Source organism: Phoxinus phoxinus (assembly GCF_949152265.1).
Source record: "Phoxinus phoxinus genome assembly, chromosome: 8".
Lineage (NCBI taxonomy): Eukaryota > Metazoa > Chordata > Actinopteri > Cypriniformes > Leuciscidae > Phoxinus > Phoxinus phoxinus.
In genome coordinates, this window is record NC_136883.1 from 3,827,406 (window position 1) to 3,899,494 (window position 72,089).

Sequence of the window (72,089 nt, forward strand, 5' to 3'; positions counted from 1 at the left end):
AACCCAGGTAAATTACACTTTTATTGACTGTTTTATTGTCTTGAAGTTGACCCAGGCCTATAAAACGGCTAAGTACATTTTTCACAGACTTTTTGCCGCAAGCAATTTCTACAACAAGACCCTTTCCTCTGTGTTGTGTGTTTCATTTCGCTTCCATATGTACATCTGTAAACCGTGAACATGAGTCTGATCCGTAAAGTGTCAACGCTGGTGACTTCATGCCTGCAACACAATTGCAAGGTTGTGCATACAAATATACCTGGTTGATGTTAAGATGTAAATGTTACAAGATTACTCTGGTATTATAAAATATAGACTTATCCAACTGCGGTGAACATACAGTACACGCGTAGAGCACAGCTTGACGCACAAGAACAAAATGTAGTTCTCGCACATCAAGCACGCACGTTTGAGTTTCAGTTTAGCATATTTGAAAGTGTTGAGGCTTTCATAGGAAGAACAAAGAATAATGCATGAGAGATTATTAAAATATCTTCATGGTATCTTCAAGATTAATGAAGTCTTATGTGTTTTTGGAACGTCATTAGGGTGAGAGATGGTGTCAGAATGTTTAGGTTTGGGTGAACTATGCCTTTAATCCCTCTTTAGCACTTAAACGTGTGCATGTTTTGAATGAAATATAATTGCTAACTTTGAATGTTTTTTTTTCATTTATATATTATATATTAGTCTAGTGCTCATCATTTCAGAGTACATGCAAACATTTCTTGTAAGTGTAAGCTAATTATACTAAATGGCTTTTATGTTGCATTATGGGAATTTCTATGAAACAAAAATCTGCGCACTGGATCCATTTTGACAATGACTGACTCCTAGTGCACTTACTACTGAATGCGAGAGCTGATTGAGACTCATCTTCACTGTTTAAAACGTTTTTTCAAAGTCGTAAATAAAACAAAGATTAGTTTACAAGAAAATACTTTGGCCCTGTCCCAAATGAAACCCTAAGCCTTTGCGATCTTCCTCCGTCCACACTTTCATGACGTGATGCCTCTTTGGCCCTGTCTCAGATGGCACACTTCATGTGCACTTATCTTTTGGACTTACACTGGCTACCGCATGTCTGTTAAAGGGTTAGTTCACCCAATTAATGACTCACCCTCATGTCGTTCTAAGCCCGTAAGACCTCCGTTCATCTTCGGAACACAGTTTAAGATATTTTAGATTTAGTCCGAGAGATTTCTGTCCCTCCATTGAAGCTGTATATACAGTATACTGTCCATGTCCATAAAGGTAATATAAACATCATCAAAGTAGTCCATGTGACAACAGTGGGTTAGTTAGAAGTTTTTGAAGCATCGAAAATACTTTTTGGTCCAAAAATAACACAAAATAAGACTTTATTCAGCATTGTATTCTCTCCCGGGTCTGTTGTGAATCTGCGTTCAGGACTCCGCAGTGACGCTGCTGACGTAAGACGCTGATGACGTGTTATCTGGTGCGCCCGAGCTTCGTTTACAGTCTGAGGGAGACGCACGCTATATTCAAGCTATTCTACATTGTTTGCGTGGATATCATTTTTTTAATGGTGCGTAAATGTGCATGTCGCGGATGAGACACTTTTACAGCGTGCGTTTCCCTCAGTCTATAAATGAAGCTCGGGCGCACCAGATAACACGTCATCAGCGTCTTACGCCATCAGCGTAACTGTGAAGGATTGACAACAGACCCGGGAGAGAATACAATGCTGAATAAAGTCTTATTTTGTGTTATTTTTGGACCAAAAAGTATTTTCGATGCTTCAAAAACTTCTAACTAACCCACTGATGTCACATGGACTACTGTGATGATGTTTATATTACCTTTATGGACATGGACAGTATACTGTATATACAGTTTCAATGGACGGACAGAAATCTCTCGGACTAAATCTAAAATATCTTAAACTGTGTTCCGAAGATGAACGGAGGTCTTACGGGCTTAGAACGACATGAGGGTGAGTCATTAATGACATTATTTTCATTTTTGGGTGAACTAACCCTTTAAGTACTTGAATCCGTAGGGTGTCTCATTTAGCGCCCCCCTTTGTAGCCAATATGTGCCCTCAATGCACACTAGCGATGCACACTATTGCCGATTCCTCGAACTCTGCAGCAGACTTCTACCTGACTGTCTACGGCCCTGTCCCAAATGGCTCCCTAAACACTCACGGTCTTCCTACGAGTCCGCACTTTTGTGATGTAACGCCAGGGTGCGATTTGCCGGGGGGGATGCGTGGGATGTCCCCCTTTCTGGTCAATGTATTAATTCCTCTGATTTATCCTCAATTTATCCTCCCCTCAAAGTGATCATAGTTCATTGTATTACATTGTCATGGTTTATTTTTATGAATAAAAATATTTCAAAACATCCCCCCCTCTGTTTTTTTTCACAAATCGCACCCTGTGTAACGCCACTTTGACTGTTGGGAAGAAGTCTTGTGAGGAGCTCACATCAGTGTGGTCTCGGTCAGTAGTGTGCACATATCGACTGCAAAGGGGGGCACTCGAGCACCCTTCTGAAACCTAAAATGTGGACTTAACAGACATGTGCTCGCGTAGGCAATTCCGAAAGATCGCAAGTGCACAAGAAGTGTATCATTTAGGACAGGATGTTTTAGTGTTTCTACTTCAAAATTGCATTTTTAATTTAATGTAATACTTGCCATTTTTTTATTTGTGAAATTTAATAGCAATTTCTCAGTGAAAACAGCTTCAAAGTAACATTTATTTTCTTCACAGTGTTCTTATGTCTATCTAGCAAATCAACAAACATGAAATCATCATATCAGACCTCCAAAATTAATGGCATCTTTATTAAATGTTATTAAATATGCAAACACACACACATACAATAAAAATGACATAACGTTTGGGTGAAAAAGGATTCTCCTCAAATATCTATCTATATAGTCTTCTCCTCCAAAAACAAAGGTATAGTCACCCAATAAAATTCAGTATGTACACCAGAAAAATAGTGTTTTTATATCAAAGAAGGAATATATTTTCAATATTTGTTGTTAACCAAACACAGAAAAAAAAACTATACAAATAAACTCTTTGCAAAAGGCAACATTGGTTTGAAAGAGCGGATGGCATGCAGGATAGAAGAGGCTGTGATGTGTTTGTGGGCCGTCAGTCAGATGTAGGCATGTGCCGAGCTCCCGCGGGCTTCGACATGTCCCGCAGATTTTCGTTTCTCTTGGCCGTTTTTTTTTTTTTTTTACTAGTTCGAGTTTGATTTATTAATTGCTTTGCGTCCCTGACAGATTAAGTGGTTTTTCTAACAGTAATAAAACCAGCCTGCACTTAGTGGTGTCATACTGCGCCACACCACAGAGGGGGAAAAGGGGTCAACGTTTTTTGTTGTGTTTTTTTTTTTTTTTCATTCCAAGGGAATGAAATGGGAAGAAACATACAATAGCTAGCATGCTCCATCTGGGAGTTCATATATCATGTGTTTCAGCCTCAAGGAATAGTACTAAATGGCCGTGCAAAGGTTATACACACACACTAAAAAAAAGTGATTTGAAGAAAGGATTCGGTTGAAATACAATGAAGTCGAAGCATGTCACGCATAAAACGAACAAAAGAAACTCCTTTTCTCTGCAAATAGAGAAAGAAAAACACATTGTCGTTTGGCAGAGAGTGGGCACTTTGGAAGCTTTACTTAAATCAATATTCCCTTTAATGTTTTCTCTAAATTTATGTTCTTTTTCTGTATAAGCTGACAGATTCTTTATCCATTGAGATGTTGAATGGATAAAGCTAATCTTTACCCAAACTGGACAATCCTGCTTTAAAAAGAGCCACATTTTCTCACGTGAAATCCAGAACTCTGTACATGTTTACACTGGTATTCATACTAACCCGTCCTATTAACTTTTAATGGCAGCAGCTTCATGGATGTGTAAAAAAAGGAAAAAATACCTCAAAGGGCACTTTAGCTATTCAAATATATGTGTTTTGGCACAGAATCCCAAGCTACAGTACACAGGTGCACTGTAAACTACAGGCGCAATTAAACAGGTACTATTTACAGGGAGAGAGAGAGAGAGAGAGAGAGAGAGAGAGAGAGAGAGAGAGAGAGAGAGAGAGGGAGAGAGGAAGAGGGAGAGAGAGAGAGAGAGAGAGAGAGAGAGAGAGAGAGAGAGAGAGAGAGAGAGGAGAGAGAGAGAGAGAGAGAGAGAGAGAGAGAGAGAGAGAGAGAGAGAGAGAGAGAGAGAAACACTTACTGTTTGTTCATAGAAGGCGCTGTACCGGTGAGTCTGTGCGATGTTGCCGTCTGTGCGACATGCTGGCAGCATGTTATAAAATGTTTTATAAAATACATTTCAGAAAGGCAGCTGTATGACAGAAACATTTAAAGCAATGTTACAATCTGGATCACTGCATCGCCATATGTAGTGGAAAGTATTTGGACACTTCGGCGTACTGTAAAATGCCTGCATGTCATTGCGTTAGACAACAAAATCAAACAATTAGCAAACAATTTTTGATTTTTGGTGGATGTATGGACATTTTGTCCAATTGTTTCATCATTTAACATGTTTTTTGGTACTACAAGCCACTTGGTTTGATGTTTTGTTGTTTTTGCAATGACACTCACACATGTTTGTGTCTAAAGCACCCCTATACTGTTTGGTGCCTCTTAAAACCAGGCTCGGGAAGCCGTTGAACTGTCTTTGAAAAGTCTCTCAGTAGCTGTCTTTGGTTGTGCATCAGCATGGCTGTGTTTAGCTGCTGGTCATGTCTTCTGACGGAGATGGAGGAGCCTGTTCTAGCGCCGGGGTTTCTGCACAGGCCGACTCGGTAGATGCAGCGGATGTACTGAGATCTTGAGGTTGAGATTGGAAGACCTCCTCTTCCACATGTAGCTTCTCCTCGTCCTCCACCAGTTTGGCCGCCAGCCGTTCCTCGGCCTCGATCTCCTCTGTGGTCGGGATGGAGTTCTTCTTAGGTCGGCCTTTAGGTTTGGTAGGAGCCTCGTGTCCTCCTTTTAGCACCTAGAGAAACAGGGACACGTGAAAAATGTGGGCCAAGTCAAAGGTGAGGACGGTTATTGCAGTGATTAAGGGAAGATATATAGCCGGCCCTCAACACTCAGCGCTCGTTTTTCTCAGAGGTGAATGCGCTGTGGATCTTTTGTTCCTGCTTTGAGAGGTTGATCGCGCTGACGTAGACCTGTACTGTCCTTTAAATCATCGCTCGTTCGTCCCACACACACACACACACACTCGCTGAGCAGCCCGGGGCCGTAGCTGTTACACACACTGATTGCATTGAGTGCTGAGAAGGGCAGCTCAACACTGTCTAATGGATTTTTAATGATATGTCTCAGAGTTTCCATTTCCACACAGAAAGCTTTGGTGGATTTTCAACACAGATGTTTTTATTGATACAAGATGACAGTATCTTAACGATCTAAGTTATCTAAGTAGACAATCCTATGAACTTGTGATGTTAGCCTTGAGCGAGCTCGTGCGACTCACCATTTTCTTCCATTTCATGCGTCTGTTCTGGTACCATGTCTTCACCTGGAGCTGAGTGAGTCCCAGAGACTGAGCCAGGTCCAGTCTGCACACACACACACACACACACACACACATACAAAGCGCAGGTTAAAAGAAAGTGCATAAATCAAACACAAATAGGTTATTATTCTGTTCCAAAAGTCAAAGAAACCAAAAGTATTTGTCCTACAACCTAAGATACATATTTATGGCAAATTATAAGGTGGTGGTATTATAATAATAATAATAATACATAATTTAAAAATCATTTTAAAAAGTTTAAAACTACTTTACCCAAAATAATGTAAATGTGAGTCAAAGTTAAGTGTAGTATATCTAGTGCAACAAGTCAGAAATGAACCAGTGCTTAGTGCAAAAATGCTCCAAATACTTAAAATACGGGTGCAAGAAAATAATTAATTGCTTGGCTTATGTATTTTAATAAAACTGAACGTGTAATACGAAGCAATTTGATTTGAAAAAAGCCCTGAAAATGCAAATGTGTTTCTAGAGAACAGCCATAATTGTTCAGGCTTTGTATGTGTATTAAAGTATTTGACTAAATATATTATGGGCGACATGCTGTTTTCACATATTGTTAATAAATCAATTAATCTTAATAAATTTAAAATGGGTAACACTTTATTTTACAGTGTCCTTGTTACATATGTTACATGTACTTACCATAGTAATAACAGTAAATTATGCATAATATGCAAAAAGAAATATGCATAACATGCAAATAACCCTCAACCAAATCCTAATGCTACCCTAACCCTATAGTAAGTACATGTTGTTAATTAATATTACTCAGTACTTAAATATATATGATTACACTGTATGACACATTAAAATAAAGTGTAACCGGAAAATGTATTATATCTACAGTTTATATGTGACTCCAAATCAGCCAGTATAGGTGCGTTTAGGAGCAGAGCCTCTATACATGTGGCGTTCTGACCCGTGAAACCCTCAAGCAAGCAACAAGAATGACTGCAAAGAAGGCGGGAAACTTCAGAACTGGAAGTAATTGACCGAAATCCCAAAGTCACCTGTCGTCCCCCACATAAAAGCCAGTGGGTGGCCATCTAGAGTGCAGATGTATATCTAATCACTGCAAAATTCCCAAAGCTGGCATGACATATCAGAAAGTTCTGCCAAGCTCTGAACTGAAGCGTCTTCCCAGGCCGAATGTAATCGCAGACCTCCCGTGGAATGCCATCACGCTTTATCTGTATACGGGACAAGGACAAGGTAATCCAGTCATGGAGCTCCTGACTTGCCCGAGGGCAATGGCAGATCTTTTCGGGGCACTTGGGCATGACTAATGCAGCGATTGGTCTGCTGGAACTCGATAGGCAAGGAGGGGACATGTGAGATGGGATTTGAGGGAACGAGAGAGCCACATATCAAACAAGTGCACAGATTTCTGCTACATCTACATTCAAAGTCACGCAGGATTACACAGCTCCTCCGTTGAGCCTCGGAGAGACGGATGAGGTGCAGTGATCTTCTGGAAATGAGCAGATTAACACTCGCTCTCAAAAGCCCTTGACTTCGCTCTTTCCTCGTCTCTCCCTCTTTATCTGTTTATCATATCATTTTCCTCCTTTTGCTTCGAAGTTGTGCATGAGACACGTTTTTCCATTGTATAAAAAACAAAATGTTAAATGGCAGTACTATGATAAAGCTGCTAACACTATGGTATTTTATTACATCTAATGTATATTACGTTGCTGCAGAATACTCGCAGAATACAGCAAATGTATTTTTTATGTATTTTGTGCAATTTACTATACAGCTTTACTGTATGTCTCTAATTGTGTGGTCTCTTTTAATATAATACAATATTTAGTATTGATTTGTATTATTACATTTTATTATAGTGTGACTCTCTCATCCCAGTCTCATATAATTACCGAATAAATACATTTAAAAATTATATGTAATTCTTGTTCTTTATATATATATAATTAAAACGATATATATATATATATATATATATATATATATACATATATATATAATTCAAACTATACCACCAAATTGCATTTTGCACCAGTTATTTTCATGTACTATTCATAAAGTAATATCATTTTTAGTGTTTTTATTGACGCTAAAAGAAAACAAACATTAATTGTATTCCAAACTGACAGAGTAAAACATGAAAAATGTATTTATTTATTTGCTAAGTGTCACATATGTCATATCACACTGATGTTTAAGCAAAACGTATGACTACCGGTGGTGGGGATTTTATTTTATTTTAAGCAGTCTATCCGTCTGTCATTTGCGGCTGCTTTCTGTGCTGTAATTGGTAGTGAGAAAAGCACCTCTGTGTTTGTGCTTATTATTCTTCACAGAGAAACCACACACACATACACACACACACACTGCATTCCAATGCCGATACACACCTTGCAACTATGAGCCTAAATTAAGTTCAGTTTGGGTTCTGACATTTATTCATAATGATGATGAAGATGATTATAATCATCTCTGCCTCATAAAAAACCATTAAAACTTCATGATATAAATCATTACGTTCCATATTGCGATATGTTTTTCATTGCTTTCATGTTCTGATTGTGTGGCCTAAGAACAGCACAACACCTCCGGGTCGTCTCTGAGAATGATAAACTCAAACCTGAGGCGCTTCGAGGCCCATTCCTCAAACTTGCCAGAAGATGAGGAATTCCCCTCGCTTGTTCTTCATTCAGCCATGAATGAATTTGTTCGTTCCTGAGGCGAAGTGTGTGACAGAGTGATAGAGCAGAGGCTAACCATGACCTAGCGGTGAACTAAACGGCCTTGAGCCAAGACCAGGTTTCCCAACTGACCCGACAGGACCCAACAAAACACACCTCCTTCATGCCAGCTTTTCTTGTGTCAGTGATTTCTGAGAAAAGTAATTATTATTCTAAATTAAGAATCAATAATACATTGGTAACTATATCAGAATCAATCATACATAGTTTTATTTTTATTATATATTATAATTATTATGAATATTTACCAGTCTGATTTGGCTGATTATATATATATATATAAATGTATAATTTATTAAACATAATATTTAAAAACAAGCCCTAATGTTTTATTCCAATATCAGACAAATCAGACTTATATGCTGATAATAATAATAGTATATGATAAAACAAAACTATGCATGATTGATCCTGATATAGTTACCAATATATTATTTATTAATATGCTTTTTCATGTCCTCACAATAAAATTACCAACCTATAATTTTCTATATGGTTTTTCCTGTGAGCTTTTAGTTTTTTTTATGTTCCTTTTTTGGCCAACCAAATTTTTCAGATAAATACCTTAATAAAGTTTAATGTTTTGTTCTTAAACATTTAACACTTATAAAACATTTTCTTCAAATTTTTATGGTTTAATCAAAGTTGTAGGGTCATTAAAAAAAAATCCCCATCGTACAACACTTTTGTTCACCACTATATGTGTGTGTGTGTGTGTGTGTGTGTGTGTGTGTGTGTGTGTGTGTGTGTGTGTGTGTGTGTGTGTGTGTGTGTGTGTGTGTGTGTGTGTGTGTGTGTGTGTGTGCTTTCATAACTCATTTTTTGCATGGATGCTCAATCAAGCAAAACTTCATCTTTGAGTCGATATGAGAACACAACTGCATGATGCATGGCAATATTTTTTTCTTGATTTATGAAAGAAAAGAGAGCTATCTGTAAAACAACAGTGAATAAGTGGAGTGTGTAAGAGAGAGTCTTGCGGCGGCTGTCTTGACTTTGCACGTCTGGTGATACTGACAGTTTTCAGACAATTATGTCTGACAGCTCATATGTCGCTGAAGGACAGAATCCATCCTTAGGCTGTGTCCGACCAAAAATTCAGAGAATTGTGTGTGTGTGCGCGCGTGTGTGTGTGTGTGTGTGTGTGTGTGTGTGTGTGTGGCAGACACGCTCAGAATCCTTGTAGGTGGGACAGAACTGATTTTGTGGGATTTTTACCCAAATACACCCTTTGGGCTCTAATGGAAACACATCCACTCCGGCCAAATCTAAACGCAGAGCCAAACTGAAATGGAAAATGTGTTATTGCCGGGGAAAAAAACCTGTCCCATGCGAGAAGACCCACGACACGTAAATTACCTCATCTCATTGTACAAAGCCCCAAAGTTTTTTAAATACACCTGCGTGTGCTTTAAATGATTGGCATGAAATCAATGTAATAAATTTTTGTTTGCTTTTCTTGGCATGTGTCCCTGTTGTCTTGAATGGGGTTTGTGTTTCTTTTAAAGGCTTTTGCTATTCGAAGCATGGTTGAAATGTTACTGTCGTCTTAACTACAACACTGAGCAATGTCATATTTTGGCTAACAGTGATTTGCTTCAGGTTAAAGTGTTTATTTCAGGCTTTATATATGCACTATGAGTTATTTTCATTTATAGCATATCACATTTACGCTGCTTTCCTAAAGTCAACATGAAATCAAATTTCAGTGTGCAAAATTCATCATTGCACATTGCCAAATTATTATAATTTTTTCATTAGCCTATATAATGTGTTAATTGGGTATGTTCAAATCAGAAATATATATATATATATATATATATTTAATCTGATTCATTTTAACAAGTTTATTTTTTAATGTCACATTTTTTCATAATTTTTTCCACCCAATAAATATATATTTTAAAAAAATCAATTTGTGAATAACATTTTCACTTTTTCAATATGACAGACCATGTACGAGGCACAAATACTGCACTGTAAAAAAATAATTATTTTCATAATTTGTTCTCACAACTTTTTATCTTTTGCCAAATCATTGTTTTACATTTGTGTGAATTTATGTGGTTCAGATAACATACTATTTTGAGTTTCTATTAATTAATCCAATTTCCTTCACTTTATTTACAATATTACTATAATGTATTTCAATGAACTCAAAATGTTAAGGCAACCACGTAACTTACTTTTTTAAGTTAAACCAACAATCATTTGTTTACAGTGTGGATAAATGGCGTCGCTGTACACAGTAAACTGGAGTGTAAAAGCCGCTGACCTGTCAGGAGTGGAGAGGTATTTCTGCTTCTGGAACTTCTTCTCCAGGCCCAGGAGCTGCAGCTCAGTGAAGATGGTGCGGCTGCGGCGGGGTTTCTTCAGCCGCGGGGTGCAGTGCTCCGTCTCGGACTCGCTGCTGATGCTGACGGGCGTCTCGCTGAGCGTGGGCTCGGAGGTGAGCGGGTGCTGGGGTGAGAGAAGGGGCAGGTGTGGAGACTGAGGCTGGTGTGTGATCACCGAGAGGAGAGGGTACGATCTCAGAGGGGTAGAGCCTGCAGAACACAGACCACACAACGCTCTTGTTAGCACTGATAGCACACAGATATTGACAGACGTTGTTGGCGGAAAACATTAATGAAGAGGCAACTCTTTATAATAAGGTCACATTGATTCAAATGTGTAACTCAAAAGCAACGTCAACGACCGCGCCAAACACCGTAGGCTGGTTTCACATTCCTCTGGTGTGCAGGCCTCAAAATCACAGCATAATAAAACAAGCTCGAAACTATGGAAACTTGTTTCTTCTGCGGAATTAAAAAAGCTGTTTGCGACTTTTTTCACTCGCAACTATATCTTGTAGTTCGGACTTTATTTCTCACAATTCTGACTTTTTTCGCACAATTGCGAATTTATAAAAAAAAAACCGTAGGATTATGAGATATAGACTTGCAATAAAAAAAAATTATTGAAACTTTTTTAACTCGCAATAACTTGAAGTTATTCGAGTTTATCTTGCAGTTCAAACTTCTGAATTTATAACTCACAGTTCAGGGGGTTTTTTTCAGAATTGCGCATTATAAACTAAATTGCAAGAAAAAAAGTCAGAATTGTGAGATATAAACTTGCAATTTATAAAGGTAATTGCAACTCTTTATCTCACATTTAAGACAAACTTGCAAATATTGACTTTAAAAACATGCAATTCAGACTTCTTTCTCAGAATTATTAAATATAAACTAGGGAAAAAAAGTCTTGAAGAATTGTGAGATAAAAACTACAATTACCTTTTTAATTGTTTTATTCCACAGCAGAAACATTGAAGATCTGCACACAATCATCAAATCTTCCAAATCTACAACAATCTATATTCAGAGGCCATAAACATACCATAAAAAAAGTGCACAGTGCAACGACAAAAATGAGTAATACCACCGTTCATGGTTCAGTTCATGCAAGCTCAGGTCCATTAATTAATATTAACAGATACAAGTTTCGATTGAAAATTTGAAATCATGTAAACGAATGCGGTTAACTAATGTTAACATAGGAAACCTTATTGTAAAGTGTTAATAATGAATTTAACGTTGTTGATTTTGAGGAACAGTTCTGTGATCAGATCTTAAACATCTGTAAAATCTAAGCTGCTAAAGTGAGCCACTGGAAGCCGTTTTTAAAGCAGCCATCGTGTCCGAGTGAACTCAGCGCTTGTACCGGTCCCGACCCGCGGCACTAATGGTGAAGGTAAGTGTTAAGAGTTTTGCCCTGTGAGATGTAAGGTGCTGAACTGGAGGTCTGCAGTGATGATGTAACTGCTGTTTTACACTGAACTCTGGGAGGATAATGATACACGCTGTCACCGACACAATGCACTCTGGGTAATAATTTTTAACTGGGGCATCTGTACGCCCTCCCTTACAGTTTTAATACTTCCAACTCTCTCTCTCTCTCTTTGTCTCCTGCTCTTTTTTTTAGTCAGACATCAGCGAGACGCCAGAGTCCATAAAATGCAACACGGGACCCGTCTGAGCGGAGAGAGAGAGTGTAATACCTCCAAGAGAAATAAAGCTTGTGTCATCAAGCTAAAAAAACGGATCATGTGATTTATTAAAGTAAAGTGAGAATGGAAGAGCGTTCTGTGAAATGAATACATCACGTCATGTCCCTTCCACAGGCAAATTGGTCACAATCTTAATTCACATAAGCTCTTATGTCTCTACAGTCTTATCTGATCGTTCGATTGGATGAAGAAATGACTGTGGTAAAGCCAAATATTTGATCAAATATCATTTCCTTATTGAATATGACCTGAAGGAAATATTTAAAAGCATTATGGTTTTGTATTTGTAGTTGTTTACTGGAAATACTGGGGGGGCTTTTCCTCTCTTAAATACTGTCACCCTCCTTTTTTGAGCATATATGAACATAAATGGTTGTAGTTCATGTATTCTCTGGAATACAGACCTGAGGCTTTATATTATATACGGTAAGTATTATTACAGATAATTCAGTGCTTTGAAACACGGAAGCCAACACTAAAACAGCTGCTCTTTTGCTATCAAAAAGAAAAAGACTGTATAAATGCACTGATATATACCCCATAATTTAAAAAAAAGCTAGGCTATATGTATTAGTACACTATAATTACAGTGTATATTCTCGCTGAATTTCTCCAAACATAAGATTGTTGCCAATCATAATAGTAATTACCGCTTACTTCTAAAATACTTATTCAAATAATTTACTAATTTTCCTGGTTGTTACCCCTTTATTCCCCAAACTTTACATATTTTCCCCTTATACCGACACATTAAATAACTACTAAAGTTACGATGTAAAATGGTTTTACTCACGCAGTACTTTGCGGGCTGTAGGCTAAACGTTACAGTAGCTTTAAATGAATAAATTAAAGTATAAAAAAGTTATAGAAGTTTAATTTTACTGCAAAGGAAATGTTTTGAACTAAACATATTCAGCGCTATCTCACAACCAATTTGTACATTCGTAGGATTTGTCTAAACCCCAGGGATGGGTACTGTAGGTTTAGGGGCGGGGTCAGGGGAAGGTCATTCGTACGAATTGGGCAACTCGTAAAGTCGTACGAGTGAGGTCGTGAGCCACCTCGTAAAATACATACGAATTGCCGTGAGATCGGCTTGACATTTTCTGTTATACAAAATATATATTTTACAAAATAATTGGGATTGCTAGAGAAAAAAAAGCTTTGTCTAACCAAAATGTGTTCCAAATTTAAAGTTGGAATCACAAAAATGTAGACAACTAAAAGGATTATACGAATTATACCTAATTTGTGATGATTACTAAAATATGTGATATGTGAAAAAATAAGAATAAAACGTGAGCTTGTGTTCACCACAGACCGTATTTCAGGCTTCTAACCACAAACCCATTCAAAAATTCCAATGACTAAAATACGATGGAAGCGGAAGTGCTAAAATGCTAATTCGTTTCCGGGTTTCGGCCTACAGAAATATGCCATCCCTGCAGCACTCTGTGGTTCTGAAGGATGAATCACTAAATATCTGTACATTTCATTAAGACCGCTTCAGTGTGCCGTTCACAAAGTCTGTTCATATGCAGATAAAAACACTCTACATATGCAAGTTTAACTCGGCTCGTAATGCCTGGAGGCAGACCCCGCATACCAAACGTGTACATTTTTATGAGCGACATAGTGGAAGGACAGGACATTTTTCCACAAACATGCATGTACTCACACTTGCACACAAATCAGGATGATCTCATTGTTGTCAACGCAACACGTCTAGGCATGACATCTCTTCTGGCTCATCTGTTTCTTTCTTTCTTTCTTTCCCTCCCTGTTCTTTCTTCAAAATCTATAACGCCTATCACTCACTTCTAATCTATCTATCCCCCCGACACTGTGTGCCGTCAAGAAGCCTGTAAATATTTATTCTGTATAATTATCAATTATCATAACAGCAGACGCATAGACATGCTATTTCTCTCAAATGAATCATCAAGCTGTTACACCTTCACATTTACACCAGTTCACTTTTATTAGACAACCAATAAGCCGCTTAACTGTATCCTAGATCTCAGTTAATTAGCCCGCTTACTTAAACGAGTCGATGAGGTCATTTTCCCGAGGCCTTATTATTACGATGCCACACTTCTGGATTAAGTCATGTTTTGAGAAAAGTAGTGTGAAAATTGTGTTCTAAAAAAAGCAGTAACATTTCATTTGACCTAAAAATATCCAAGGGAGTTTTTGGCGTTGCGTTTCCTTGTTATGACATGCCGGGTTCAGGAAATCTTTTTTGCTTCGAGTTCAACATCTTGACCTGTCATTCATGTGCTGTGAACCAAGTGACAAGTTTCCACGACTCGCAATCAAGCTGTGAAACACGCTTTCTCCAACTGATGGCCAGAAAACAGTAGCAAACGTTAAGCTCTTGATTGCGCTCTTTCAGTCCTGTCTTATTTCCCTGATGGATCGGATTCCAGCGAGATGATTTCATTTGGCACTTGATGAACATTTGAACTCTTAATAACACGGTACAGTTTGTTTTTTTGGTTGGGCCATGTGGTGACAGATTGAATGTGTCATCACTCGTTTGAGTTTTTATATCTCAATATCTATTATCCAGCGAGTTGGAAGAACAGAAAGAAACACAGACTGTATTTTTTTCTAAATTTACCTTTCTGCAAGTAGAATTTGCACAAGGAAAATAATGTTTGTTAATGCAGCTGATGGCTTTCTGTTTGACTCTTCCAGGAATCCAACAACATCCCTTCTTAACTAAAACATGTGAATATCAGGAGAAAATCAAGCAGTGTATACTTCTGTCTATCATACTTATAAATGTTTAGACATGAAACAAAACCCTGTGAATTATCTGGCATGCACGTTTGCCCGAAGGGTGAATACAGATCTCACGAATTAGATATTCACGCTGATAATGCATTTCCATAAATGTGTAAAGCCACACCCTCCGGGTTGCATCATGGGTGAGGTCTGACAATTGTGACAAAATGCGTCCGTAATTGTGTGTTTTGTTTATGTGTGTGTGTGTGTGTGTGTGTGTGTGTGTGTGTGTGTGTGTGTGTGTGTGTGTGTGTGTGTGTGTGTGTGTGTGTGTGTGTGTGTGTGTGTGTGTGTGTGTGTGAACATAACTGGTTCTCATCTGCTTGTATTATTAATAAATGTGAAGACGGTTGTGATCGTTCCCTCCTCTAAGAGAGACTCATCCTCCTATTCGGCTGTTTTTCAGCATGCTGTCATAGAAGATTACACTATCGACAATTTGTATCCTTTCAGAAATGCTTCTAAAAGCCTTTCCCGCGTTATAGTTGTAGACATGTCTCCAAAGGAAATATTAAAACCTGTTATTACACTCTCACGTCAAGTTTTTAAGTGGGTAGGACCAGGGTGTGTGGGGGTTGGTGTTTATAGGATGTGTTTATACTGTATATATATATATACAATTATAGTAATGATTGAAACATCCGCACGCAGTTGATTGACAGATAAACTGTGCACTCCTATTTCAATGGTTTGGATATTTGCAGCAAACAGTTTGCTTTGTACATTCAGTTTAACAGCATTAAAGATGGCAAATGTTATCAATCAACTGAACTGTTGCATTTTAAACGCATTATGCAATAAATGCACGTCCCTTAATGAGTGCACTTTCATAGTCCATTTAATCCCACTGCCCTGGTAATGGTAATGGTAGCCTATAACCACTTCAGAGAGGTATACATAATTTCAACAAGTAAAACATGGATCAACATCTGTGTTGATCCCGGACAAACATTCCAAACAACCAATCAGATTTGAGGGAAAAGTTTACAGTTTATGTCTAGTTTAGGCTTAAGACCAGGGTTAGTGCTTCTACATCAGTGTTATTCACCCATCACTTCCCTCTGATTTTAGGGGTAACTTATGGGTACGGTTAGGCTTAGGGGTAGGTATAGACATGTATCTTCATATCTACACATAAAGTTTCATATTACGGGTATTGCACAGATATGAGAATCAACCATGTATGAGTTTGGAAGCAGACTGAGAGGGAAAAACTGGAACTCAGTATTTATATCCCTAACGTCTTTTATATTTAAATACGTATAATTACTTGTTTTGTTTATGAAATATCATACTAATTGACTGTAGACTCTCCTGTAGTATTTTTGTTACGTGTCTTACAGCGGCTCCTAGTGGCGATACAGTATTTACATTGAGTTCAGAGTTATGATGATGTGTGAGAGTCCAGAGCCAGTGGCCTTTCAGTGAGTGCCAGTCTTAATGCCAGCTACATTCTATATTAAGCATTACCATCCATTGATGTGCTGGCATATAGAATATCTCACACCCCTCAGATTGAAAAGAGACAGTGTGCGCAGCGCTCTGATATTCGGCTGGATATTCTATCCTCCACCCCCGGCCTGCCAAAACTCTCACACTGCCTTTACCTCACAGCTGGACTTACAAACACAAGGAAGCATGTGCGCGTTCAAGCATGTTTATGACTTCATACATGTGTATGTATACGTCTGTGTGCATGTTTGGGTGTGCTTACATGGGTTGTGTGTGAAGAAAGTGAGTAAACTGCTAAAGCTATTTTTATCGTGTCTCTGATTTCACAAACCGCACAGCAGGTATGAGGGAGCAAAGATGCTTTCTGTCAACACACATCGAGTTTGGAGACGGATACTTTGCGCTTTCCTGGCCTAGTTTGGAATTTTGCACTGCAACACTTGCTGCTAAATCACTTTCATTTGTCGGTAACACTTTATTTTACAGTGTCCTTGTTACAAGTACTTATTATAGTATACATCTTGCAAAATTACATGCAACTAACCCTAAATGTACTAAGAGTCAACAGAATGTTCAAAAGGGACCATCAATATTTGTTACCCTTTATTTTTGTTACAGTGTACAATTAAGTAAGTTACTTAATAGTAATTAAGTATTAAGTAACTTTGCAACTACATGTCAACTAACTCTCATTAGAGTATTAGTAGACTGTCTGGTTAATATCTGCTAACTCTATATTGTGATGCTCCTCAACAGACATTCTACTGAGTAAGTAACTTTACATGTAGGCCTACAACTTATTCTAACCCGAACCCTAACCTACCAGTCTACTAATACTAGTTAGGCTACTAAGAGAGTTAGTAGACATGCAACATTACTTAAATTTAACAGAAAGTGTTAAAGGGACCATCAAAATTAAGTAAAACCAATTTGTCTGCGTAATTAGCCTGATCTAGTTCTAGATCTAGGTTTTTACGTGCATAGCCTATGATACGCAGTTTTCGCGTGCATTTGATACGCACTTATTTTGCGTGTAATCCCCACACCACTACTAAACCTATACCCAATGCGTAAAAAATCATTTTCGGGTATAAATTGCACGATAAACACAATGTGTGCTATAGAGACGCATTTAGTGTGACCGGGGTGGCGTAATGAACTATGCAATTGTTACTCAGTTGTATACACAAATAGATGGGGAACATCAAACCTCACATCTCCAATAGGCCTACTGCCTTCGTCATCATTTTAAGATGCTCTGACGACGCCTGATTGCGAGCTAAATTAATAAAGGAAAATGTCTTTATGGTTTTGTGTTAAAGGTTAGCGAAACAACATACGTGTAGCCTACCTATAAATTTTCCATTAAAGCAAAACCAGATTTGCTGTGAGATCAGTCATTCTGACCTGAAAAACTTGCTTGTCTTACAAGTGTCAAAAGTAACACTTAGTTTTATGAGATAAGGAGATTGTATCCAGTCGTACGGGAAACAGACACAAAATTAAATGGCCTGCACTGCATGAATAACTGTCAACATACTGTACATTTTCTGCATGTCAAGTGTTAAGGGAATGATTATATACATTGAGTATGGAACAGTGAGTTTGTTTTCAAATGACAACCGGAATAATATTTGATCTGTGATGATGCTCTCTTTGGAAAATCGCATCGGAAACCACAGAGTTAAGTCCTTGCTAAACCTTCGGACGGGTCACAAATGCACTTAATCAATCCCTTAAAGCTAATGACACGGCCCGCTACCAATACTGCATGACACAATGATCTTCAGGGTCAAGCGGTTTTCTCACGTCCCATGTTGGCTGATGTATCACACCCCGGATAAATGACATGCCAGGAACATTTGAAACTGTCTTGTGAACTTCGCACAGTGCTTCTCATTATGATGGAATGACATCGCACCTGTTGCTTCAGGATGTCATACCTGACTGCATGCTGCATAGTCAAGTGTGTGGCAACAGTTCTCTAAATAGATAAATGTCCTGTGGCTTCCAAGAGTTTGTGTTCCTTGGGGCAAGTAAGAGGAGAATGTCATTATTTTACCACAGAGACCCAACTCATTATAAGTGTGACAGTTTAAATGAACGAAACAAAAGCAGTTTGGAGAATGTGCACACACCTCAAAACATTCTGTGCAAAAAAAGAAAAAAAAGTTGAAAGATGAAATATGATGAGAGTCTGGCTGTGCATGCAATGATAAATCATCAGAGAGGTGTGGTGATATTTCAAAGGAATGTCAACTATTAATCTATTAAACTGTCAAAACATTTCTGTGGCCATTGTTTTATCATTTACATTTTTTTTATTTAAAGTAATTTGAGCTATATCTGGTGCAAATGTATAGTGAGATGAATGTTAGATGCTGACAACATCAGTCAATCAGACAACGTTAATGTAAAGGTAGGCCTAATACATACGTTCACGCAATTAAATGCAATTTGATGTTATAAGATTAAATGTAATTTCGCTGTGGCTGTTTCGTTATCTCGTGTTTTTGTCAGGTGCGAATTCAACTTTATCGCACAAACAGTGTTTACTACAGTTTAATTCACGACCTTCAAACATGTTTTGAATTTAAATGCGTCCAATCAACTTATCGGAATATGAACATGTTAAAGCGCGCTTACCTTGCGCAAGAAGATGGACTGACGTCTGGTGAATATGTGCAAGCAATGTTTATTATTTTCAAGGGGACGTAGTTTAATTAAGGGCATAAATATAAATAACATCAGTTTCCTGGCCGTTCCTTCGCAAACAATGGGTTCAGTAATATTTGATCCCCTACTATTAGTTCGTAAAGAGAAAACAAAGCGTGCAGTTATTGGTTAAGTGAACACATATAAGCAAAATATGGTACACTCAACTCGGGAAAATTATATCCTTCTAATTAGTATTGGTCAAAAAATATTGTTCAAATATTTCATATGCATATATATATATATATATATATATATATATATATATATATATATATATATATATATATATATATATATATATATATATAGGCCTATATGGTATTTAGCATTTTGCATTCACACAAATGTTTTATTATTAAACCTTCCACCATAATTTGTGCAGTTTCTTCTCATATTATGACTATATTTTCAGCTCGATTTTATTTACTAATTGCAATAAAACTGCAATTTTGCAAAATTGCAAAAAGAACGAGTCAGTATTTAGTTTTAATGGATTGAATGAAGTGCACGTGTTGTTTTTTGTTTTGTTTTTCAGTTATGAGGGAAAATCAGTTAAACAAATATAAAAGTCAAAGAGAAAGTGAGAAGACAAGAAACGTGAAAGATATCAATGCCCATTCAAAATTACTGAGCTCTAAGCTTTTCAAATCATAAACCTCAAAATCTTTTGAAAACCTGTGAATCGCGTCACTTACCCGAGCATGAATGCAGAGGTTTGGGTCTGACGATTAAAGAGGGACAAACCGAGTAAAGAGAAAGTTTCTCGAAGTAATCACATGTTTCTTTGGAGAGGATCTCGTCGATCATGAAAGTCTTGTATCGTCTTCTGACTGCTTTCAGCTGCGCGCTGCTCGCGAGTCTCAGCTCTGCTTGGCAATGCATAGTGTCCAGATACGCGCCTTCAGCGTGACGCTCGAGACAAAACCTCTGATATTCGCCTCGTTAAAAGTTGAGTAAAACTTATTGCATATGCTACCGATCTAAAACGACATCTCATCTGAACAGCCCTGGCGCGCTCTCGCTGGTAGTGTTGTCTGCAGTGTCTCTCATTCATGAAGCGAGTGCGCGCTGCGCTCTGAGTCACCGCTATATAAACCAGCTCTCCTGTCACTGCACAGCAGACACACTTCACGTCAATCACACACACACACACACACACTCTCTCTCTCTCTCTCTCTCTCTCTCTCTCTCTCTCTCTCTCTCTCTCTCTCTCTCTCTCTTTCTCTCTCTCTCTCTCTCTTTCTCTCACTGTACATAAGAACAATAAACCGGTTTTCCCCCAACTCTGAGTTAGATTAGATGGAATAACAGTTCATTTAGTGCTCGTTTAAAAGTCAGTATTTCTAATAAGTATTATAAAGTTCAGTATTATTATGTTAGTTCTATCTATCTATCTATCTATCTATCTATCTATCTATCTATCTATCTATCTATCTATCTATCTATCTATCTATCTATCTATCTATCTATCTATCTATCTATCTATCTATCTATCTATCTATCTATCTATCTATCATAAATCAAAGTTAGTGTTAATTTAAAAGTCTGCATTTCTAATTATTAGGATATATCTATCTTATATATCCTTGAAAAGACAAATTATTCTAAAATATTCATGCTAAAATATATTTGAACTGAAATAAACATGGATCAGGCATGCAATTTATTTAAAAGAGTTAGCATTTAAATTGAAAAGGCAAAGGCTACATGTCAATCGTACTGCTGTTGTGGAAAACTCTGTCTCTGTCGATACGGGAACGCCTGCGAGTCTTAAAACTTTCAGCGATCACCTTTAGCAACTATTTCACTTGCCAGAACAAGCGGCATCATTCACTCGCAAATGAAGGGCAAAGTGAAAGCGATTTACCAACCAGAGGAAATCAGCAGCGCGGGGCTCGGGTTTTCTTCAAAGATGGGATGGAAAATGATAACAAACAGCATAACTTGTATTAATATCTATACAACACTCACAAAAATTATCATACACACACACAACAGTTTCTTCTGGTTATAGCTTTTAATAAGAAATTGTTACAACTGTTAACGGGTTGTCTAATAATTATAACGATAACAGCGGGAAAGAAAAGATAGCCTAGCTAGCCAAATTGATGACTATATTTGATTAAATGATGGCTTAAAAAATTGGAAATGTATGCAACAATAAACTTAATCATGAAGTAGCCTAGTCTAATCAAATATTCGATTGTTAACTAGCTACACTTCTGTTATAACTTGAATTTAACAAATTGCTGGCGGGATGCATTTTATTTTGTGTTTTTAGCAGTCAAGTTTCTGAAGGAGCAATGTAATAATGATGTAATTGATGTCATATTAATAAATCGCGTAATTGTGTATTAAACTTTCAATGGTCACTGAGATCCCAAAAAATACTTAAAAGAGCGCGAATCTCTAGGCCTACATTTGAAATCGTACAATTGGCGATATAACTCAACACCATTATAGCCTGAAATAAAACGGATTTGTGATAATTTATTTTTAGTTGAATTCACATTTATTTGCATATCGCTTTTCACAATAGGCTACATATAGTTTCAAAGCAGCTCAACATGATCTGATCTGTTATCAGAGGTGACTGCATGTGTCCAAGTAAAGTCCATATTTCAGAAATTTACAGTTAAGATAATAAAGCACAGTTTTAGCTAACATTGTGTATTAATTTTAAGCAGAAACAATGAGCTCGTTAAAGTCTGCAACACATGAAAAGCTTTCTGAAAAGCTTCTGTTTCCCTTTTACTCAGCAAAAGTCGTTGTAAAAAATAATATTTTGAATGAAATGAAGTCATATCCCCCTGCATGGCTTCTGTGAGAGTGTTTGGTCGACAGGTGTTCCTGAAGTGTTGCTCGTATCAGTGTCAGGACAGTATATGTAGAGACCGTGTGAAATGATGGAGGTGAACAGATCTCTCTCTCTCGGTTTTGTTCCAGAACAGTGAGAAAGACAGCTCTTTCCAGACAGCAGCAGTTTAGTTTGACATTATGATGCTTATTACAGATGGAGCGCTGCTTTGATGTGAGTGTCGGGTTTCTGTGTGTCTCTGTCCAAATGATTATCATTTTCCCATGTATGAGAGTAAATATAACTCGCAGAGTCCGAGATAACAGCCGCCGTGTTCAAAGCGCGAGGGATTATGTAAAGGAAATATAAAGATCTCCACTGGAAAAGCTTTGAGCTCTTTTTGTTCGATCAAAGGGAAGAAATGAGAACAACTGTGCTGGCTTTAAAAGAGAGGGATACAACACAATATCAAGATAAACTGACAGACAGACAGTAGATGAGAAGTGAAGTGGACTCACTGCGGCACCTGTGATAGATAGATAGATAGATAGATAGATAGATAGATAGATAGATAGATAGATAGATAGATAGATAGATAGATAGATAGATAGATAGATAGATAGATAGATAGATAGATAGATAGATAGATAGATAGATAGATAGATAGCCCGGTCACACTAAATGCGTGCGTCTCTATCGTGTTTATCGTGCAATTTATCGTAGGTTTAGTAGTGGTGTGGGGTGCGTGTGTATTACACGCAATGAAGTGCGTATCAGACGCACGTAAAAAACTAATTTTCGCGTATAAATAATAGCCTAATAATAAATATAAATAAATAAATTGCACGATAAACCCATTTCATGAGATCAGGATAGATAGATAGATAGATAGATAGATAGATAGATAGATAGATAGATAGATAGATAGATAGATAGATAGATAGATAGATAGATAGATAGATAGATAGATAGATAGATAGATAGATAGATAGATAGATAGGCCTAGATATAATAGGCTAATGATTTTTTTTTATTTATTTTTTTTCACTTTTTTGACAAACATTTAACTTACAACGCCAAACTAATAATTTCGTTGATAGCCTAGGCCTATTATTGATAGGCTACACTGATTAAATAGCTATTAAAAGCGCTTTATAAATGAAGGTGACTGTTTTTCCATAACACGATCTGTAGGCTACACATAGGCCTGCATTACATTTTCATTTTAACAGGTAGAATATTTCAACTTAAAATGTAGGAAAAAGTTAAATATTTAAAAAGTTTAAAAAAGTTAATGTAGGCTATAAAAATAGGCTATATGAAAATAGAAAATGTAGGCTATAGCCTATAGAACATGAAAAATAGTCTACTCACTTAAAAATCACAGGAGACAGTTCATCTTCTATATTAGTGTGAAGAGAGACAGAGGAGGCTCCGTGTGAAGCCGAAGTTCAAGCCTCCGGGATCGCGGACGCCGAGCAGCTCAATCTATTAACCAGCGCTTTATTCAGTCCGGCAGATTCATTACAGAGAGAACACGATCCTCCGCAGATTAATGCGTGGCGCTTCTGGAGCGAGGAGCTTTGCGGGGATGTGCGGCTTCACACACACCGGGAGCCGCTGTTAGCAGCTAAAGCACTTTCGGAAGGGCAGATTATGACCTTATATCGGACATTAAAAGATTCCTGCGGGGTGTCGCGCACTGACCACTGGCAGCTCAATACTTCTGCTAATCACATCACAACTATTAATGTTCCCGTACAACTTCCCATGATAGACCTTGGCCAATTCGCCATTTTTTTGCACACAAAAAATAAGGTAGTTAGGATATAGTTAGAAAGAGAAAAATACATATTTGAAAAACATCCCTGGTCGCAGGAAATTCCATATTTATTATTTAGGCAATAGGCTATAGTTTTATTAATTGTAGCCTACAGTAATTAGGCGTATGATTTTATTTTTATTCTCAAGTGATTAAATGCTTAATGTTTAAAAGGAAGACGTGTCATAAATGTGCCTTTTTTTGCACACAAAAAAAAGGTAGAAAAAGAAAATGACAGCCTATTTTGAAACCTTACCCTGGTTGCAGGAAATTACATAAGCTATTAATTATTTAGGATATAGTTTTAATAATTGTAGCCCACTGTAATTTGGCGAAGGGTTTTTAATATTCTCGAGTGATTAAATAATGTTTGAACGGATGACGTGTTATAAATGGGCAAATACGTTTTTTTTTTCTTCTAAATATCAAGAAGCACTATTAGGCTACTGGGGAAAAAAATGTGTTAATTGTATGGAAAAACCAAACCAAACTACCAATATCTGAGCAAATGAGAATGCTCTCTATAAAGAACACGAATACATTACAAACTTAGCCAAAAAAATAGCAAAATTGTCCTCCTTAAGCTGATATGACAGGATGTTCCTGAAGATCTAATATATTTAAACTTGACACTTTTTTTTGTGGTGCAAGACTAAATTTAAGTGAACATGTTTTATAAACTTAAAACTGATGTCATACACATTTTTAGAGCATGGAAACAGTTTATGGTGCATTGCAAATCTACCAAAAACTGTTCCACTTTTTTAGCCTATATGTAACACCCTACATTTTCATTATTTTAAAAGTATGCATTAGAAGCCATAATTATAAATATTATGCCTAAATATGCTTCGACTGGAAGGAAGAATGGCACCACCTACTGGCACAGACTACTAAATTCACTATAAGAGCAATTTGAAATTTGTTTCAAACAGTTAACAAATACTAGCTGAATTATAGAAACCAATCAATGGTGTTAATATGGACGTAATGTAAGGGAGTGCGATAAATTAATTCACAACAGAAAGAGATCAGTGAAACAGTGACTTTTATGAAAACGAACAAATAACCAAATGTTGCACTTGACAATAAAAATGGTGTATTTACAAAAGTATTAAAACTAGTTACTGTTCCAAGTTTTCAAAGAGCGTCTGAATTAATTAAGAGTCAATATAATCCCATTCTCATCCCAAAGGAGGAACATAGAAACTAAAACAATCTGCTTTTTAAAAAACATTACACATTGTTAATCAAACAAAGAATAGAAAACTAGTTTTCAGATGCTTTCTATCAAATCCTGAGAAATTACAAATTTCTATAAAAACAAAAATCCACCATAGCAAATTTGATTCTTTTATGCATTTTGATGTTGTACATACAGAAATTTCTCAAAAAGGACATTCTTAAAAATAAAAAAATATATATATAAACATAAGTGTCCCCCTGAGATCAAAACATTTTTTTTAAAAATAGGCCGTCACACTAAATGACCTTAGTCTTTTTTTCTTTTTTATGTTCTTGCATCTCAACAAAGAGATTCTGGTGAAAATGCCTAAACCTTGTTGTGTCAAATTTGTTGTTGTTTCCCCCTCTACAGTTTCACTGCTAACTTTTTTTTTTTTTAAAAACAGGTAATATGTAATCCACCTAAATAGATTTAAAAATCTATGAGGATAACAAAAGATAATAAAAACAGTTGATAAAAAAAAATATTCAGGAGAACTAAAAACGCAACTTTTTAAAAGCGCTTCCAGCGGCCGTCTCGCGAGCCGTCCCGTGAGTCTCTGCGCCTCTCGGGAGTGTAATTTCTGTTTCCTCCACTGCGGTCGTCCTGCTGATGCAAGTCTCCCCGCTGGCTGTCCCGCCGATGGCGGTCGTAGTTGTTCCCATGTCGTTGGTCTCTGCCGTGATGGTTGTTATTGTCCTGGGGAGAGTGGCGATGACCTCGCTGCCCAGACCAGTCCGGTTGCCATGGGTTACCGTCTCCAGCGCCCCGGAGCTGCTGCATGCTCTGCTGGAAGGCCCCGTTAAACTGCTGCAACTGTTGCTGCATCTGGACCTGCAACATGTTGTTCATCTATTCAAAAAAAAAAAAAAGTGTGAATGACAACTTTAAATGCTACAGGGTTTACATTTACAAATGTCCATGCAGCAATAAATGTACATGAATGAAGAGAAGTTTGACTGTGGAGGTGTTCTCACCATCGCCTGTCTCTGCAGACTGTCCGGGGAACTGAACGACCTCTGGAGGTTCTGTGGAGGAGAGTAGGACGGAGAGCTCATCTGCTCGGGGGTTCTGCCAGAACAACACAAGATCATCAGGGCAGAGAAAACACAGATTCACCAAACTATCTGAAGAAAGAAAATCTTAACTGACATTTTCTCACTCTGGATCACAAAACCAGTCACATGGGTATATTTGTGGCAACAGCCAACAACACACTGTACGGGTCGAAATTATCGATTTTACTTTATGGCAAAAATCATTAGTATATTCATGTTCCATGAAGATATATAGTAAATTTCCTACCGTAAATATATAAAACATTTATTTGTGTGAGTGAATAAAGCACAATTGTGCAATGCAGCAAAACTTTAGGTGATTTTCTCAATGTTTCGATTTTTTTTGCACCTTCAGATTCCAGATTTTCAAATAGTTTCTCGACCAAATATTATCATATTATAACAAACCAAACATCAATGGAAAGCTTATTTATGTATAAATCTCAATTTAAAAAAAAAATACCAATGTGACCAGGGTCACATATGACGATTAAACGAATAATTTAAATGTTCTTTACATTTTAATAAATGATCAGGATGTCATTGCTACATAAAAAAAAAGAAAAAAAGATACATTTAAAATTTGGCAGAATGTTTTTTGTTGTAGCTATTATACTACTGTCATTTTATTCAATCAAAAATATGAGGCATCACACCTGTTTTCAACATTGATAATCAGAAATGTTTCTTGAGAATCAAATCAGCATATTAGAATGATTTCTGAAGGATCATGTGACAGCTTTCCTTTGCAGGAATAAATTAAATTTTAAAATAAGTTACAAAAGAAAACATCTCACACTTTGACTTCTGTCAAAAACATGAAAAAAATAAATAAATATTGCATAGTATTGTACAATCAGATTCAAAAGAAAATGCAGTCCAATAAAAAATAATTTGAAAAAGAATATAAATTTGATGATTTTAAATTGTAAGTGCACAGCAAGTAAAGAATGCAGTCATGAAATCAGAGACAAATAATCAGAAGAGACGCATTGAGATGCAAGTATGTAGATCTGTCTCTGCTGACATCTTGTGACGGGATCTTGAAACTGATGTTCTGACCAGGCGTGTAAACATAAGCACTGAATATCTACATTAAAACAAAGATTACCTTCCGCCACGGTGACCTGGTGTATTCGCTGGACTGGGGTTTTGAGAGTTTGCCGGACTTTTGCCTTCCTGGTTAATATGACTGCTGCCTGTTAGGAGCACAACCGACTCAGATGAGGAACAATCACTTACTGCTTTTTGTAATTAATGTGTCAAGTAAATATGACAGCCCATTTTATTTCTGTAATGTGATGTATTGTTTAATTTATTGATTTAACATATCATCAGCCATGGCTATATTCATGGCAAAATCAACAGTTTATATATATATATATATATATATATATATATATGATAATGCCATTTCAATACATTGTTTACAATTTAAAAATTTTGTCTTAAGAAAACAAACCGGTTTATCTTCCTTTGTAAAACAAACAAACCGGTTTCTCTTCCACTTTCAATAAATATGAACGAGTGAGTCTTGAGTGACCAATTCGACATACATATACATATATATACAACCTATTCATATATCCATTTTCAAAATAACAATTAACTCCTTGATTGACCTCATATAGTTTGTTACATATGCATCAATTCAATTTGCCATTTACTGTAAATTCAGATTCAATAATGGTTAAACATCAGATATGCATGGTTTCTAAATTGCAGAAAATTTCAGAGAAAGAGCAATTCATAATATTGCAAAGAATATTTTAATTATTTCAAATAATTTGCGCACTTGATTTGCACAAAATGACCAAAAACTACCATTAAATAAACTTCCATGTTAATTTTAAATTGTTTAAAATGGAAGCACAACCTTAATTACTACCAGTTTTGAACATCATGTTCTTAAAGACAATTGTAAAAAAATGCCGTAACTCATGAAATGGTTGGTGAGTGGCTATGCTGGAATGATGGACGGTGACGAACCTCTAATGAACACCAAATAAAGCAGTAAAATATGGAAATGCCTACCGGATCTGAACTGTATGTTGAGCTGCCGTCCATGCAGACGGATTCCATTGAGCAGGTTCAAGGCGTAGGGCACGGACACTTCATGTTTGAAGTTCACAAATGCAAACTGTTTTGATTTTCCATCATTGTCTTTGGGGATTTTGACTTTGATTAATGGCCCAGCCTGTTGGAAAGAAATACAGGACACAGTTCAGATGTTATTTAAAGTAACACTAGGTTACTTTTCTTTTTTTTGCTCTCGGGGTCCCCCTACAGTTGGGAAACAGTATTGTCCTCTACTACTGTCGTAAACTCTGTCATACATGCACGTGCATTTGTTGACAACCATGATAGCCCTGAACACTGTAGGAGGAGTTCACATGCAGGTGTTCTGCTTGCGTCGCGTGTGAAATGTCTTCATCCAGGTACAGTGGCATATATTTCAGGCAGCATGTCATGATATGAATATAATTTCATGGGTTTTATTTTTTTTCAAACGACAAATGATCGCGATGCTCACGTTTACAAGTCAGCGTCATTATAGTAGCCTAGTCTATTGGTTACCGTTTTACTGAATCTATATGATAGGCCTACTTCAATGCAACGTTTGAGTGGTAGATATAATAACCATATATCGTCAATATTATAATATCAAGCTACCATAGATGAATCTGCAAATTTTACAAATCGATTTGCATTATAGCTTGAGGCAAGACAAATAAACAAATATCACAGACATGTTAGGTATCCTAAAATATTATTTTGTACATCTTATATATTTACTTGCAAGAATGTAGCCCCTACCAAACACGCCCTTTAGACATTTGAACTTTCATTTGATATTTGAAAGTCCGCATCGGTCGAGCATAGGGTTGCCACCTTTGATTTGTGAAAAACCGGGACACAGATTATTATTATTTTTTGTGGTCTGAGTTGTAGGTTGTAAATAGTATTTTCTTTGACACTGGTGGCTCATCCGACTTTGTTGTGTTATCCTCATAGACAGTGGTTATCCTCCTCGTCCGTCTCTCTCCCCATTTCACACAATATATGTAAATAGACAGTTTTTAAAAAGCTAAATAAACAAGCTAGCAACTAAACTCACACTGTATCATCTTGGATGTGTGTTGATGCGCGCGCGCGACCGACAGCACAGGCAGTTGCTAGGCGATAAGTTGAGCTTCCAATCAAATAAAAGTAAACGCCTGGCATTGGCCAATCCACTGTTTTACCCGTTTTTACCATGGTTTTTACCCGTTTACGGACACAGGATTGGATGTACTGTACACAACTATGAAGAAAACACAGTAACAGTAGACGGAAATGGTTTAATTTGAAACCAGGAAATTCTACTTTAGAAGTACATTTTCACAAAAAAACGGGACAATTCGTGTCCCGGGAAATAATATACATTTTCTGGGACTGTCGCTCAAAAAAGAGAACAATCCCTGGAGAACCGGGACGGGTGGCATCGGGCACCCCTCCTCCTCCTTCAGCTCACGCCAGCGAGGAAACGCTGGCCCAATGTTGATCCTCGTTCTGCCTTTAATGCGATCACTTTCTCGTTCCCTCTTTTTGCTTTCCTCCGACAAAACCTTTGCTTTCTTGCTTTTCTGTCTGCTTCGGCTATGACTATAACATTTGGCAAACAAACGCGCAAGTTTGGCTCGCACGTCCGATTTTAAGGAAGTGGGGGTGGTGGTGGAAGTGACGTATATGCCGTAAAGCAGTCGAATTTTGTAGTTCTCTTTGTTCGCCGGTTACTACCCGAAACCCGAAGTTTAAAAGAACGATTAAAAACGATAAAGACCCCGTCAGGCTATGGCAGACGTGTCATTCAACCTATTGTAAGTCGATGTACCATCACAAGAGACTTGGAAATATATTATTAAGGTTGAAAAGTAACCTAGTGCTGCTTTAAGAAGACACTACTGGCAAAACACTTTTCATGCACAGGTTATTTTTGAGATTTCGGCCTCAACAGGTCTTCTTTAAGACTAAATAAGGAAATAAAAAGATCCAAAATACACATTTAGGCGTTTATTACACTATTTGTGTCAGTATATTTCAATTACAATAATACATATCTTTAAAGGCCATTTTCTCCTGCACAGAAGCAGGTATCTTCACTTACATACACCAAACGATATAAATATAATCTGCCTGATTTATATTCAACAAAATGAAACATGGATTTTAAACCTGGCTTTATCCAATGTTTAAATGCATGCATATGATAGCATATTTAAACATAACATTACAGAAATCCTGCAATACAAAACAATTGTCTTAATGTACTGTGATTAATCATCTAGGTATGGTGCCAATTCGTTGAAATGTTTCCTCTATTCACCTGTAGTGTATGGCCTTAATGAACGACACTAAACACAAGGTAAATGAATGGCTAGAGCGACAGTGTGTTTGCAAAGACAACAACGATAACTTAATATAAACAGCGCAACAACACATTATAACGTTACTCATACAGGAAAACTGTTAAGAAACATCAAATCAAAGTCAAATAAAAGAGACACGGTGATGGCACTCCATATAAAACGATACTAATCTGTCAAACACGCGTCTAATTAATTGGCAAATCGAGCTACAACAAACAGTCTGTCGTTAGCATTAGCAAGCTAATCAATGACGCTAAAGCACTTACCTGTAAAAACAGCTCGAATATAACTTCTTCTGTTACTTGAGGGTCCAAGTTCCCGACAAACAGAGTCCGGTCTGCCTCATCGGCGATTCCCATTTTGTAAAATATTGATAATCCCGCCGGGTGAATACGTTAACTCGGTTAGCTTGAATTTATCAGCGACCCATCTGTATTTTAAAACGCTTTTGCCGTGTGTGAGCAATAACTGTCGTGATGATGAACAGCCGCTTCACGACACACAGTTCTAGCAATTTCAACCACAGGGAGGCGCTATTGTACACTTGTTTAGAGAATATAACTCACAGTGAACTAAAAGGTAGCAATTACCTTTTAATAAAGCAAAAATCAATATATATCCAACCTGGTGCTCTTAGCCCTATGTGCTTAAATTAGATTAATTAAAATATAATGATTTTTTTTTTCCGGTCAAACCCCAAGAACACAGAAGGTTGCACTTGTTGACACTGCGGTTGGCTCTGTCACAGATAAAGAAAAGCATGACTGTGACGTTTTAGTCTTTAACCTTATATTTGAGATAAAGTAGCCTACTTCTAAAGTATATAAATACAAGTATTGGCATAAAATTCAGTGATGCGTTCAGTGATCACTCTTGTATTAAACTGAAATGAGGTCTACAGATTTCATGCTTGGCGGTTCAAAATCATCAGTCCCTGGAGAATAAAACGTAGGTGAGCTCCATATAACAAGCTGGAATTCCTCAGTTAAATTTAAACTGGAAAAGAAGTGACACAGTGAGATGTTAATATTTTCTAACAATGGGTCATGCAATTATCATTAACATGCAAATATGGTAACAAGCAAAATACTCTGTTTTCAAGACTCAACTCAACTATAGAGATAGTTTTGATGCTGTTGTTGTTTTTGGTGTCATTTGAAGGATATGCTATAGGCTTAAAGATCAGTTTGATCTGAGATCCATGGAAATGTTTAAGCAGGGGACAAGTAACAAGTAAACTTACAAGTGACAATCACATTTGCACCTTTTCACACAAAATCACAGCAATAAAATGGTAGTTTTAGTATCAAGTTTTCATTTCGTAGTGTAGTTTGTTCCTTGAGTTAGTCTGTTTTTCTTATCGTTTTCTGTAAATGTGAAAAATTATGGATTTATAACAAGTTTCAAACACTGCCATTTATTGTTGAGCCAGTCACACACACACTCACTCTCTCTCTCTCTCTCTCTCTCTCTCTCTCTCTCTCTCTCTCTCTCTCTCTCTCTCTCTCTCTCTCTCTCTCTCTCTCTCTCTCTCTCTCTCTCTCTCTCTCTCTCTCTCTCTCTCTCTCTCACACACACACACACACACACACACACACACACACACACACACACACACACACACACACACACACACACACACTTCAACTTTAGGTGTAGTTCCGTTATCCAACAGTAGATGGCAATGTTCGCCTTCAGAACGGCACTGACGGAAACAGAGACGACAAACTCCTAAAACATAAAAATATAGCTAGCTCTGTTCAATCTGTTGATCCAATGTGTATATTGTACACATCTCAGTCAGTAAAAGACAGAGTGAGAGAGGAGAAAGGGAGCCATACTAGGCTACAATAGAAAGATTCACTCTGTAGTTTGTTCTCCGGCTTTTCCTGAGGCGAGCTCGTGTTGCTCTACAGAGGCTCGCAGATGAGGGATTGATTTCTTCTGCCTAGTCACGACCTCGTGTAAACTACTAAAATTAAATGCCTGTCATTTTACTGTGACAAGTGAATGTGTTAGCCAATTGCAAGGTAGAATAAATTCCAGTAGCGTTGATTAGGCTATTATGAATTGTTTTTAGTCTATGTCGCGACCTTTCTTGTAGCAACATTTCTGCGTGGTGCAAATTAGCATCATACATTCGTGTTCAGTCATTTATAAAATCAATGTAGCCTACCTTGTTTTAGCCTCATTTTATTCCTAACCTAAATTAAAAATAGATCCTGATTGAATGATAGTTGTAGGCTAGTGGGATCAAGAGTGCAAGCGTAGAAAGAAGAACGATGTAAAACAGAAAATAAAAAAAAGTTGGGCTAAATTAAAAAAAAAAATTGGGTCTTTATAGGCTACATGAAAAAATTAAAGCACTCTTTACAATGTTACATGGGTAAAAAAAAACGAAAACAATAACTTTATGATAATTTTAACAGCAAGTAAAAGTATGAACCCGTCTGACTGTGCCAATAGATAAAAATTGAGCCCTGATATATTAAAGGCACAGGTAAATGTGACAATTATTAGGCAGTAGTTTTATGTGAAGATTGTTTAAAGTTCACTTCAATTCTAAGTTGTTAAATATTTTAAAGCCTCTTTTAAAAATGTATACAGTAGCTTTCAATTATACTATCATTCTGAATGGCTATAGCCTAATTAATGGCTAAAATAAAAGAAAATATATATTTCAGAGACATCATTAGTAGTATTGGTATCAGTCCTTCATTCATAATAGATGCCATTAAAAAAATTTTATGCATTAGTTTTGAATTCATTCTTAAAGATTTTTCTCTTTATTTACCGTGAACACTCGTCTTCGTCAGTCACTGAAATGTCAAAGCGTGCGAGCGCAGAATAGTTCTAGTTTGTTTATATTAAGGGGGCACTTAAGCGTATTGAATTCCTGATTAAAATGTGTCCAAGGCAGCTCTAGGCAGACTGAAATGTCAACTGTTACACTTAACATGATTAAGACATGCACTCTGGCATCCGAGTCTCTATCATATTAGAGCGTTTTTAGCCAGCCGGCATTATTTTAGCGTCACAGAGGAACGTGACGCGGGGGTTTATCGCTTTGAGCGAGGTGGGAACGGGTGAAGCCGTGAAGAACAACCAAAGCGTGGCTGTGGAGATTCCCAGATCTAGGCCATCAGCTCCGCATTCAGCCTCTTCTCTAACCTTGGGGAAAACACCAGTATCGCCACGACTATTCGCTGGTGGCTTCAACCTCTGTCCCAGTTTCCCTCTTCCTCCGCCTCCCCAGAAATTTTCTTTTTGACTCATCGTATTCATAATTCATGTGGAATGAAGTGATGTGGCATCATTAAATGCACATGAATATTTGCGGGATGAAACCTCAACCGGCCGCTGGCGCTTTCAGCCCGGTTGAATGGCTGAGGATGGGGCGCAATGTCTTCATGGGAGACGAACCAACTTACACCCTCTCTGCCCCCTCCGCTTGGGAGAGATTGCTTTTTAAATGCCCCTGAGGTGTCACGGGACGCACAATGATCAATCTTGCTTAATGCAACGGCCAGGGAATGCATCTGCCCTGTGCTGCATCGTAAGTGAACGCCTGTAATTATTGATGGATCTGCAGAGTGCATGGATAGGCATGCACATGATATTAAAAGCAGAGTGATAGGCGGAATGCGGCTCACGACATAAACTATGCAGATGCGTGATAGGAGGTCTCGACTGGAGCAGACGTCGGGCCTGTCGTAGCTGTGAAATGGCTGCCAGACTGCGATGAAATGTCCTGAAGATAAGTGGGAATACAAGTCCTATCAGTGCAGAGCCAAACACTGATGTCATGTCCTGTTTGCAGTGTGCGGGTCATATAGAGGGCCAAAGGCAAATGACTATGTCCTAGAGAATGATTGGAAGAATTCTAGTTATTAAATTTGACTGTGTTTTCCGGAGTTTTCTGCTTTCGGGAGGAAGGCGTTGTGTCATAACTCAAGCAGACGTATAGACTCTCCTTTAAAGGAACTGATTTCTTCAGACTTGGCATTGCTTTAGGGGACACAGTTTTGAATTTAAAGGGACAGTTCATCCAGAAATTAAAATTCTGTGATCACTTAATCGCCATCTAAACATGTATGACTTTCTTTCTTCCATATGACATAAAGGAGATGTTTTGAGAACTGGTAGTGGATTGAGGCTGTTAGGATCAATAGTGAATAACAGGGCTACCATTCAGTATTGAATTGAGAATATCTTTTAAATTGAATTTCATTTGAGATAAGCAGAATTGCAATTCAAATGCATGTAAAAAGATAAATTCCATTGAATTGAAATTAAAAGAAATTCATAGCTGTAATTGTTAAAGGATTAGTTCACTTAAAAAAAAATAAAAAAAAATCCTGATAATTTACTCACCCCGATGTCATCCAAGATATCCATGCCTTTCTTTCTTCAGTCGAAAAGAAATGAAGGTTTTTGAGGAAAACATTCCAGGATTTTATGGAACTTAATGGACTTCAATGGCAACCAAATATTCCAATGTTCAAAGAAGGTTCATATGTCCGTCTCAATGCAGCTTCAAAGTCTCGACACGATCCCAGTCGAGAAATAAGGGTCTTATCCAGCCAAACAATCGGTTATTTTCACACACACACACAAAAAAATTATATACTTTTTAGCCACAAATGCTGTCTTGTACCATCTCTGAGATGCGCCACACATTGCGTCATCACGTTGGAAAGGTCACGTTCACATCATCTATCTAAGTTATTTGTCTGTGTACTCCGGTTCAAAAAAGTAGGGAAGGGCGAAAAACTCAATCTCATTTTCTCCTCCAACTTCAAAATCGTCCGACATCTTTGTTTTAATATATTTAAAAAAAAAAAAAAATTTGTGAGCTTTCCAACGTGATGACGTAATAAAGTGCCGCATGTCAGAGATGGTACAAGACAGGCATTTGTGGTTAAAAAGTATATATATATTTTTTGGAAAATAACCGATTGTTTGGCTGGATAAGACCCTTATTTCTGGACTTGGATCGTGTCGAGACTTTGAAGCTGCATTGAGACGGACAATTTAATCTTCTTTTGAACATTGGGATAGATGGTTGCCATTGAAGTCCATTCTGTGTAAAAACATTTTTTGAAAGTGATCTAATCCTTTAACTTATAAATGCAACGTATTTCATATTTAACTTTGCAACAAAATCCTTGTTTGAAGGCCTTGAAGTTTGATACTGGTTAATTAAAAAATCTAAATTTCAGTCTGTTTGTCACAAAAAGAAATGACTTCAGAAGACTTGGGCTAGTGCACAAGTAATATGTAGTACTTTAATATATTTTTTTTGTTTTGTTTTTTGGAGCTTGACTTATAGGTCAGAGGTCTTCAGCCCTGCTCCTGGGGATCCATTGTTCTACATTTTTGCTCCAACCCTAATCAAACACACCTGAAGGAGTCAATCGACCTCTTCAGGATTGCCTGAAAACAGAGATGGTCTTATTATTGGGAGAGACAAGGGTCCAATGCTCTTCTACAGAAGAAATCCTAACTGCTAACTTAAATCAGTTGTGCCTTGATCACCAATCACATTACAGTCTTGATGTCATTGAATTTTGTTAAGAGTTGACCGACAGTCAATCACTGTTTGCGGATACTAAATGTACAAGAAGCGCCGTAAACTATTCATACCTGCATGTCGTGCAATTGTCTGTGACTTCTCTTGTAAAACAGCATTTTTTTCCGGTGTAAGTGTAAGCTCTAAGAATAGATCGATCCAAGACAAATGTTTAAGAGCAAACATGTTGAAGATTAGCCGATGGACTGATGATTCATTAAATGATAAGCTATTTCCTCACAAAAGCGGTTTATTCAGTGGAGTGAAGCCTCCATTGATATCCATAAAAATAAAAAAACGGCCTCTTGTCTCCTTCCTGATCATTACGCTAAGGTTGCAGGCTTATTGCCTTCAAGTGGCTTTGTTAAAAATAAAAACATACAGGTGTGCTGGAGCACGTTGGGAAAAAACTTAGCAGGACACTGGGTCACCAAGAGCAGAGTTGAAGACCTCTAGAGATCTGCTATTTTGGGAAACTCGCCCCTGATCCCTATACAGTAGCTCCAGTTTATCCTTTGATTTGAGGTTCTGTTTTAAAGGCCATCTTGCAGGGTTTTTTTTCTTCAAAATTAATATATAACCTTGTATGAAAATACCATATGAAAAGTAAATGCAGGATTTAAAATCGTTTTGCAAGACATAAGGGCACAAATTTAGTAGAAAACGTGACCGTTTCCTTGACCGTATTGAAAAACCGTTTTTTTTCACCATCGCGTCATATTGCGTCACATGAGGTAGTCGTTTGCCGCCGGGCTCTGCGTTGTGCGTTCGCTCAGTGCAGAGTAGGTTGGTATTCAGTTGGAGCGGTCGTGATTCAGTGTGTTTTCTGTGGTTATTGTATTTCAATTAATCATCGTCGTGGTCAGAGGTGTAGTGGTAAAAAAAGAGGTGGGTAAACTATAAATTCTGGTGAATCACGACGTGGTCACCCGGTAAGGTGGGCCGCCACTGCCTACCGCTGTATGTGTATCCTGATGACATCGCTATAGGCTATCATTTGATGGTACTACCAAGGGTATCACTGGTTGTTCCCTCATCATAGGTCACACAATCACTATTCAATTCATACATTAATCTAAATTCTTGTTAAAAAGACTCAAGAAGGAATAATATGGTTGAAATCTATAAAGTTGACTAAATTACAAAACCGAGAGAACAAAAATATTTTTAACCCGTAATTACAAAACAAAAACGGTTGTTGTATTTTTAAAAGGCAAAATTTTAATTTGAACTGTAGGCTAGGCTACACCAAATGCTGCGCAAAAAAATTTATATTGACGAATTTTTGTTTATTAGGCTACTTGTTGCCCCTTAATTAAACATTTAAAATATTCACAAATTAATATGGATTTTGTTGTTGTTGATTTATTTTTCTAAGACAAAATTAGAACCTGGAAATGATATTATTCCCGCAGTGCTGAATGAGAAGAGCCATATGTCTCTGGAACCACAGCCTACAGAAAGGTGATTTATAGGTGATTTAATAATAAATGTGTCTGAAAAAATAACGAGGCATTTTAATTGTTCATTAATAAACTATTGTTTTCTAAATCAGTGTCGGTTAAAAACATATCTCCATCTCCGCTGTTAAGCGGGTGCGCTTTTAGAGAGAAATGCACCTTTCATACGGATTACATAATCAGAATGTATTAGCTTTCGATTCGAATTTGTTCGTTTTGAAGTGGACATTTCAAGCTTTAGCCTATTTAGTTTCAGTTCTCGCGCTCCAGTTCACGGAGTTCATGAAAGCGTGCCTGATTGTTTTATTTTATTTGACAAAAGCACAACGCTTTCTTGTTATTCCGAGTTTACACAAATAAAAGTAGTTGCGAATAATGTATTATTATTTTCTGTATGACCAGAAATGATAGAGTATTTTAAATTGTTTCACTGTTGATTAGTGTTCGCGCCCGTGCAGTGCGCGCTCACACTCCGCTCCACTCTCGGATACGCGTCAAAATCTTGTGTTTATTTAATCTCGGCGACATGGAGTTATATGATGACGGCGATATGTGCACACTGTCCCGGCTCCTTCATCGGGTCGCCCGGTCCGCCGTCAGATTGTGTTTCGGCCGCGGGCGGGAAACATTACGGTCACGGATCCGTCAGAGATCACTTATTGTACTTCTGTTTTACAAAATGCATAGGCTATGTAGCCTACCTGTCTTAATGTGCCTTGTCTTAATTTAATTAACATATCCTACATAAACTTGTAATGTAATGCATTTAGGCTATGTGTTTGTTATTAGTCTGCAGCCGACATTTATTATAGCCTAAATATAATAGGCTATATTAAGTTAATTTCCAATCTGTACTCCGAATTTTAATGTTTGTGTTGGCTGTTTCTACATATAAAGTTTTTATACAGTAAGACAGTTGTGATTGTGATTATTTTTGTATTCATTGTCACCAAATGGGGCCATTCAAAACCTTTATAAAGTCCTTCTTCCTCTGGAAACTGTCTCCTAATGGCTGACATACACAACACATGCAGGTAAGGGTCTAAATAATAGCTTTACTTTTGCCTGATACATGATAATAATCTGTACAATATTGTGATCTGAGCATAGTGTTATACATATCGTCGGCTAACGTGAATAAATCTATAAGCTAGTAGCCTAACACTGTTCTCTCGTCGAGACCCGACTCCTGCCCTGTTCTCCTCACACCACAGCTCAATGCGTCTCCTCTGACCATTGTTCAGTCTAATCCTGGCCTGCCTACTCTCTTGGCTTCATATTAGGCACATAATTATATGGCTGAGGTCCATCATACGAGTAAACATTTAGGCTAGAATTTCATCAGCGTCCGATCTGTCATTGCGATCCATTGCTTTCCTATTGTTTACTTTGACCGCTCTGCCTCATGTTACGTCACTTCCGGTTTGGCGGTTTTCAAACGCGGAAGTAAAATTTTCTCACAAAAACGACTCCAGAAGCCTAAATAGCGTTTTATAAGTATATGTTCATATTTAAATATAGTTCCTACATTATTTTTCTATACATTGGCTCACTGGGTACTCTAACCTGCAACATAGCCTTTAAGAGAAATGCCAACCATGTTTTTGGTTCCACAAAGACCTTTTCAGTGAGCAGTTCTTAAAAAAATAACCATTTTTCTTAGTGAAGAACATTAAAAAAAATCTAAATAACATTGTTTTTCCACTACAAAGAACATTTAGTGGAATTAAAAGTTTCCTGGATGTTAAAAGTTCTTAATGGAACCAATGATGCAAATAAATAACTTTTATTTTTAAGAGTGTATCATACAAAGTCTTTTTTGTTTGTTTTGTGAAACTTCCCACACACTGTAGATTCCCCCTGTTGGATTAAACACTTGTTTTCACTGCAGCATTATTACATTTCCATTCTGAATGGAGGCACAATTACTGTCATACCAGCCACTCTGCTAACAGTTGCATCACTCACATCCTAGCTGGAAACACACACACACACACACACACACACACACACACACACACACACACACACACACACAAATAGACTGCAGAATGGTTTCCACTGGTATAATCAAACTCTGTCCCAGAAGCTGTTTAATTATTTCAATAAGGCCGAATCATTTTGGTGTTGCTATAGGGGTGTTGGAGAGACTTAAGGGCACTCGTATCATGAATCAAAGAGTTACAAACTTACAAACTCACTGCATTAGCCTTAATTCACCCACAGGAGAGACTCTCTCTCTCTGCAATCGTCCTCAATCTCCTGGTGAGATGATAGCTTTAGCCAGAGGAGCTAGAATCAAGATGCTTTGTGAAATAAGAGTCGGGTTGCATTAGCCATGCGCCTATAGCACTAATTAACAGAGGGACATTAAGATCAGTGCTATCTCGTCTCCAATCTCCAGCATCTGCCGGATCCCCACGCTGCATTTTACGCTTCAGATGCTTCAAAGGAGATAATGACTCCTGTCAAACCTCCCGTTCTTATGAACGCTCTCCTGCAGCAGCAGAGAGAGATCGAGGTCGAGCGGATTCAGTGGAGGAATCAGATTATAGCTACAGTACATGTTTCTTCCAAGAAGTTGAGGAAACAAAGCGCTGATCCTTAGTTAGCATAATCTGAGTAACCATGACGGTGCAGTTGAGGGTGAAATTAGACAAAATTCACCCAATACAGCAATTTGACACCACAGTGAGTTTAATTTGTAGGAATTACCATGATTCTGACCCTAAATTCAGTTGTTTGTCTTGAGTGGGACTGGAGCTGATCTGCATAAATGTAGACGGAAGTCATCCAGGATGTTACGACCCTTTAACTCCCAGCCCGATCTCATGAAAGTGCGTATCTATACGACGAATGCTATTTCTCGTGCCATTTATACGCCAAAAATAGTTTTTGCGTGCATATGATACGCACTTTCATACCCACACATACCCATTATTTCATACCCACCCCAAATCCTACCCAAGGGTTTAGAGTAGCATATGCACGCAAAAAAAAAATAGTACGAAAAATAACATTTGTGGTATAGATACGCACTTCCATTAGATCGTGTTGTAACTCCCGACAACTATTTATCAGTTGGCTTCTCTCTCTGCTCAAATGTCCCTCTTCCGTTCCTTTTTAAAAGACCCCTGCTCTCCTTGCCACCAATCCCTGTGCACACGGGAAATTAGGGTGGAGTGTGCCGTGAGGAACGGGATAGGGAAAAGAGCAAGAGAGAGAGCACACACACACACACACACACACACACACACACACACACACACACACACACACACACACACACACACACACACACACACACACACACACACACACACACACACACACACACACACACAAACACACACACACACACACACACACACACAAACACACACACACACACACACACACACACACACACACACACACACACACACACACACACACACACACACACACACACAAAACAGCCCTGGGAATAACAATTGGGAATCAATAAGTGCCTGAGGGCAAAAATATCTAATGTCATTAATGTCGTAATCTTCAGGGCCTTACAGGTCATAAGGACATTAATTCTGTATTTTTCTTATTTTTTTGCTGCTTCATATTTTTGTGGAAACTGTGATAAAAAAAAAGGTATTCAGGAAACTTTGATGAATAGAAAGTTCAGAAGAACAGTATTCATTTGAAGTAGAAATATTTTGTAACTTTTTTAATTGTCTTCACTGTAATGTTCCATCAAATTAATACATCCTTGCTGAATAAAAATATGATTTAAAAATAAAATCTTATGGACCCCAAACTTTTATTTTGCCCCTATTAGGCATCAATGGACTACCGTTCATGTATGCTCTTCATTGATGCCTATTAGGGGCAAAATTGGTGAAAATGATGCAACTTTGTTACAGTCTTTGAAACATTTATATAAATTATTTTTTTATATTATCATAGTTTTAAACAAAATGTATATTTTTATGATGGAGTTTTATAATTTAAGGTTAACTGTCTGGGTCTTTTGAAGGAAATATTAAAGGCATTTGAAAAGTAGTAAAAGTAAATGATAAAAAAAAGTCAGTTTTACAGTCATCTTCACATAATTCCTCTATATATGTGCACTGCTATTGTGAAACTCTTAACATACACAAACTCTAACAACATTACACAAATGAAAGTTGAAGTTAAAAGTTTAATTTAATACTTTAAATGTTATTTAAGGACACGTGGCTGGAACAGTATCTTTAATGGGTCTTGGAACATAGGCTCCTTCCCTAACCACAGAGTTGCTGTGATTTTACTGAGTAATTTTGTGATTTTGTCCTCTTTTGTTGATCCTGGAACAACATTCCTGTCCCAAAACATAATTCCTACCCTTTACCCATAACATATTCCCAGCGGCAGCCTTAAGCATCTGGGGGCCCGTTTCAATAATTAAGATGGGGCCCTAGTACCCACATAAAACAGAAACATAATAGAGCAGAAAAAACAAGGATTCCTGTTGATTTGCATCAATGGTATATTATTTTATTACGTGCACTTTCAGCTTCATGAACAGGCAGCTCAACATAGAAATAATCCAACCTTATTTGATTAAAACTATATACAATTATACAGCATTTTGCGTTGGAATAAGCATCGCCCTTTCACGCAAGGCAACTTCACTGCTTAAAGATTTGCGCAGTATATTTTCAGCTGTCTGTCTGGCTGACTTAAAAAAAAAAAAAAACAGCTCAAACATCCCCTCAACTTTCCTGCTCAAAGTAACATTTTAACCTAACGGCAAAGGTATAGACACATAAACTACCGATATTATACTACAGTACAGATAGCTTAAGCCGTTCGCGGGGGCGGTAAACGTTGCCATGGTAACCGCGGCGCGAGTTCGACCAATCAGTGTTTCTCCAGAAGATCGCAAATAACAAGGTTGATTTCATACCTTGTGGCTTTGAGCAGAAACTTTCGTTTCACAACCTCGTGGTCAATCTACAGTACCTTGGATGGTTTAGACATTATGGCTGAAAATCAATATCCTACGGAGAAAATGAATGGGATTTTGCTGGTCTGTTGGGGCCCCCATTGGAGGGCGGGGCCCGTTTAAATTGAAACGGGTGTAACATAGGTAAGGCCGCGTCTGCTTATCCCTAAAATCAGAAATGATAGGTGAATAAGAATGGTGTAGAAGCCCCTAACCCTTGTTGTAAACTTGACATGAACTGTAAACTTGTCCCTCAAATTTGATTGGTTGATTGGAATGTTGATCCAGGAACATATATTTTATGAAATCACATTCACCTAAACTGGATGCTGATCCAGGAGCATCTCATATACTTGGCATAATGACATTATAAAATCCATATGAGTTTTTGAGCGGTGCACAAACATAGGTGTTGGTATAGGATTTTCTTACTCATATAAATCAGTTTTTAGAGCTTTAATTGGTACAGAAGAGCATATAGGCCTCAAGAGTTGAAATGGGCAGAAGACTGAGACCTGCATTTAGCCAAGTAATTATAGCAGAAATCTATTTGTATAGTAAAGCATTTTACAGAGTGTAAAAGAAGGTCAAAGAATCCTCAATCTTGTTGGCAACGCTTGGCGTGTGAATTAATTGCGGGCGGAGGCTTTATGGAATAATTGAATCAAGTAGCAGACTTATGTCGGCATAAAATTGCAAAGCTAACCTTCAAATAAGAAGTGAACTCTCTGGAGGCTGTCCTGTTTTTCTCTCTCATCCAGACATTTCACCTTTTCCTCTCTACCTCAGAGATAAACCAGGAGGCACAGCCATGCAACGCCGAGGTCACAGTCATGTGTGAGAACACACTTTTACACTCTGAAACGAGTTTGTCTGCTAATTAAGTCTGCATCTGCATTGAGATGTATGTTGATAAATTCAGAAATTGCTTCATCGGCACCCGGAAAGAGTACATGGAGTGTGTAATGATATTTTAGCTAATAGATTTTTAATTAATTGTACACATTGCCATGCTAATTTTAGCAGAAGATGCATGCTAATCATTTGTAATGAGGCAATCAGTGCAAGTGATGCTTGTGGTTAGATCATCACATTACTTATTTAGTCTCCTCTAGCATATGAGCTATTGGATGTCAGTGCTGGTGATGTTTCTGCTTTGCTGATGTGATTAATAATGTTTCTCTTTGGTTATGAAGCAAACACTGTAGCAATGTCCAGCTTGTGAACCAAACATTTTTTCTGAGTCAGATCTTTTCAGTGAGTCAGTTGAATCGTTTAACAACATTCACGCAGTTCTCGAGTCAGCAACTCACTGATTCACTGACTTGTTAAAAACAAGAGCTTGACACATATTTCTAACACAATTTAACATTTAATTAAAACGCATGCAAAAAAAAATGGTAAAGAAACTTGCCATTGTTTAATATAAATATAAATTATTTATTGTAATAAAAATTTAATCATGTACATCCATTTGTCATATGCACATCTGCCGCATCAGACTTTGCGGCAGTCAAAGCAGCACTCCATGAAAGTGCAGACTCGTAGGAAGGCCACGAGTGTTTGGGGTGCCATTTGGGACAGGTCCTATGGTCGATATGCGCCCTCAATGCACACTTTTGCAGAGCCCATGAGCTCCACAGCAGACTTCTTCGCGACTGTCAACGCAGCGTTACGTCACGAAAATGCAGACTCGGAGAGAGACTGCGAGGGTTTAGGGTTACATTTACAACTCTCAGTCCGACCTTCAAAGGATGCAGCCTCTGAATTGGGAGCTGTGTTGGAATTTAAACGACAACATGATGACATAATCACGCACTGACATAAATTAATTGCAGATTTTTTTTTCGCCGCCTCTTGTGGGAAAAAAAAAAACTTGTGTTTTTTTGGGTGGGACTTGTGTTTTTTTGGGTGGGACTTGTGTTTTTTTGGGTGGGACTTGTGTGTTTTTTTGGGTGGGACTTGTGTTTTTTTGGGTGGGACTTGTGTTTTTTTTTGGGTGGGACTTGTGTTTTTTTTTTTTGGGTGGGACTTGTGTTTTTTTTTTTTGGGTGGGACTTGTGTTTTTTTGGGTGGGAATTGTGTGGTTTTTTTGGGTGGGACTTGTGTTTTTTTTTTGGGTGGGACTTGTGGTTTTTTTAGGGTGGGAATTGTGTTTTTTTTGGGTGGGAATTGTGTTTTTTTTTGGTGGGACTTGTGGGGTTTTTTTGGGTGGGAATTGTGTTTTTTTTGGGTGGGAATTGTGTTTTTTTTTGGTGGGACTTGTGGGGTTTTTTTGGGTGGGAATTGTGTTTTTTTTGGGGTGGGACTTGTGTTTTTTTTGGGGTGGGACTTGTGTTTTTTTTGGGTGGGACTTGTGTTTTTTTTTTTGGGTGGGAATTGTGTTTTTTTTTGGGTGGGACTTGTGTTTTTTTGGGTGGGACTTGTGTTTTTTTTTGGGTGGGACTTGTGTTTTTTTTTTTGGGTGGGACTTGTGTTTTTTTTTGGGTGGGAATTGTGTTTTTTTTTTGGGTGGGACTTGTGTTTTTTTGGGTGGGACTTGTGTTTTTTTTTGGGTGGGACTTGTGTTTTTTTTTTGGGTGGGACTTGTGTTTTTTTGGGTGGGACTTGTGTTTTTTTGGGTGGGACTTGTGTTTTTTTTGGGTGGGACTTGTGTTTTTTTTTTTGGGTGGGACTTGTGTTTTTTTTTGGGTGGGACTTGTGTTTTTTTGGGTGGGAATTGTGTGGTTTTTTTGGGTGGGACTTGTGTTTTTTTTTTTGGGTGGGACTTGTGTTTTTTTGGGTGGGACTTGTGTTTTTTTTTGGGTGGGACTTGTGTTTTTTTTTTTTGGGTGGGACTTGTGTTTTTTTTTTTTGGGTGGGACTTGTGTTTTTTTGGGTGGGAATTGTGTGGTTTTTTTGGGTGGGACTTGTGTTTTTTTTTTGGGTGGGACTTGTGGTTTTTTTAGGGTGGGAATTGTGTTTTTTTTGGGTGGGAATTGTGTTTTTTTTTGGTGGGACTTGTGGGTTTTTTTTGGGTGGGAATTGTGTTTTTTTTGGGTGGGAATTGTGTTTTTTTTTGGTGGGACTTGTGGGGTTTTTTTGGGTGGGAATTGTGTTTTTTTTGGGGTGGGACTTGTGTTTTTTTTGGGGTGGGACTTGTGTTTTTTTTGGGTGGGACTTGTGTTTTTTTTTTTGGGTGGGAATTGTGTTTTTTTTTGGGTGGGACTTGTGTTTTTTTGGGTGGGACTTGTGTTTTTTTTTGGGTGGGACTTGTGTTTTTTTTTTTGGGTGGGACTTGTGTTTTTTTTTGGGTGGGAATTGTGTTTTTTTTTTGGGTGGGACTTGTGTTTTTTTGGGTGGGACTTGTGTTTTTTTTTGGGTGGGACTTGTGTTTTTTTTTTGGGTGGGACTTGTGTTTTTTTGGGTGGGACTTGTGTTTTTTTGGGTGGGACTTGTGTTTTTTTTGGGTGGGACTTGTGTTTTTTTTTTTGGGTGGGACTTGTGTTTTTTTTTGGGTGGGACTTGTGTTTTTTTGGGTGGGAATTGTGTGGTTTTTTTGGGTGGGACTTGTGTTTTTTTTTTTGGGTGGGACTTGTGTTTTTTTTAGGGTGGGAATTTTGTTTTTTTAGGGTGGGAATTGTGTTTTTTTGGGTGGGAATTGTGTTTTTTTAGGGTGGGAATTGTGTTTTTTTTTGGTGGGACTTGTGGGGTTTTTTTGGGTGGGAATTGTGTTTTTTTTTGGGTGGGACTTGTGTTTTTTTTTGGGTGGGACTTGTGTTTTTTTTGGGTGGGACTTGTGTTTTTTTTTGGGTGGGAATTGTGGGTTTTTTTGGGTGGGACTTGTGGGTTTTTTTGGGTGGGACTTGTGGTTTTTTTTGGGTGGGACTTTTTTTTTTTTGGGTGGGACTTTTTTTTTTTTTTTGGGTGGGACTTGTGGGACTTTTTTTGGGTGGGACTTGTGTTTTTTTTTGGGTGGGACTTGTGTTTTTTTTTGGTGGGGTGGGATGGACTTGATAATTGAACCGAGAATTGAACCGAGAATTGCAGAAACACTGTTCCGGTCTATTAACAAACTGGTTTTTTTTTGGGTGGGACTTGTGTTTTTTTGGGTGGGAATTGTGTGGTTTTTTTGGGTGGGACTTGTGTTTTTTTTTTGGGTGGGACTTGTGTTTTTTTTAGGGTGGGAATTGTGTTTTTTTAGGGTGGGAATTGTGTTTTTTTGGGTGGGAATTGTGTTTTTTTTTGGTGGGACTTGTGGGTTTTTTTTGGGTGGGAATTGTGTTTTTTTTGGGGTGGGACTTGTGTTTTTTTTGGGGTGGGACTTGTGTTTTTTTTGGGTGGGACTTGTGTTTTTTTTTTGGGTGGGAATTGTGGTTTTTTTTGGGTGGGACTTGTGTTTTTTTTTGGGTGGGACTTGTGTTTTTTTTTTTGGGTGGGACTTGTGGGTTTTTTTTTGGGTGGGACTTGTGTTTTTTTGGGTGGGACTTGTGTTTTTTTTTGGGTGGGACTTGTGTTTTTTTTTTTGGGTGGGACTTGTGTTTTTTTTTTGGGTGGGAATTGTGTTTTTTTTTTTGGGTGGGACTTGTGTTTTTTTGGGTGGGACTTGTGTTTTTTTTTGGGTGGGACTTGTGTTTTTTTTTTGGGTGGGACTTGTGTTTCTTTGGGTGGGACTTGTGTTTTTTTGGGTGGGACTTGTGTTTTTTTTGGGTGGGACTTGTGTTTTTTTTTTTGGGTGGGACTTGTGTTTTTTTTTGGGTGGGACTTGTGTTTTTTTGGGTGGGAATTGTGTGGTTTTTTTGGGTGGGACTTGTGTTTTTTTTTTTGGGTGGGACTTGTGTTTTTTTTAGGGTGGGAATTGTGTTTTTTTAGGGTGGGAATTGTGTTTTTTTGGGTGGGAATTGTGTTTTTTTAGGGTGGGAATTGTGTTTTTTTTTGGTGGGACTTGTGGGGTTTTTTTGGGTGGGAATTGTGTTTTTTTTTGGGTGGGACTTGTGTTTTTTTTTGGGTGGGACTTGTGTTTTTTTTGGGTGGGACTTGTGTTTTTTTTTGGGTGGGAATTGTGGGTTTTTTTGGGTGGGACTTGTGGGTTTTTTTGGGTGGGACTTGTGGGTTTTTTTGGGTGGGACTTGTGGTTTTTTTTGGGTGGGACTTTTTTTTTTTTTTTTGGGTGGGACTTGTGGGACTTTTTTTGGGTGGGACTTGTGTTTTTTTTTGGGTGGGACTTGTGTTTTTTTTTGGTGGGGTGGGATGGACTTGAGAATTGAACCGAGAATTGAACCGAGAATTGCAGAAACACTGTTCCGGTCTATTAACAAACTGGTGGTGGTTGAGGAGAGACCCCGACATGATTATAAAGCACTTTGGGTGTACAATAGTACATATGAAACGCGCTATATAAATGCCTCTCATTCATTCATTCATATTTTGGAAAATGAGACTTCCAATCTCTAAAACACTGTTAAATTATTTAAATTACAATTGGCCTTGAAATGAGAAGCTGAAAAGTGTCCAAAACCCCCATAAAACCTGCAAACAGACCGGTCTGTTCAGCCTTATAAACATTTTGCGCACGGTTTTATCATAGAATAACTGTGGTTACAAGTTAAGGGTCATTGTTGTTATATTTTCCTTCTTTATCAATGTGTATAAAAAGCCACAAGGTGTATATTTAGAAATAAATGTAATATTTGATGTGAAGCAGATTATTCCACTGTCATGCACCCAATAAATCTTGAGATGGCAAGTCAGTGCATTGCATTGAAGCTGTTAACTCTAATTTAGCAGGAGACCATGACGTGCGCCTGCCTACCCGACTCTGGCTCCCAGCTAAAATATATAAAACTCACCCAAAAATAGCCTGTGTGTCAACGCCCACTCACACAGGTTCACGGCCTGCCCACAGCCATCATATTTCATCAATCTTTCAGCCACGTATTGACGGGACGTCCACACGCATTTGTCTGATGGGTGTTGCGGCCCTGTGAAATATTAATTTCTGTATTATGGGAGGTGCTGTCCCTAAATGTGGGAGGTAGGATGTTGCCCGGGGCAGTGAAAACACTCGTACTGTTCATTAACCCAGCAGAGATTATGTCCATAACTAGCACAATGGAACATGTATTGAACTCTTGCATGCTTATGGACTGTTTAGACGAGAGTATAAATATGCCTGTTAGTCCTGGCATGTCTTCATAGCAAAGACCATAAGACCCCTTTATGCTTTAATGACAAGGTTTCTTGTTTGTGTGCTTTTGCTTTACTTATGTCCTCTACACTGGTTCTCAATCTTGTTGACTCATTGTAGACTAATACTGTATATTCCTCTGGTACATCTGCTGTAATGACAAAACTGCTTGTTTTCAAACTTTATTTACAGAAACTAGGAGTTAAGAGTGTCGAGTTTGAAAAAAATGTTCACTCTGAAATTCAATTGCACAAAAAATTACAGAAATGGGAAGTGACACAATGTATTAAACATGTAAACACATATTTTCCCCATCACCATGTGTCTTTAGGGGCTCTGCAGAATGTGTCATTTTCTTTTCCGAACATATTCGGCTTCGGGCACATCCCCACGTTGTTTTATGTACAACTTCGTTAATATATATATATTTAAAATGTGAGTATTCTTCAGAAATCCCACTTCTTTTTTCGTTTTTTTAACCAATGAATATGTGTTTAGCTCATTCGCGGAGGATCGTTCATGATTTACCAAGGATATGGATTTTAAAAAATATTTTTTACTCACAATTTATTCCCTAAGGTATATTAGAGCTTGGCATAACTAAAAATATATATTATTTGCAAACACACAAAAAAGTCTATTGAGTTTAAGGATTTACTTGCATAATTTATCCTGCTTTAGAAATTACACTTTTATAATTAGACTTCCTCACATTTCCAGGTTTACAAAGACCAAATCTTGATCTTTTTTTTTGTTTTTGAGCCCTTTAAATGAATATTAAAAATGTGGCAATAGAGAGCAAGCCACGGCCTGTTCCCGTATTCACGGCCAAAGTTCTTGATGACAAACAGAAGGGAGTCACGACTGTGCGTTTACTGAATTAGCATATCCAGACTCAATTATATTCAAAGTGACAGTGAGACGACTGCGCTTGGTGAATGCAACAAGGTTATGCAGCGTTTCTTATTATGGGTTTCTTATTGAAAAACTGTTGGGAGGTAAATTATGCACATCAGTTTGAACACGGCACGTACTGAGGAAAAAGAGACCGTTGAGTGAAATTAGACCTCAGTGTGTGGACGAGTGGGAAATCAGAGGAAGAATTCATAAATCACTTGTTGGATATTGTGTGGTCTGAAGAATTCACACAGAATTCCTGCATTTTATGGCTAGTGTAAAATGCTCAAGGCCCCATGTCTGTCAAATGAGATACACTGACATGCATAATGAAGTATGGGGGTGGGGTCTGGGTTACTGCTTTAGCCATGTCTAGCTGGGTGCCTTCAGAAAGCCATGAGCTGTACAGTGAAAATGGTAAATCAAAGACAAACTATAGGGCTCTACAGAGTTGCCTTGATGTTGTCTACTGCTCACTGCTAGTGTACTTACTAGAAGTCACCAATATATGAAACTGCATATCAGCAGGCCAAACTGTAAATAAAAAATGTTGGTTTAACTTAAAAAAGCAAGTTACCTTGTTGCCTTAAAATTTTGAGTTCGTTGTAATAAAAAATGTAGTTAATACAATGAAGATGAATGGTTTAATAATTCACACATTAGTTATCGAAGTTGATTTGACAAAAGATAAAATTTGTGATAACAAATCATGAAAATATTATTTTAGAGTCCACTATAGCATAATTAAACAGAGTTCTTAAGTACGCTTTGTGTCTACTGGATGTAATGTTTTCAGATACTTATTTTTTTATTACATTTTTTACAATCAAATTCAAATGTGTTTACATTTGATTTAAATGCAATTAGTTGAACTCAAGTCAACTGGATCAAAAAAGCATTAAGTACATCTTTATATCACTGTAAAAAATATTGTTGGTTTAACTTAAAAAAGTAAGTTACCTGGTTGCATTAAAAATTTGAGTTCATTGAAATTAAACAATTGAGTTAATGCAATGAATGAGATTGGTTTAATCAATAGAAACTCAAAATATAATGTTATCTGCACTACATTATTTATCTAAGTTGATTTGACAAAAGATAAAAAGTTGTGATTACAAATAATGAAATTATTTTTTTACAGTGTGTAATTTTATAATTATTTTGAATCTACTGACAAGCATTTACGCTAAACTAAAATATACTTTAATGTAATTCATATTGAAACTTGTGTTATGTAGTTAAATATATTTGTAATTAATTACACATTTATTAACTTTAAATGAGTTTAAATTATAATCAGTTTATTATACAGTTTAACTGCTAATCAAGTAGTTTACATGTGATTTAGTTAACACATCAAAATAAGTGTACTTCTTAAAAGCACAACAAAAGATTATTAAGATTATGTATATATTTATAATAATTTCTCTCACATTGTCTACTTTCTTAGATGGGTTTTTTTAATGAGTCTTGTCGGGACTGGTCTTTTTAAATGTAATTTTATTGTGTAATATACTGTTTTTATAGTAATGACTGCACACCAGTGTTTGCTGGATGTATTGGAAATACCTTTTAATTTAAAACGTATTTTCTGTCTGTTACAGAGAGAGAGAAGTCGCTATGTTTATATGCTCTAATAAATGGTTACCTCTCGCATTAAAGTTCATTAGTGCGGTCTGACATCCGTTTGTAATGAACACCTATACAGGTCACTCTTAATTTATTTGTGTAGAGCGTGAGAGTGTGATTGTTTGTGTGTGCATCTGGTTATCCATCCTGAAGGGCTCCGCATTCATTTATATTCATAATTTCCGCCATCTTAATTAGGTCTGATTTAGTATTTAGCCCAGAGGTGCTGTTGTTTGTGTTCCTCCATTTTACTGCTAGTTAAATGTTAATGGAGTTTTTATTTATTTATTATAAATCCTCTACATTTCATTTAAACCTAATTAATACCATGCACACTCTCTATGCAGAAATGATTTCTTCAGGTGTTAATACTCCAGGATTTCTGCTGTTTATTGACTTTATCTCTGGGTGTTATGAAATCATATGCCTTTCCCTTTTAACAGCCATCTGGAGACTTACGAGCCGTTATGACGCTGACACAATGATCTCAAATCAACAGTGCAATCGGCACATCCTTTAAACAATGGTATTGTCACTTTTGGAAAGAGTCCCATTCCTCACACTTCCTTCACGAGCCTCCCAGCATCTTCCATCGCCTCCCAGGCTGAAACTACTGTTATTTACAAGCACTTTCTGTTGCTCCAACCCCCATGGTCCACTAATGAGCAGAGAGTGTAATTAGCCCCGAGTCTCCCTCTTTGGGTCCCATTAGTGCATGCTAATAGTGCCTGAATGCAATAGCAGATTATCCCATGCTATTAGACAGGAGGCATGGTACCAGCTTTTGTCCTCGTCTAAACACTTTCAAATGTGAGGCTACTCGGCTCATTTGCTGCTCCTGGAATGTACTGTAGTTATTTCTGACATGTATCCTCAGCTACTAACTTGGACCTTAAGTCAAAGTCCCATTAAGGCAAGTCATTTAACTCGGCCGCCATCTTTAAAACGCATCTCGGGCTCCAATTTCAGTCATGCAAGTACAGCTCTATCTCTTTGACAACATTCACACTGGGATTGACAACCGCATGTAAATACACAGCCTGATCTCATGAAAATGCGTCTCTATAGCACGCATTGTGTTTATCGTGCAATTTATACGCGAAAATGAGTTTTTACATGCATATGATACGCATTTTTCGTGTGCATTTGATACGCACTTAATTGCGTGTAATGCACACGCACCCCACACCACTAATCCTAACCAAACGTATAATACACACGCACCCCACACCACTACTAAACCTACCCATGCGTATCCTATGCACATAAAAACTAATTTTCGCGTATAAATTGCACAATAAACACACTGCATGCTATAGAGACGCATTTAGTGTGACCGGGTCGATTTAAAGGTGTGAGTCTTGAAATGTCCTGTTCAAAACAGCAACTCACAGTAGCTCCTCTAATACAGTCTGCATGAACGTGCAACGAGAGTCAAGCTTGTATTCTCTTACCTTATTCTCTTATTATTATCTTATTATTATCTTAAATAATTGTTTTATTGTTTTATGGTAACTGGCAGATTTGTCTATTTTCGTGTCTGTGCCGTTTAAAGCTGAGACTATGGTTCGTGTTTCCTCCTTAATCGTGTGCTTTCTTGTAAGCAGTATTGATAAGAAAGCATCTGCCAAAAACACACGTCACTTTTTTTCTTCTTTTTTTAGCTTTTGAGGAAGCTTGCTTTGGCCATGTGGGATATCTCAGAGGGAAATGTCATTTGGTTTCATTAAGAACAGAATTAGCTGTAAGACCCTTCGGTGGATATTGTGGTGATTCCCACACACAACAAACAAGACTCAGACACTCATTAAGTCAACATTAAAATGGCCTCTTTCAACACACATTTCTGGTCTAATTGGGAATGCTCGGTGCATGTATTTCCAAGTGTTAGTCTTTAATAATCTTTATTTAAAACATAACAACGGCTAAAGTCAAGACTTTTCTTTTCTGCTGCCATCATTTTTAATATATTAACCAATAGCTAAATAACAATTCAAGCATTCTTTAAATGCCATGATGCATCAAACCGACATCAAAGAACTAGCAGCGATGAAAGCGACTGTGTTGTTGCCTCACGTCACCTGCGTCTGGGCCAAAAAAGTTGTGTTTGAACACACTGCAAAGACTTACAATTTTGAGTTTGAATCACGTGGATCACTTGCATGTCGTTATAAAACAGTTTGTGTATCAGATTGGTCAGGTAAGAGGCTTTCATCACGTTCGGTTTCCTTCTCATGCACTGATTCGCTAAGCTGAACAGCCAATCAGAGTACTCGCTTTCACTGAAGATGGCGGCCGTGTGGAAGTGTCCTGTTCCTCATAGGATTACAACGACTCTTAAAATTTTATAGTTATTGTCCTTGGTGTGAACGGAGCCATAAGACGACATCACTGCCCAGTGTACGAGCAAAAATATTCCCGACTGTTGCATTGTACAATAAAGTGCATTTTGAGTTTTACAAGATTCTATGCAAACTACTGTTTGAATTAAATATAAAGACGCTCAGCGGCCTTGGAAACAGCGCACTTGTCAGAGAGGCAGAGAGGCAGAGAGAGAGAGAGCTTGTCGCTGTGTGCGACTGATGCTACGGCGCTTTGGTGCGGGGTCTGTTAAAAGCTCTTTGTGAATGTATTTTTAAAGGCTTCCTTACATGTCACACACCTCCCTACTCTTAGTCCAAGGTAAAGTGCCAGTCAGAATTGCATTAAACAGTCTGACACCACAGAAACTTTTGTTACAACAGTGTGAGATCTCCTGAGGTTACACATCCTTGAAGGTGGACTGTTTGTGAGTAAATTGCTCTAGGAGAAAAAATATCTCCCTTACAGAAAAATATCTTTAACAGGCCCTATAGTTGTCAATTGCATTGAATTATTGCAGTAATGCATCTATGAGACAGGAATTAACATATTAGTCAAATGAGGCCGTATGAGTGAGTTGAGAAAGCCATTGTGCGCACAGAAGCAATGCACATGTAGTTTGCTCCTTCCACACTAATCCACTTCTTCTCAAGAGCTGAAGTGTGAGCGCAGGGCTTCCCCTGTCATCTCTCCCCAAGACTAGCTATAAATCACACTCATCCAATCATGATAAAGTTGGCTGCGCAGATTAGTTTCCTCCGTAATGGCGTAGTAAAGTGAATAAGAGAGGGAATCCCACACCATCGACTCTAACTGCTCCACTTCTTGTAATTAATGTGGCACCATTGCACCATTGAATTTAAAAATCCTCCTTAAGCTTTCCATTGCACTCCTTCCTTACATAGTTCAAGCAAATATGTCTGAACACCCAGAGAAACCTGTCCGGTTTTACTTTATTTTGATGGTCCCTTTAACACATTCTGTTGACTATAAGTAACGTTGCACCTAAATGTAAACCAACTCACATTAGAGTGTTATTAGAGTATTAATATACTGGTAGGGTTAGAATAAGTTGACATGTACTTGCAAAGTTACTTATAGTCTGTTGAATGGTTGTTTTGAGCATCACAATAAAGTGTTAGCAGATATTAAGCAGACAGTTCACTAATACTCTAATGAGAGTTAGTTGATATGTAGGTGTAACGAGATTAGGTGATTGACAGCCGGATTTGCCTATCAGCATTCAGTATCCGTAATATAAGGGCTGATTTGTTGTTGGCCGTGGTGCGTCACGTCCGACTTTCCCCTTCGTGCCTGTGTTTACGGCGGTTACAGGTAAGCGTGTCGTGTTGTAATGGGGGTAATTTTAAAACTGGTTGGTCTGTTAAAACATTTTTTTGTAAATTTATAGTGTCGTTTTGACCGGGTGTCAGTGTGTTTTCGGCGCTGCTTTAGTGGGTCTAGTGACTGGTTGCCTCTCAGGTATGTGTGCGTGCATATGCATTTGTTTAAACGCATATTGTACTATCGTTGTTGTGCTGTTGACACTGCTGTATGCTGTCTAGGTATGGTTTCCTGTACCCCATTGATATCGCGGGGCTGATTGATAGACCTGTGCCTGTATATCTTCTATTGGGGTTGATACCTTGACGGTAAGTGTTTTAAATGTAATTATAAGTCGTGAAGGGAAAGTATCATCACTAGTAACGTCTCTCCTTGTGTTTGTTATAGGGTTCTCTCTCTCGTTCACTCTCTGTTCCTCCCGTTGTATCTATTTAATATATCGGATTTGCTGTGTTGCGGCTGTCTTCCGCTTTGCGCTGCGGACGTTTTGCTCATTGCATACTGTCGTGTAGACGCCGCAAAGGGGACTGTTCGTCTGGTTCCGACTGTGTGTGGCTGCTTTTGGTTTGAGTATCAGCATGGAGAATACGACGATCTCATCTTATTGAGGGAAAATAATTGTTTCATTTGGTTTCTTTTCTTTTGATTAGTTTCTGTTTTCTTGTTTATACTTTTGTGGGAGTAAAGTTTGTTTTGGCTTGTTTGATTTTTCTTTCGCAGAAAGACACAGAAATACTGTCTTTTTTTGTTATTTTTCCTTTATTAACGCAACTTGATTTGCTTCCTGTCTACATCTGACTTCAAGTTGCTTTGTAATTTCTTTTTAATTTATTTTGATTCCTTTAGTATTTTTCTTCGTTTCATGTGATATTGATACCTTTTTTTGGAGTTGCTTCATCAGTGATTATCAGTTGTTTATATTGTATGTGGAGCTAATTGTGTTTATTTGTGAATTTGTTAGTTTATTTATTATTTTTGTTTGTCTGCAGGAGCTGGGGGTCCCACGGGTGAACGGATCTTCCTTCTGGTGGTGGGTCTTATTTGCGTGCTGTGTACCACTTCAAGTGTGTGGTAGTGTGTGATCTGAGTGCACGTTGGTGTATGTGCGTGAAAGTGTGCTCTTGTACCATCAGACTTCATTTTGTTCCTGCCGATGGGAGCCTCAGCCCTGCTGATATTTACTTTATTTTGTTTTCATATTTAAAGTTGATTTTGTCATTGCCCACATTTATTCTTTTTGTAATTCTGTTTTCCTCCATTTAAAGTGGGGTCTCGTGCTGGTCTTCTGACCTTTTAGTATCTATTTTTAAAACCATTCTTGCATTAATAAACATTTTGTATTTTTTATACTTCAACCACGTCTCCTGCTTACTTCTATGAGGGAACCGAACCTGTGTGCTTACTGTACTCCCTTTTTGGGTGTTGAGCATTGTTCCCTAGAGTTAAATTCTAGGGTGGCGTAGTCGGATTTCTTTACTGGTAAAAGGTTGGTTTCATAATTAGACCGCTCCGCCACATAGGTGCAAAGTTACGTAGTCAACAGATTGATCAAAAGAGACCATCAAAAGAAAGTGTTACCAACTATACATTAGCATTCCCATTTATTTCAATGATAGTTTCTTGGCTGGCACATGCAGGATTTGAAATGTGCCATCTTTACTTGTGCGGGCTTTCAGTTATTGCTAATAATAATAGTAAGAAAAATTATTAACTGAGCACCAAATCAGCATAATCGAATGATTTCTGAAGGATATTTCATTAGTTTTTTTACTGTATTTGTGATCAAATAAATGCAGACTTTATAAGCATTAGAGACTACTTTTAAAGAGTGCTTTCTGTTTGCCAGAGTCAGATGTGACTGTCTTTAAAACTCTCCCGAAAGGCCAGCAGCATCTCTTCTCTTCACTGCTGCAGATGAAGCTGGTGTTTAGTGTGTAGTGTTCAGTGAAGCTTCCAGCTGAGCACCAGCTGAGCAATGTGCTCCTCATCTTCGTCTGTTCTGCTTTGATCCAGTTTATTTCAAAATTTAAGACAGTAGTGTATGGAATAGCCTTCATATTTTAAAAAGAACATCAGACTGATGTGTTTCTAGAAAAATGTGTTTGTGCTTGTCTAGCAAGTGCAATGTGACTTGTGAGAAATGCAAATGTGCTCAATACTTCAGCAGCTGAAAATAAAACACTCTGGCTGTTTCCACACTTCATTAAGCAGCACAACCATTTTCAGCTGTGCTAATAACAAAACAGGTATAGCAAATTATCATGTTTGAATGCTTTCTGAAGGATCACAACATTGTCTTTTAGTAGACTGAATGAATGGCTGGTAAAAATTGAGTTTTGCTGTTACAGGTAAAAATTAATAAAAAATAAGAATTAATTTATTTCAATGATATATATTAAAAAAAAAATGAATTCCTAATCCTTCACTGTGTTGTCAGTGTCAAGAGCAAAACTGGTCATTACAGCAATACATCCTGATTGTCTGTTACATAAAAAATAAATTAAAATAATTAAGTGAATTTGTCATTTTCACCATAATAAATAACTTTACTACATACATCTCTGAATATTGCTTAAGTGATTGTTTTCCACAGAAAGTAATTAGTATTTGACTGATAAATACAAAATTTTTAACATAACTAATATTTGTGTTAAATTTCTAAGAACATTTTTGAGAATGATGAGCTGCAAGTTTTGGTGGATTTAAATGAAATAAGTTCACATTACTCATAAATATTGGATTTTAAATTGGCCCAAATATTAGAGTTATGTTAGTGGCAAAAGGGAAGAGATATGCCATTAAAAGTTGCTGTTACTATAGTTTTTAGGGGACTACCAAGTTTTTACATTGTAGATCTCGCTGGCATATTCAGTTGGGCATCGATATGAGTGGTTAACAGCGGAGGAAGAGGGCAGGGAGGGATCTTATAATGAAAGTGGGCTTTAAATGAGAGGCATGAGAAATCTCTTCATCGGGGCACAGATGCTGTATATAGGTTTGTCCCTGCAGTGGGTTGTGGGTATTTTTAACAGGCAAATGTGGGTTGCTGCTTCTTCTTTTTTTCTTTTTCTTTTTTCTCAGGAGGGAGAAGAGAGATATATTAATACTCTCTTCCCTGTTTCCTATATCCGGCCCTGGAGAAAAATAAAACCTCACAATTTCATCTATAATCTGTCGTATCGATGGTGTTAGAGCCGCGCTGAGGTAGAAATGGTATTTTTATTAACATTACTGATGCAACACAAACCCAGACCCTGATGTAATGCATTGAGGTCCCTCCGATGGAATCGCATCATCCGTCGGACCAATTTAAATTGATTCCTCTAAAGACCCCTGGGCTTCAGATGCCCATGACTCCTTATGAATGTGTCAGAATGCCGAGCCCTACTGAAGAAATGAATATAACAGAGATGAGAACACATCTGTGGTGGTGATGGGGGCACGAGAAGTCACACTGACTTTGTGTCTTTTTACTTTTTGACAGGACAGAATATTTGGCCACACATGTGCTTCCCTGTAGGAGTGGTCAGTATGACTGAAATCTTCATTATATCATGGCATTGCTATTTATGTTTGCTGAAAATTGCATGAAAAAAAGAAACATTTTATATATGAGACAACAAAGTGGAACTATAACAGATATTTTGGGTAAACCAATTTATTAATTACTTTACAAATTAAATGTAATTCATTTTTAAGAACTGTGTTCTGTTTTTGTTTTGATCTTGATAGATGCAATTGAAATTAGGAAAATATATTTATGACAAAAGAATGAAACTTTACTGAACAGCTTGAAGGGTTAGTTCACCCAAAAATGAAGCCTAGCGTCAGTTCAGACAGAACTTAGCGTCAGATAGCGTATAGGTAGATTTGGATCAGCTGAGAGTCAGCTGATGGATTCTTGACTAACGTCACGTTACGTTAGTCAAGAATCCATCAGCTGACTCTCAGCTGATCCACATCTATGATGCCTTCATGTATTCATGTAAGCTCCTTCAGTATTATCAGCAGCTATCGCATTTCTCAGGAGCGAATTACCCTCCTCCCTCCCCAGCTCCACCTCTCGTCAGTCAGGATTTGGCCTTGAATCAGATAAAAAATTATCTAATTATGTTGTACATTAAAATTAATTAATGATATCTGCAATACATTCATTTTGGTTCTGTTGTGTTTACCCTAAGGTGGGGTATTGCTGCTCTTATGCATGCTTGGCTGCATGGATGCGCAGGGTGTTCTCGCTCAGGGGTGCGTTTCCCGTACAACTATATAGCTCGCTGCTTAACTACCATAGTACGATGCATCGTTGGAGAAATCAACTAGCTAGTCACGACTGTTTCTCGAAACTGTATGTCGCAAAGTATCGTTCAACCACGTTGGTTTATGACGTCTTGCACATGGTGGACTAATAACTTATTTTAATTAATCTGTTTGAGATCGAATTAATGCTAGATTTTGTCATATAAGTTACAGACATGGCATCTGAAGACCATTTCTAATTTTTCTCAGTTATTTTGCTTCATTACCAGACTCAATATTTGGCTCGTTCTTACATACTAGAGCACGTTCGCACATGCGCAGTCTTCAAAAACGGTGTTTTAAATCTCTTGACAAACTAAAAGACGTAAATTACATGTGTATTCTAAATAAATAACACGGGTTGTACTGAATGTCCGCTTGCTTATTTTGCTAAAGATAAGGATTTATTCAGTCTACATCTCATGCAAACTAGAAACTCTGCTTCTAACCGCAGGTCGAGCTGTCGTTCCAACCACACAAGTTTGCGATGCTGTTTGCGAACGTTCGTTGGAACGATGGTTTTGAGAAACACCAAATCGTTGAACTGCTGATAACGACGGAACTTGCGACCATAGATGCCTAACGATGCTTTCTTGAAACGCTCCCCAGAACGGAACCATACCGCCAATCCAAAATAATATCAATTGTATTTAACGATAGTGGTCCTGACATAATGAACATTCTGTCATCAATTACTCCCTTATGTTGTTCCAAACTTTCTTTCATCTTCGGAACACAAATGAAGACCTTTCTGAGACCTTTTGTGTCACTCCATTGGCAGCTCCATGCAACTACCACGTTGGACAGAAAGGGAAAGAATAACAATATAAAGAATATCTTAATCTGGGTTCCGAAGATGAACAACAATCTTACGGGTTTGGAACAACATGAGGGTGAGTCATTAATGAAATAATTTTACATTTTGGGGAACTTACCCTTTAAACCAACGTAAGATGGTTTGCTGGATTTAGCTGGTTCTCCTAGACTAGCCAATCTGGTCTTATCTTGCCAACTGGTTTAAACATTTCAAAAAGTTTCAAAACCCCTTTAAAATCATCAAACCAGACTGGTAAGCTGTTTGTTTCAGAGGAAAGCCCCTTCACTCACGCTTCACTTGTCTTACTATAAAGACTCAAAACGGTAAAACTGATTTCAAAGAGCATAACCAAAGTGAGCAACATTTAAGCATTTGTAAAAATCATGGAATGCATCATATATCAGTTGAATTCTTCATTAGTACATCATTAATGCACCATTGCAGTGCTGCTGTAAAAACTGTTTCTACCAACACTCCTTAGTAGCCTGTTTTTGGCTTATTTGAGACACTTTCCAAATTCCTTTCAAATGATTCCATGTTTTTTCATCACGCTACCCACAAATAACCTACTACGCCAAAAAAAAAAAAAAAAAAACGCTATTGCAAAATCTCTGCCTTAAATTGCTTGTTGTGTTGTCTTTCACAGTCCATTGAAAAAGACACATGCAAGCATGTCTGGGCTGTTTGTTTTCCCTAAAGGAGACAATTAAATTATGTCTCAACAGACAGGAAGTGTCTACTGTCTTGCTTGCTTTGGCATTTTAAAGCCATTAGACAATTACTTGCTTGTATAAATTAATCTGATGAACAGCAATACCCTAACACAACAAACATTTACAATCAGGACTTTTACGTGGTGAATGTGAATGTAGGCTGACCAATGCAAGGGAAAATGTGGGATCCCTATTTTTTCTTCACCTCCTGCATACCCTCACATCGGTTCGGCCCCACCCTTTCATCCCTAACCCCGTGCTCATCCTTGGGGCTATCATTTGTGAATTCATGTCTGGCCTTCCAGCTCCGCTCAGCTGTCACATTGTATCTCACACGCACAGACAGTCAACGAGAGGAGCGCGAGCCCCTTTCATCTCTCATCCCCCTGATCAGCCAGCCAACCATCTCCAGCCCTGGATGAGTACTCTTTACACGCTGCTTCTCCATTCTCTCCCTCTCTTTTCCATCATGACATCCTCTTTCTCTTCCTTTTGCTCCCTGGCATTCTGGTTTTCCTGCCCAGTCATCTGTCTGTCTGTATTCCAGTCTTATAAATGTGTGAAATGGTTGTCTACCCCTGTCCGCTTTGGAGAGCTCATCGTTGTGTGAATATGCTCCAACTGTCAAAGGAAACTGTTTTTACCCCCGAGATTCACTAAGTGAAAAGCTGGTAAAAGTTTTTTTGGCCATGTTCTATGATTGAGCTTCAGTCCTAACCAGCTTGGACGAGCAACACCTTTTTTCAGTTTCTTGATTGCACAACATTTTCACCTTCAGCACTCTCAGAAAACAGGTACAAAAGCTATCACTGGGTCGGTACCCTTTAAAAGAGGGCTGGGCAACTCTGGCCCTTGAGATCTACTTTCCTGTAGAGTTTAGCTCCAACCCTGATCATAAATCACCTGCCTGTGTCTTTCTATTAATCCCGACGGATTTCACTGGTCATGGCAATCACAGTGCTGACATTTTCTCTGGCCACAATTTTGACATCAACACCATGGGAGAAAACTGGAAAACTTTTTTATTTATTTATATTATCTCATAATTTGGCAGCAGGTATATCAGGCTGCTGTCACTTTAAGACCTGACACACATATCCATTATACTGTTACACATGTGTTTCTTTTCTCAACTGTTTATGTTCACTTAAAACATAACTGGCTGATGTGAATACTCACCAAGACTGGCATTTTTACATAATTTTGTGTGTATATGACTGTTTAAGTGCAATAAGCTGCGAAAAATAACTTGATTTATTACTGAGAGGCGACTTTATGTGTGCACACTTTGGGTGTGAGCACAAAATCTGCAGGAATGATGAGTAAAATTATGCTAAATTCACGCAATCCCACGCCGAAATTCAGACCCTGTAACACCCACAATATTCACCCAGAGCAAATTAAACGAGTGAGTGAGCGGAGGCAGGTTTGTGTGTCACTCGCTGTCGGAGAGATTAGAGAGCGAGAAAGAGCACCTGGTATCCAAAAGAGTATTGGAAGCGTTTAAGATATTTTAAAAGACTACAATTGAAAAATGCATATATTATATATAGAATTCAACCCGCCAAAGTCTGGGGTGGGTTGGCGGGTGTTAATGTCAAGCCCTGATTATGAGGTAAATAATATGAAACATTGCAGTTTGGAAAATGAGTTTGTTGTTTTAATCTTGTTGTGCAGTATTTGGTTAGGACTTTAATACATTGGATCAGGTCTGATATAGTTTGTGCTGCCCCATCTTCCAAAAACAGCTATTTTGACAATCACAATCCACTTCTAAAACGGTTAAGATCAGTCTGAGACAATTTTGGATCTAAATTTAAACTTCAATCATTCTTTCCTACTGCTAGGATTGTCTGGGAGAATATATGTACACAGTTGTAGGTGCCACACACAGTCGTGAACAGAACAAGGTTTTGACATTTTTACACATTTTAATTATATTTTAGTTCCTCTGGTGTATAGCAACAATGGTTCCTGAATCAACCCGGTCTCACCCCAAAACGTCATATACTGACGGGTCTTGACCATTCGTCAACATACAATGAAAAGGGTACCCCTATAACGTCAATATGAGACGCAGACATAAGCGCACCAGCAGCGCCTCCTAGCGGTACCCTAATGCATACCTAAACCCAACCATACCCGAATCGTCACACATGGACGTTATAGGGGTACCCTTTTCGTCGTATGTTGACGTATGGTCAAGACCCGTCAGTATGTGACGTTTTGGGGTGAGACTGTGTTACCTGAATAGACACGTATAGAAATGAAAGCTTTAGCGTAAGTTCTGCTGGGAAGACTCAATTGTTGCGTCACTTATTATCTTCTCATCTATCCAATCACGTTTTAATACTAGAAGTATAAAAGACCCGTACTTACACTTGTCTGAGTTCGCAGATGCTGACGCTTCACTCACCTCCATCCACCCCACCACCACCAAGATTATTTCTTCCCTCCATCAACGAGATGGGTTCCTCCATCCATCCTCCCTATCACCATAGGATTTCCCCTTCAACCTCCCCACCACCACCAGGATGGTCCCTTCCAATACCGCACTGGGGGTCGACTGCGCCTCCGCCATCTTCAGGCGGGAAATGCTGAATCCGTACCCTCGGATTGCGAGTTACGGACGGGGCCTACGCCAAAGAACTTATTGCATGTGGCTTGCTGGGCTGTTAATAAATGCATAATTATCGAGTATCTATTCTCCGAGTCTTTCTGGTAGAAATGTATTAATCTGAAATCAGAAAGTTGCAGAACAATGGAGCGAGTTGTTTTTGTTAGGTTTATATAAATGGTATTTTTGAACCATTCAGTACATCATGTCTGTATCAGGATAAATGAGATGAGTGGTTTTAGCCTGGATTTCATAACTTAAAAAACCTTACCTATCAAGGGCAGTGGCCTGTTTCTTGTACACGCTAATTGTTGTAGAAAATGTTGAGAAGACAAAAACATAAAGTAAAGTCTTACATCCGGGGGGGATTGAGTCTAATGGAAGAAAAATAGGGCAAAGTACAAAGAGAAGAAGAAAAGAACTACTGGGAGATGGACACACATACACACACAAACCCCGGGAAGAGCATTTCTTCATCTCTGTGCTGATGAGACCTGACAAAGTGGACAAATAGAGTGCAAGAAGGAAAGAAAGAAGTTAAAAAGTAAAAACATTAGAGAATGAGTCGGTTTTAAGAGCTACTTATGGGACATAGCCTAACTATATTGGCAAGCTTCAAAGATATATCAAGCATGCTCAGAGTGAACAGTAGACCTCAATAGGAGCACAACAGCGCTGAGAGACATCAGACCCTTGTCTGATCTGCTGAAGGCAAGAGAGTCAGTCACACCTTAATGCTTCTCTGCACAAAGAGCATGTAAGTGATCACTTAGGAGACAGGGACAGAGAATGCCGAGGGCAGATTTTCGTCAAGATGTGTCACGTGTTCGTTAAAGGGCTGAGGTCATCTGTTTAGGTCAGCTTTGCTTCATTGGTTTATGGCTGGGCAGTGGTGGCAATAAATAAGAGCTGTTTCGTTGCGGTTGTTGAAGAGTCTGTCTAATTGCTGAACGAACAGGAGGAATCAATACATAACGTTTTTATTTTTTTATAATCTCTCTGGACAGAATTTCATGTTACACAAGAAAATCTGTTGGCACGCAATGTTCTTGTCCCAAATGCTCTTGACAGGCATGGTTAAACATAACAATCTTCTTAATATTTTACGAAAGCACTGCTGTCAATTGTTTCAAAGTTGAGAAATCATGTAACATTTATCTTTTCAGCAAAAAAGACTTGGCTTATGGATGCTGTGATGGACTGTAAAGACAGATAAGAAATAAATCTAGATCTTGAGGGCCTCACCCATGAACCATGAGATAGAAATTGTCCACAAGTTGTGCATTGGGCTTAAATTAGTATTACTGATGGAGGCAGACATAATGATTATATTCTAGGCATAGTTAATCGCTCTCTGAAATAATTTCCTCTTTTTTATCCTTTTTCCGTGTGTAGGATTGAAAATAATCCAAGATATTTGAAACGAAGTAAGACATTTGCTGTACTGTTTTCCACCCCCTCGTTCCCCAATGACCATTTGGAGTTCCTAAAGGCACAGAGGACTGATAGTGATCAAGGCCTGTAGGCCAATCTGTGAGTACTCTGGGGGTCTATGAATTGTCACACCTTTAGTACAATTGGGGAAGTTATAATTATCTAAATGGTCAGTTTGAACGTCTTACATTTGGGTTAAAGTCACATGGTCAGGGAAAGGATAAGATTGTAACTATTGCTTTGCCTCTTTTATTATCTGGTACACCTTATTGGGGCTTTCTTTCTTTACCTCCTATTCTCTTATTGCAGTTAATGCTTTTACTTCTATTTTAAATCCTGAAAGCACTGATAAGTGTCCTTTTTGTGATGACAGAGAAACTATTTTTCATGCTTTTTTAAACTGTTATAGACTTGAACCACTGTTTTCTGTTTTAAAAGATATTTAAAAAAAATGCAATGAGGTATTCTCACAAGAGATTTTCATTTTAGGATGCAAGTATGTCCTAAAGAAAAAGTTTGTGTCAACTGCTTAATTTTGTGGTGGGACAAGCAAAAATGGCCATCTATTTGAGCAGGAGAAAAAAAAATGAACAGGATGTAATACAAAACATTGTTTTTTAACTTGGTACAATCTAGAATCTTAATTGATTTTTATTATTATAGAAGTATTGATGATCTGCTTTCTTTTGAAAATATTTGGAGCTGTAATGATGCTCTATGTGCCATTTTCGAAGATTAATTAATTTTCACACTTTATTGATTTATTTTAATTTTTTGTTGTTTTTTTGTTGGTTTTGTTTTGTTTTTTGGAGGCTATATCATTGTAACAAGATGAACTTTTGTAAATAAAGGCTTTGTGAATCTCAAATCTCTCTCTCTATCTCTCTCTCTTTCTCTCTCTCTCTCTCTCTCTCTCTGGTAACATTTTACATATCATTATCACAAGTTTTCATCTCATCTATTTTGTAACTATTTTAAGTTTAACCATAACCATATTTTGTCATTAAACATTTTCAATTACAAAGGATGTGATTTGGCATTGACTTTGAATTGCTACCTTTTTCCAATACAATATTGTCACTCTCTATAGCAACGCTCTCCCACATATTAAGCTATTGTTACTGCACTTATTTCCGTCGTTGGTATAAGTAGCAGTGGGTGGTAATAGACAAGAAATGTACAGTGTTCTACCATCTTGTCTTACAGCCTGAACCCAGCCTTACACGTGTTAAAATATTGTGTGTTCTGTTGTTAAAAGTGTAAATCTTTGCTACAGCACAGGTACTGATGAAGAAAAGTTTTTGTAAACGGTAACACTTTACAATAAGGTTCATTAGTTAATGTATTAACTAAACTAACATGAGCAATACATTTGTTACTGTATTTGTTAATCTTTGTTAACATTAGTTAATAGAAATACAGCTGTTCATTGTTTGTTCATGTTAGTTCGCAGTGCATTAACTAATGTGCACAAGATTTTAATAAAGTATTAGTAAATGTTGAAATTAACATGAACAAACATTAATAAATGCTGTATACATGCAGTTCAATATTAGTTCATGTTAACTAATGTAGTTAACAAATGTTAACTAACGGACCTTATTGTAAAGTGTTACCGGATTTAAGGGAATAAAGAAACATAAAAATAAAAAGTACTACAATTTATTGTAATCTGTTTGGACTATTTGCCAATAATATTTTTATTTTCAATTATTCTTGTCTCTTCACATTCAATTATGTATGGTTAAATTGGACAACGTCGGTAGTTTGCATCACTGCATATTTACTGTCAGTCTTTTAACGTTTCCGATATAAAACAGTTGTCAAATGAAATGTTTAGCTACTCACATCTAACCTTTCAATTCATGTGCTTCTGTGAACAGTAAAACAGTTCAAATTCTTTAATTTGAATGGCCATCTCAATCATCGACATTGATGTGCACCAATAGTCTGTTAAAGCAGACCAGCCTAATAATGTACCTTTTAAAACTTTTTTGTTATCCTAACAACACAGAGAATGCGGCATAACGGAGTGCAGTGATCATAGGAAGTTGACTTTGAAACCAATGAGACACGAACAGCATTGCTACCACAGTTAACATTGTGCTTTGTGTCGACTCTGTCCCTGCAGGTTTATTCATGATGTTAATATCCTGCAAACATGTTGATGCTAATAAGTGACGTTCTGTGCTGACGCAGACAAGCACTTGGAGCCAGTTGTTCAACTGTTTTGCGTCCCTTTTCCACTGGGCTTATATCCAATGACAAGTCCTTCCTGAAACTCTTGTCTACCTGTGTTTCCACAGAGAATCCCTGTCTTGTCAAAAGAAGTGTTTTTTTCGCCTTAAACAATACAGCACAGCACACTTCTCTCCAGCTAGCCAGCCATAAAGACTCGCCTGTCTAAAGGTTAGATTGATTCTTAGAAAGGGCAGTCAAGAGTCGATAAGCTGAATGCCCATCAAAATGAGCTTCCGAAAAAAAGCGGAAAGCAAGAAAGACATGCCAATGACCACCTTCCAGCTTGATATTGAACTCAAAGGCAGGCTGGGAGAGGAATAGATGAAAATAGAGAGGGTAAACATAGTGTGTCAGTTCTTCAATTTCACGGAAGAACTGGTAGCATCATTGCAGCATATCCTAGTAATAAAGAGAGTTGTGGAATGCATCATAATCAACTCACCGCAGACGTGCTGCTAAGACTCAACCCAATATAACAGTTCTGCAGGTGGGGCAGTCTCCGCCGTACTCCACCGGCACTGTGAAAGTGGGTTTTTATGCATGTGGGCACAGTGTGTACGAAGCAAACCTTGTTATTTTGAGGGAAAACCCCCCAATGGTTGCACATCTTGGCAGATGGGCACTGTATAGTTTGTCCCTGCCGTTCACCCCGACTGCTGGTATCGACTGGCACGTCCATCAAAGCTCACGTCTGTTCTCCAGGGGTCCTCCTCTTGCTTTGCCGCAGCCAAAACAAAACAGGCCCCAAGGACACCTGTCAAACCAGTAGGCTCCTACATGTCCTCTTCCCTCAAACCTAATCAATATGGATTTGGAGGAGGACACATGTGCCGTGATTAGCTTACAGCAGCCGGTCGCATGTACACACCCAACGCACAAAAGCACACATGCTAGCAGGAAAAATCCCATGCATCAGCAGTGACTCTACTGAGCCGTTAGATTTTGGTGAACGCTTCTGGTCATAGCATGAAAGTGGATGTTGTGTCATAAGGCCGTGAGTGTATTCGCACAGCAGATGCAATTAATCAATCAGTGGACACATTTAAATATGATAGGTGAGAAAAATGAGGAGGACGGAGAAAGAAAGAACAAATTTGACAGCGAGAACCATAACATCCACCCACGTTTCAGTGCAAAAAGAGGTGAGAAAGGCTAAACAATGACAAGAGGAGAAATGATGATGGAGAAAATATAGTTCCCCATCCAGAGTGGAGGATACGAAGTCTCTGATAGGCTTGTTTTGAATCTCAATCTCTCGAGAGTGAAAAGCTTAGTGACATCTCGCCTCATGTCTCCCATGTGGGCTCTGTGATTCACACAATGGTGTTATGTAAAGATGCCTGCCAGATAACCCAAGTTTCAATGAGTAATGCCACACTTAGGATCAGAACAATACAAGAGTAACTCTTAATAAAACACTGTGACTGTAAAGCCCCCGGGTCACTGCATGCTTTTCCAGATACACAAGAATGCTCAGATGCAGGATGTCGAACGATGTCATGGTTCATGTGTTTCTTAACGCTAAAGGTTTTGACTGGATGTGATTTGTGATGATGATCTGGTATGATGAAGATCTGAGTCATGTTGAGGTGTTCGAGTGAGCATAACATTTTCAGGGAGAGTTGGATAATAGTGGTTGTCACTGAGTGTGCCGCTTCTTTTTCTTTGTTATTCCTTTAAGTTTTGTGCATTGATTTTATAATGCTTTTATATTATGTAAATATATAGTTTTATTTCTTTTCACACAATGGGGCATCATGTCAAAAAGTATCATATCAATTTATGTAAGAGTTGCTTTGTGAACAATTTGCATAACAAAAATATTCTGCTTGTGTTTCATGAACAAGGCCGTGACCTTATTTATTTTGCTCCAGTATTATTTCATGCAGAGGAGACGGGGGCTAGTTCACACATAGGGAAGTTGTCACAAGGGCTTTATCTCCATAACTAAAATGTTAAAAGTCAAAAGTCCAATTATTCAAATGTGCATTGTATAATTGTTATACAGTTAAATGTAGCTAAGAGCTAAGAATATTGGCATTTTAATAGCAGGTTCCATTTTGACAACTTACTCCATAAGGTGTGACAACATGCCCCAATAAGGTTCACAAAATGTCAACATATGCTAATGAACTGGCTCTTTTATCCTTGAATATAATAGAGCAAACTTTCAACAGTTTTTTTTAGCCTGCACATTCAAGTTAGTGTATGCAGATTGACTGAGATGTATGCACTGGAGCAAAAAGTGAAACTAACCCTATTTGCCCCTATTTGAATATCATATCTACATGCTGACAGTTAACGGTGCAAAAGAGAGCTATTTGCTAGTAGTGACACGCCTGCCCTCTCTAATGACAGAGACAGAAAAAAGAGAAGCAGAGGTGATTGGCCCTGTATGAGCTATAAAAAGATCCAGACTCACACCAGCTTGTTCAGCATTTACAAGCAGCCGGGATGCAGTCTGCAGTTAACGGCAGTTTATTTCCGAGGATTTGCCAGGGAATTTTCCGGATCCTTCCTCTACTTTTCTTTGGTAAGCCTCAGTGTGGGAGATGAAGCATTAAAGAAGCCGAACATGTCTATGGCTCCGGGGAAACTGGGGCCCTATAAATTATTCAAGGCCACACAAACACAGAAAGACAGGTTGTCAGTTACCAGACTTTTTTTCTCTTTCATTTCTTCAGGAGACAGCAGAAGAAGAAAGGACAAGGGACTGTGTCTGGCGTTTCCGTCGTTGTTCCTTGCACCGGTCAGTAGCGGTAGCCGGAGGTTGTTCATAACTGTCTGGACAGACCATTCTTAGAGATTATTCAAACTTTGGAGGAAGAGCCTTTCATATTAAATATCCACTCAGCTGCAAAGAACAGCCTCACCGCCTTTGACAAGTAGGGACACGCAGTTTCTGTTTGCCCTGCCAGAGTGTTTGATTCTTTTCCCTCTCCGCCACTTTAGTATGTTGTGATGTAGCTTTTAGTGGCCCCCACCCATGTCCTCTCCCAGCACTCTCCTCTCCTGAGTCCATGTGAAGTAAATAACAGACAGTGAGAGGTAATCGGTCGGAAAGGATCTGTAGGGTCAGGATACTGAGATTGGATTAGGTTACTTAGAAAAGCACAATTCACGGAACTGAACACAACTGAACTTCAAATTGGCAAATTCCAATTTGCAATTAATTCAGAAATATGTGTTCTTACAATTACATTCCTGGTAACCACTTGAATTCACTTCTGGGTTGGTTTAGTTAGCTAAACTGAGAGGAATTGGAACCCACTCCTACAGCAGATGGTCATATCGTGGAGAGCAACAACATGTAGCCATCCTGACTAAATACAACAGGGCAGGAATCCGATCAGAGGGAAGCACCAATCTCAATACCATGTGATCAGTAGACCCGCTAAAAGGTACATCCTTCCGTTAGATTGTGCTGGAGATTTAATTTTTCACACACAGGCTTGTCCTAACTCAGCTATATTATAGTAGCAATTAGGAGGTTAATCTTAACTGAAGTGGCAGGATTAAAACAATGGCACAGTCTCGCCAGTTGCAGAAACCGAGTCAAGTGACTCAAGATGGCATGGCTCCCTCTCTCCCTTTCACATCCTCTCCTTGCTGCTTTTGGGATGGAGCCAAAGCTGGGACCGACCCTTGCTGAGTGTACAAGTCAGCATGACTCATTTAGTCGAGACCTCCATCAGTGGATCTATGTGATGTGTAATCCAAGGTGGGTGGAACTTGGCTCGGATCAGTCTGGCTTCCACCGTAGATGGGGACTCACTTCTGCGTACAGCCACTGTGCCAACATTTAGGTTCATTTATGCTGAAAGCTTTCTGTACTTTCTCCCAGTTTTATTAAATGCAGTGTCTCAGACATAAGTATAACATGAAGCGTGAAATGCATTTACACATCTACCCATCTCCCAGACAGTTAGATACAGATATCACTCTGTCTGTGAGTGTCACGTAGAACCAAAGTAATACACTGTTCCAATTGGCTGCATTGAAATGGCACATCTCTTGAATACCTGACCATGATAAATGCAACTATAATAGATCACCTACATTTCAAACACATGTGGTAGACACTGATTTGTCTACTGTGGAACTCTAGAATGGATTCTGTCAAACGCTGATAGTTATCTGGCACTTGAGCCTTTTACACATCAACGTGTCACCAGTCAAAACATCCAATACTGTTCAAAGTGGCAACATAACACTTGTCACATCCTAAGATCTTAATTTTGACACGTGTCTGCTAACTTTGCACAGAATGTGGGCAATTACACACTAATTGGCTTTCCAAACACACGACAGATGTTGAACATGTCAGGTGTTCAGTCGACAAATCAATTAAAAAAACAGAGACCGGTTCAGCATGAAGTTCAAAGCAGGTGCTTAACCAAATTCTGACTACAAAACAGGAACATGAGATATGTTTTAATCAGTGTGAGTTGATGTGTGTCATATATCTGCCTGTTATACTTTATGCCACTTGGCCAGACTTGAGTGTAGTTCGCATGGTTGAAAAGGAGAGTTATCACTCAACTGGCCCTTATCCAAGGTGAGGACTTGGAAGCAACAACAACAACAACCACAAAAAAACTACACAGTAAGTGGCTAACATCATGGAAAAGTTTCCCAGGCTTCTTGGCTAACATCCAGATGAGATAACTGCTAAAATCAATCAAGTTTGTCACTGTCAGGTGTGTGTTTTTGTGCCTGAACTATAAGAGTCAGTGTATTTGAAATAGTTGAATGTCAGAGTCTGAATGTTTTTCAGGTTTACATGATGGTTTCCAGAGCTGCAAACTGTCCAATCCAAAATATGGGGATTATATATGGAATAAACAATACGAGGGTCAAAGGAAGAGAGGAGGATGTCAGCGAGGTATAAACACCAGACTTCCTCACGTGTGCCGGCATGACCTGTGTTTCCTGTTTGGCACTAGGTGTAGATCTGGTCTATCTTACACTCAAGTCTAC

The 72,089-nt window shown here is 38.1% G+C and overlaps 2 protein-coding genes across 2 annotated transcripts; both read right to left on the bottom strand.

Moving 5' to 3' along the window:
* Positions 1-2,796: 2,796 nt before the first annotated feature.
* On the bottom strand, positions 2,797-20,403 carry barx2 (BARX homeobox 2). Its single transcript, XM_079620295.1, has 4 exons — positions 19,987-20,403; positions 10,556-10,826; positions 5,492-5,576; positions 2,797-5,005 (listed from the first exon to the last, which is right to left on the bottom strand). Exons 1-4 carry the CDS (start codon positions 20,171-20,173, stop codon positions 4,736-4,738), a joined length of 813 nt encoding a protein of 270 aa, XP_079476421.1. The 5' UTR covers positions 20,174-20,403; the 3' UTR covers positions 2,797-4,735.
* A 4,485-nt stretch (positions 20,404-24,888) lies between these two features.
* On the bottom strand, positions 24,889-31,533 carry rbm7 (RNA binding motif protein 7). Its single transcript, XM_079620285.1, has 5 exons — positions 30,869-31,533; positions 28,228-28,390; positions 27,305-27,392; positions 26,113-26,206; positions 24,889-25,987 (listed from the first exon to the last, which is right to left on the bottom strand). Exons 1-5 carry the CDS (start codon positions 30,959-30,961, stop codon positions 25,649-25,651), a joined length of 777 nt encoding a protein of 258 aa, XP_079476411.1. The 5' UTR covers positions 30,962-31,533; the 3' UTR covers positions 24,889-25,648.
* Positions 31,534-72,089: the final 40,556 nt, after the last annotated feature.

Excerpts from the sequence above, each read along its gene's own strand:
- rbm7 (XM_079620285.1), bottom strand. The coding sequence starts at position 30,961 with ATGGGAATCGCCGATGAGGCAGACCGGACTCTGTTTGTCGGGAACTTG. Across the intron at positions 28,391-30,868 it reads TATTCGAGCTGTTTTTACAG|GCTGGGCCATTAATCAAAGT; the intron begins GTAAGTGCTTTA and ends TCTTTCCAACAG. Across the intron at positions 27,393-28,227 it reads CAACATACAGTTCAGATCCG|GCAGCAGTCATATTAACCAG; the intron begins GTAGGCATTTCC and ends TGCTCCTAACAG.
- barx2 (XM_079620295.1), bottom strand. The coding sequence starts at position 20,173 with ATGCATTGCCAAGCAGAGCTGAGACTCGCGAGCAGCGCGCAGCTGAAA. Across the intron at positions 10,827-19,986 it reads ACCTCTGCATTCATGCTCGG|GCTCTACCCCTCTGAGATCG; the intron begins GTAAGTGACGCG and ends TGTGTTCTGCAG. Across the intron at positions 5,006-5,491 it reads GCATGAAATGGAAGAAAATG|GTGCTAAAAGGAGGACACGA; the intron begins GTGAGTCGCACG and ends CTGTTTCTCTAG.